The sequence below is a fragment of the Prionailurus bengalensis genome, chromosome X, assembly GCF_016509475.1.
Source record: "Prionailurus bengalensis isolate Pbe53 chromosome X, Fcat_Pben_1.1_paternal_pri, whole genome shotgun sequence".
NCBI classification, from domain to species: domain Eukaryota; kingdom Metazoa; phylum Chordata; class Mammalia; order Carnivora; family Felidae; genus Prionailurus; species Prionailurus bengalensis.
In genome coordinates, this window is record NC_057361.1 from 99,028,978 (window position 1) to 99,100,310 (window position 71,333).

General features: G+C 46.2%; 1 protein-coding gene, 2 long non-coding RNA genes and 1 other non-coding gene across 4 annotated transcripts; 1 reads left to right on the forward strand and 3 right to left on the reverse strand.

The window, feature by feature from the left end:
• Window positions 1-12,167: 12,167 nt before the first annotated feature.
• Window positions 12,168-36,622, reverse strand: LOC122477927. Its single transcript, XR_006295793.1, has 3 exons — window positions 36,205-36,622; window positions 35,570-35,733; window positions 12,168-13,014 (listed from the first exon to the last, which is right to left on the reverse strand). It is a non-coding gene; the product is annotated as an uncharacterized LOC122477927 (long non-coding RNA).
• A 270-nt stretch (window positions 36,623-36,892) lies between these two features.
• Window positions 36,893-44,091, forward strand: LOC122477928. The gene is made up of 3 exons (XR_006295794.1): window positions 36,893-37,105; window positions 41,830-41,901; window positions 43,831-44,091. It is a non-coding gene; the product is annotated as an uncharacterized LOC122477928 (long non-coding RNA).
• On the reverse strand, window positions 37,463-45,071 carry LOC122477926 (rhox homeobox family member 2-like). Its single transcript, XM_043571449.1, has 4 exons — window positions 44,795-45,071; window positions 44,248-44,644; window positions 41,813-41,858; window positions 37,463-38,076 (listed from the first exon to the last, which is right to left on the reverse strand). Exons 1-4 carry the CDS (start codon window positions 44,874-44,876, stop codon window positions 37,561-37,563), a joined length of 1,041 nt encoding a protein of 346 aa, XP_043427384.1. The 5' UTR covers window positions 44,877-45,071; the 3' UTR covers window positions 37,463-37,560.
• An 8,010-nt stretch (window positions 45,072-53,081) lies between these two features.
• LOC122478139 lies at window positions 53,082-53,224 on the reverse strand. Its single transcript, XR_006295889.1, has one exon.
• Between the last annotated feature and the right edge of the window lie 18,109 nt (window positions 53,225-71,333).

Here is a 71,333-nt window from a genome sequence, read left to right on the forward strand (position 1 = left end):
GCGTCCGACTTCAGCCAGGTGGCGATCTCGCGGTCCGTGAGTTCAAGCCCCGCGTCGGGCTCTGGGCTGATGGCTCAGAGCCTGGAGCCTGTTTCCGATTCTGTGTCTCCCTCTCTCTGCCCCTCCCCCGTTCATGCTCTGTCTCTCTCTGTCCCAAAAATAAATAAACGTTAAAAAAAAAAAAAAAGAAAAAGGCAATCTTGTCAATAGCCTAATGTCCAGAAACCTATAGACTCAGTTTCCTGGAGCCCCAACATCACCCCTCCATAATGATGTGGGGAACAAGGGCAGGAAGGCAATGGCAGGTAAAATTAAATTTCCTTATGACCTGCAGCCCATTGACAAATACTTGAGGCAAATACAGAGTATAACATTTCTCCAGGGAACCCTGCTGCCCTAATGCCAATGCCTTACTAGAGGGAAAAACAACCTTAGCTTGACAACAGCAAGGCCTCCGGTATCTTAGGAATCCTCTTTAGCACATCAAAGTCCCTCTGGAGGCCTCCCTTTTGTCTTGACCTCCCCAACTCCAGAGTATATAACCAGCCACTCTTGACAACCCCAGTGCAGCTCTTCCTGCCCAAGGGTCTTGGTCCCGTGCTTTAATACAATCACCTTTTTGCATCAAAGACGTCTTCAAGAATTGTTTCTTGTACGTCGCCTCCAGAACCCCCACCATCATCCCAAAACTTCATCATATGGTGCCCAGCTTGGGGCTACAAGTCCTTCCATCTGGACTCTGAGCTGGTGCAAACCCCAAAAGAGAAAGAGTACTTTCTCTTTTCTCCCTTTACTCTCATTCCAGGGGCTTTTCGAGGAGGATGGTCTTACCGGAACACTTTCATGTCAATTGCTCCGGCCGCAATCCTCTAGCCCGTGGCTACTCTATGGGGAGGAGAAAGCCTGCCTTTTGGCTGGTAGTACCCTCCCAGGAATGGTAATAAGACCCAGAAACTTGATGCCCTCTCTTTATTCCTGTCCTTATAAAAAGTTGTCTGTCTTGGGCACGGGACAGCCACCTAAGTCACTAGGAAGGCTGCCAATCTTAAGACTCCCATGTGCGGTTTCCTCCTCATTGGTCTAACGTGATCCCCTCCACATCTCTGGTCTAGCCGCTTCTGGCCGAGAGACCTCCACTGGGAGCCGGCCGAAACCAGTACCCCATTGAATGGAAACCATAGGGGGACTGTTTTCTAGGGAAGTTGGCTATAAAGACTAGGTGTTGGAATGTCGCTTAGATTATGATGGATTTCCATCTTTACTGTTTTCCGTCAGTGTCCTCTACTAACTACTTAAATTATAAAATTGTGTTATCCCTCCTTGTAAAACTTTTCTAGTGTTTTCCATGGTTAAAGACGGAGGTTTCTTCTCTGCCTTCTCAGCAAGGCTAACTCAGGTCCATACACCGGGCACCCATCTGTAGCCTAGGATGCAATGGGGAAGCGGCGGGATGCTAGTATCCCTCCTCAGGAGCCCTTAGTGGCTGGTCAGCAGTCATAACGATTTCATTCGAGGGATGCCTCAGGTTGCTTTGACACCTCAGGAACCTCTGACATATCCTGTATGTGGGACGCCACCAGGGAGTTGGGGGATTCTCCTGGTAATGGACCTTCACTACTTCTCTCTCTCTCTACTTTTCTCTCTAGGAGGAGCATGGGAGCATCTCTTTGGTCCCCAAGGGTTCTCCTTTGAGATGCCTTTTAACCACTGGAGACAATTTGGATTGCAAAATGTAGACAAGGACTGATCTCCTGTAACACTGCATGGCCTTAAACAGGGCAAAGGAACACAGGTACCCTAGGTCTAGCCTTCACGGCTCTAAATCAGGACCCAGACCAAAAGGCCTCTTGCAGAGAGGCTCTGGACCTCCCACCATCACCCCAAAACCCCATCAGTACTAGTGTTGTATATTTCTAAGGCTGGTTGCATAAAACAACTCTTACTGTATTTGCAAGATAGAGAGGGGGGCGTCCACTAACATTTTCTTCAGACAAACACGTTATTGTCTCAATTATATGTGGAATCTAAAACAAAAACAAAAACACCCCAAACTGCTACAAAAAGAGATCAGACTTGTGGTTAGCAGGGGAGGTAGGGAGGGGGAGCTGGACAAAGGTGTTCAAGAGGCACAAGCTCGCTCTGTAAGGAAAGGAAGTACCGGGTGCAATGCACAAGGGCCGTCTATAGGCAGCCCTGCAGGAGGGAGGATATGGAAGCTGGTAAGAGGCTCAGTCCTAGCAGCTGTCATCACAAACATCGTTTTCTTTGTTTGCATCTATAGGAGATGCTGGATGGTGACTAACTAACTTATCGTGGTAATCACCTCACGACACATGTAAGTCACATTATTATGCTGAACCCCTTAAACTTATACAGGGCTGCGTATCAATTGTATCTTCATAAAAAGGGGGAAATTTTTCTTCAAGAATTCATGCGTCGAGTTTGGAGACGGAGGAGAACATGATGTCTTTTTTCTGATTTGTTTCCTGTGGCTCCTTTTCCCTTCAGAACTCCATTGAGAGAGCACTAGGCAAGCCCGGGGGGGCGGAAATCAACTCAGCCAAATTCACCAAACTGAAGGGTTTCTTTTCCTGAGCTTTGCTTTGCCGGCCTGACAAAGCAGAGAGGCCCGGGCCTCCCAAGCCCTGGCCAGACCTGCCTGGGAGCCCCGTGCCCGGTCTCCGGGGCCCGCTTTGTCCGGCTGCCTGTCTGGCCTCCCCAGGTCCACCTGTGCTCGACCTTTCCATCTCAAACCTACTCACACTCTCTGCAGCAAGGCTAATAAACCCACTCTGAGTTTTCCTTTTCTGCTTTATTTTCTCCTTATTCTATTTTTTTTCTCCAAATTATCCTTTGATACAATTTAGGGTTTTCTATGGTCACAAACAATCCTCCCTTGATCCATTGACCCACAGATCAGCCATCACTGACTAAGCCAATGAAAAAGTATTTGGAATTAATACATGGAAGAATCCAGCCTGAGGTAATAGCCAGCCCCCATCAGTGACAAGTTCCAGACAAGGTCTTCAGCATAGGTCACAAAAAGGAAGATAAAAATTTGAGGTGTTAGAAATTTCTCAGAACCTTGACTCTTGCATTTGGTAGTTACAGAATTTTGAATGTGACCGATATCCCTAAGGCATAATTCTCCCCTAACATTTCTACCTTTGTTAGGTGGGTGGAACTTTGCTTGAAATTGTTGTTTTTTTTAATTTTTTTTAACGTTTATTTATTTTTGAGACAGAGAGAGACAGAGCATGAATGGGGGAGGGTCAGAGAGAGAGGGAGACACAGAATCTGAAACAGGCTCCAGGCTCTGAGCCATCAGCACAGAGCCTGACATGGGGCTTGAACTCACGAACCACGAGATCATGACCTGAGCCGAAGTCGGACGCTTAACCGACTGAGACACCCAGGCGCCCCTGCTTCAAATTGTTTTTTATAGTCTGTTTCCTCTAACCTTCAAGGTACTCCTCGCTGTTTTAAGAATTAAAATCGACAGGAAAAAAAGAATTAAAATTGACAGGAGACAGACTAACAGGAGAATCAAAATTACATATATGGGGAGAAGCCACCATAAACATGAGAGATTTCAGACAGATAAAATGAGGTATAAATGTCCTTCTGGACTAAGGAGGAGGAGTGAGGAGTCTGGGCTTCAGAGGGAAGGAGGACAATTCACAGGAAGAATGGAAAGATGTTTGGTAAACAAATCTTTATGGGTCATAGAGACAATGGGACTTAGAGAAGAATTTTAACAAACAGATTTTACTAACTTCCTGCCTACCACCCCTAGTTCATATTATAATGTAGTTGTCCTTGGTGACTGCTCCTTTCCTGGAGCGGGTGCTCTATCTAAATTCTTTTTCTTTTTTTTAAATGTTTATTCACTTTTGAGAGACAGAGAAAGACAGAGCAGGAGCAGGGCCAGGGCAGAGAGAGAGGGAAACACAGAATGTGAGGCAGGCTCCAGGCTCTGCGCTGTCAGCACAGAGCCCGATGCAGGGCTCAAACCCCACAAACTGTGAGATCATGACCTGAGCCGAAGTCGGACGCTTAACCGACTGAGCCACCCAGGCGCCCCTCTAAATTCTTTTAAGCAATTAGTGGGAAGGTCTTCCCCCCACCCCAGCCCTAAATCCCAAATATTCTCTTCTAGGTTTTTTTCTAAAGTTTTTAAGTTTTCCTTTTAAGCCCATGATGCATTTTGAGTTGACTGTTGCATAAGAAGTGAGCTCTGATTCAAGGTCAGCTTTTTACCTTCGGAGGTCCGACGGCTTCCGCATCACTTGTTTAAAAGTCTACCTTTTCTCCATGAAATTGCTTTTGCAGCTTTTGCAAAAATAATTTGAGCATATATGTGTGAGTCTGGTTCTACTGATTTATGTTTCTTTCCTTCTGCCAACACCACACTTTCTAAATTTCATTAAGTATATAATAAAACTTCACATCTGGTAGAATAATTCCTCCTCCTCTTTTTTTTTTTTTTTTTTTTTTAATTCTTTTAGCTCTGGGGATGCCTGGCTGTTTGAGGAGTCCTGACTTCAAGCCCCACGTTGGGCGAAGAGCCTACTGAAAAAAAAAATTCTTTTAGCTCTTCTGGGTCAATTGTCTTCCCATATAAATTTTAGAACGTCCTAGCCTATGTCTGCAACAAACATTGCTGGAATGTTTATAGGAATTGCATTAAATGTACAGATCAATGTAGGGGAATTTGAGGGTTACTGTTTCACTTTCATGAGTTATTCACTCACTCATCCCCTGACCTCTGGGGAAACGATGTGTTTGATAGTCTAGATTTTCTATTATTTTCCCCTAAACCACGTTATGGTTTCTTCTAGTTACATTACTGACAGATTGTGTCCTTTTGGAGCACACGTCTGTCAGTTTTCCCTTTCTTTCCAGGGAGAATCTCCTGGTCCAGGTGTATGCTCTTTCATCCTAAAATGTGGCTTATGTTTTCTGTGGGAATCCTGGTGTCTTGTCCAGTGCCCCTAACTTGGGTGGAATAAACTCCCGCATGTGTCTCCACGGCGGTGGGCACAGCGGGACTCTTAGCTCATGTCTTTTCACCGTCCAGCTGTTGCCTTGCACCTGCACTCTTTGGATTTTAACTCCACACATGTACAATTTAGGAGTCTCTCAAGAATTTGAGAGAAGTTTGGGGCACCTGGGCGGCTCAGTCGGTTAAGCATCTGACTCTTGATCTCAGCTGAGGTCTCCATCTCAGGGTCCCGAGTTGAAGCCCCATGTTGAGCGTGGAGCCTACTTAAAAAAAAAAAAAAAAAAAAGAACTTGAGAGAAGCTTCTATGCAGATTTGAGAGCTTCCCTTCCTTCGCTCCCCATAGAACCTCCCTTTCCTAGTTTATCCCCGACATTCGCAGCCATCCTAACACCCCCTGAACGCTGTTCTCTGCCTGCAAAGACCATGGAGACTCCAGCTTTGCTCAGTTTCTATGGCCACATGCCACACAGCATGGGGGTTATTTTGGGGCAACAAACCTTGCAGATGGGGATGTGAACTATTCCCTTCTTCCCATGGCCTGATCCCTTTCAATTTCTGCCTCCTTTAGGTCACTCCCTAATGCCTGCAAGCAGTTTTTCACTTTTGCCAGAATTTATACTTGTTATTGGCAAATGGGTTAGTTGGACATAAGCCAGTCCACCATCATCCTCTTTCTTCTTTTTTCTCCTTGTGAATTTTATGTTTTTAATCTTTTTGCTTAATGTTTTATTTTTATTATTTGAGAGAAGGTGAGTCGGGGATGGGCAAAGAGAGAGGGTGACAGGATCTGAAGGGGGCTCTATGCTGACAGCAGACAGCCCAATGTGGGGCTCGAATGTGATGGGGTTTTGGGGTGATGGTGGGGTGGTCTGGAGCCGATGGCCAGGTAAGAATTCTTGATGTTTTGGTGCAGAAAGCTGATTTCATTAAAGCATGGGGACAGGACCCGGGGCAGGGTAGAAAGGGCTGCACTGGGGTTGTGATGAGTAACGGATTAGATACCCTCAGGTTGGGGGGGGGGGTTAGGTTTCTAAGGAATTTTGGAAGCAAGGTTTCCAGGATCTTGGGGGGCCAGCTGCTGGTAGGAAAATGCAATGTATTACCATTTAGTAAAGCCTCAGTCATGAGACCCCTCAGATGTCTATCAGGGGCCAGAAGCCTGGAGTATGATTGCCAGCATATATCTCCGGGGAGTTGAGATAAAGGAAGTTTCCAAAGGAATTTTCATATGGTACAGTAGACTTACAGGATCCTGGGGCGTCAGGATAATGTTAACCCAAGATTCCCTTTTGCCCCTAGCAAAGTGTCGTCATCGAGGCAGCTGAGCTCCTAGAGGGAGGTCACTCTGCTGGCCTCAAGGACTTGTCAGTGGGCTGTAGGCAGTAAGGGAATTTAATTTCTCACTTGCCTTAGTTTCCCACATCATCATGGCTGGCACTTAAACCCCCTTCCATCTTGGTGAGGGTGATATTAGGGCCTCAGGAGACGGAATCTGTAGGTTTCTGGAGATGAGGCTATGGAGAAGATTGCCTTTTTCTTGCAGTTTTCTAAGTTATCCGTGAACTGAAGGAGACTCCTGTCCTGCATGACTGTCATCTCTATCGGCCAACTATCTGCTTTCTTTCCTTTCCCCTGTCCTTGGGCAGCCAGGAGTGTCCGAGGAATAGCACACATATCCCACCTGATGGGAGGGGGGGGGGCAGTGCTGTTACCCTGTACTTTGCTGTCAGCTTGCCCCACACTCCCTCATCGTATCCCCCCTGAACAATTTTGACCCTTAAACCTTTATGGTTGCTGAAGGTGGAAGGTCTCGTATTCTGTAGCTTCTTTCTGCTGAGTAAGGACGTAGAGATGTCCCTACCTTTATGGGTCAATACTGGTCAGGGAACATACAGGGGAGTTAAGGTGGAGGCAGCTGAATCCAAGGCAGACAACGTGGATGCACCTTCTTGAGTAGAAAGGATCATCTGTTGGCTTGAAGTTCCTGCAGTGATGGAGTCTTGGCACCAGGCAGAGAGACAGAGACATGGGAGAAAACAGCCGAAGATAATGAGAATAACCAGAAAGATTAGCCCAAATAAAAGTCCTTTGGTAGTTGACAAAAATCCTCTAGTCTAGGAGTTTAACCAATCACGAAAGGGAAGAGAGGGATTGTTTAAAGTGCCAATTCGAGTATTCATGGCAGTTAGAAATCCAAAAACATTTTTGTGGTCATCTGGAATGTATACGCCGCATTTCCTTTTTATGACAGCTCAAGTTCCACCTTGTACAGCAGCTAAAACATCTAATGCCATTCTATTTTGTAGAATGGCTGTATGCATATGAGGTATTTTAGCATTTAATAATATAATGTTACTTTGAGAGCCACTTAAGTCCTTCACTGTGTAGCAGGTGGTGTTTAGCCATCATATAGACTCTATTTAGTAAGCGATTAGGTAATTAATAAGAGGTCCCTTTACAGAAATAAGAAAAATATAGGTTAGTGGTTAGAGCAAATTAGAAACCCAGTGTCTACCAGTGAGATTTTTAGATGTGAGGCTTGAAGCATCCTCAGATGGGAGTGGGAACAGGCAGCTGGAATCAAATTGGTCGTTCTGGTTTGTAACTCAAATGTCTGGGGTGATCCTTTTGAACGACCCATCATGAGAAGGAATTGTGAATAGAAATTGGGAAAGGGGAATGAAAAAGAAAGGTACAACCATTATTTCCACTTGAAGAGAAGTTTGAGGTCTTCTACAGGTTTACGGGAATAGGAAGGCACATTAGTTTGCTCATTGATTTCATGTAAAGGGGGTACAAGTTTTATTTAGATACGGGAGCCCATGAAGACTGCTCCTCTAACTTGACTGCAGTGGGAGTACATAATATGACCCAATATAGACCCTTCCATTTTAGAATTAAATCCCCTGTTGTATTGGGCTTTCAATCCTTTAAATAAACCAGGTCTTTTGGGTTTATGTGGGGTGGGTTTCTAGTAACTGTCAGATCAGGTTTAGGGAGGGTATGGTTTGCATACTGAGAGATTTATGAATTAGCCTCAAGTGAATAATTTAATAAAGCACCATAGTCTTTATCTATTTATCTATTACAGTGAGAAAAGTCTTTTTATGTACAATTGTTGGAGGAACCCATCCCATTTCCAGTTGTTTAAATAGAATGCCCATGGGGTTATTATTCCCACAGAAAAACAAGCAAGACAATTGTCCGTACCTGTACTTACTGGGACAATTTTTCTGAAGTTGTCTAGTTTAGGCAAACAACAAACATTTAAAGACAACCAGAACTAGAATTTAACATCCCTATGGTACATTATTGAAACAGTTTTTCTCTCTTAAAAATCCTCATTTCCAGAGACAGCCAAATCAAGACTAATTCTTTTGTAAAACAAATCCAGTTTAACAAACTTGGCCTAATTATTTACATATGCTCAGCAAGAATAGCGATTGATCATAAGGGTCTTTTAAAGTTTGCTTTGCCAACCTGGGTGGCTCATTCAGTTGAACATTCGACTTCAGCTCAGGTCGTGATCTCATGGTCCATGAGTTCGAGCCCCGTGTCAGGCTCTGTGCTGACAGCTCAGAGACTGGAGCCTGTTTCAGATTCTGTCTCCCTCTCTCTCTGCCCCTCCCCCACTCACGCTCTCTCTCTCTCTCTCTCTCTCTCTCTCTCTCTCTCTCAAAAATAAATAAACATTAAAAAAAATTTTAAGTTTGCTTTGCCAGAACCTGCCTCTCCAGGCCAGAAGCCAACGCAAGTACTTGCCCTCAGACATGCCTGCAACACCTGTAGAATTGGGTGAATTCTTCTTCGCAAGGTCCCCAAGATATCCTGAGGTTCCTGCCCCTGCCAGGAAGTGACATTCTTTACTCACCTGGTAAGCCTGGTAGGAATTCTGTAAGCAAGGTATCAGCCCAACATTTCCAAGGGGCTTTATGGCTCCAGGTTTCATAAAGTCAACCTTAACTCCTTAGAGCTGTAGGGTCATATCTGAGTCTATGCATGTCTCACAAGTATGACATTCCAGTCAAAGCCTTGGTAAAGCAACCAGTATTTCCAATGGTGTCCTGTTACAAGGAGAAGATTCTTATTGAAATTATGCAAAAAGTATGATTGCTGGAAGAATACTCACTGAGACTTTTTGAATTTTAGAGGGTTCAGGTAGAGAGAAAATATAAATGCTTCAGTTTACAATTGAATACTTTATGAAATTTCTGTATATTATATATATCGAAAGAGAACATTTCCTCAATCTGGAAGAGCAAACATTAGACAACCAGCAATATTTCCAACAAGAGTCACAAAACTATAATCTTCCTCAGTTCATTTAGTCCCATGTTCCTAATTCTTGTTCAGTTTGAATGCAACTTTTTAGTTCTGGAAATTCTTACCCATTTTAGTTTTAGGATTTTAAAGATGTCAAATACCTGTATTTGTCTTAAAAGTCCTTTTTATGAATCTCCTTGAAGATGAAATTCATTTTGTGAGAGAATAAGAACAATTATAAATGACAAAATCTCAGAAATGGACATTGTGCCAGATCTGAGGAGAGTTCATTATGATGCAATTGACAAGGAAACTGTTCTTTCTGTGACATATAACACTTCAATAATCAGAATATCAAGCGAGGACCTTATACCAAAACATTAAAATTTTAGGAACGGCAATACATACTTGAGCAGTTATAGCACTTACTCATGAAATACAACCTACGGTTTACCATTATTTGAGAGTGCTTTTCCAAGTAACTTAACATACCAAATAAAAAGACTTCATTTACAATTTAAACCCTGGGAAGTTTGTTAAAATCTTAGCAAGTTCATAAAGCACATCCTACATGGGATTACAGATCATTACAAATCTTTATTTATTCACCCAAGATGCCAATAAGAGATTCAAAGGCAAATATGTAGGGTTCTGTACTTGTTAGCGAAGCTACGCTCCTTTAGCACTGAGAAGTTTTAACTAAGTAATCAAAGACCCGAACAAGTCAAAACATAAGCTTTGGTTTTCCCTGCAGACAAAAGAGAAAAACGCCTTTGTTTACGTTTTCTTATCAAGAGCAGATGAACAGTCCAAGAAAACATTGTCTTTTGAGCAGAAAGAGTGGCAGAATTTTAATCTCGTACCAGGATACTTTTAAAATCCATTCATCTCAACCTTAGTCCATCCTGACCACACATATAGTTCCTTTCCAAAGATATCCCTTCACGAACCTTCTACAACTTTCCTTTGCCTTCAGATTTTCTCCCAAGCCAGTTCTCTCCAAATAACAGTCTCATTTAGGACAAAATTACTTTCTTTTACCTTCAACAAAAAATGTATTTCCATTCCTTGTATCTTTCTTACATATCACCTACTTTTCTACATACAGAGTTTTTTCCTCATTTCCATCAGTCTTAAGTACACTTAGCAGAATTTTAACTCTTAGAAACCTTCATCTCCCATGAAAACGTAGTAACCAATTGTAAACTGTTACACCACAGTTCTTTAGGTGGCAAATTTGCAAATCAATTAAGCACAAAAGCCTGCTTACCAATAGACCCAAACAGCCTTAGTTTCTCTGCAGTAAGTCAAAAGCACAAACCTACATCCAGTAATCAATGCTTTAGCTTCTTATCTCATTAGATATCCAATGAATTTAATCCCATGTATCATGCAATCAAAACTTTAAAGTTTTAGGTTACCAAAGGCTTTGAAGGCTATCTTAACAATTACCCATAAAAACTTTGAGACAGACAAAATTAACCATTAAGTCGTCTCTTTGCTAACAAATTGCAACAGAGATAACATGAGTTTACTTGACCTTCAGTGAACCTTGGTAGAATAAGTTTCATATAAATTTTTTTAATGTTTATTTCTTTTTGAGAGAGAGAGAGAGAGAGACAGAGTGTGAGCAGGGGAGGGTCAGAGAGAGAGGGAGAGGCAGAATCCAAAGCAGAATCCAAAGCTGACAGCGCAGAGCCAGACGCAGGGCAAGAACTCACAAACCTTGAGATCATGACCTGAGCCAACGTTGGATGTTTAACCAACTGAGCCACCCAGGTGCCCCTAAAAGTTTTATATTTAATGCTGGTAACTCTAAAGACAGATCTATCTTAATTAAACCAGCAAACTTAAATTAGCTTAAGCACCGAATATGTTTCATCTGCATCCATTTAAAAGTCAATCAATTTTTCCCCATTGTCAGTTTTTACCTGGGACACCAGTGCGGGAACCTGAGGTGGGCGGTCCAAGTGGATGCTCTTCACTCCTTGACATCGAGGGTGGGAGGAGGAGCCAGTGGTGCTGGCTGAGGATGGTATAGGAACCAGTAATGTAGGCCACGCCCAAAGGTGGTGCAGAAACAGGAAGAGGGGGAGGGGAAGGCAGGAGAGATGAGATGCCAGCAGAAGGCAGACAGAATTCCCGGTTCTAAACCTTGTCCACTCGGACAGAGGAGCAGACGCCATGTTTTTTCCACCAACGTGGAAATACGGAGTCCGTGTTTGGCTGGAGTAGACAGGGAATTTCCCGGAAACAAATGGAGTTTTGGCAGCTGCTTGGGAATGGTCCTTAAAGTCCCCGTCCTGAGGTAGACTAACCAGAGTTGGCTCCAATTATCATAGCCATTAACCTGGGAAATGAATGAGGGAGAGGCCCCCACATCTATTTGGAGGAGGAACAGGCAGAAAGAGTCAGCGTCTCCTTTGTCAGGGATGGCCGGTGCTTCCTCCAGCGACTGAGTTCTATTAGGAGGACGCCTATTTAGATCATTATCATCCGGTATATCACAAGGGAGTTTACTGGCCTGGTTACTGACTAAACGTGTTCTGCAAGAGGCCCTTGGTCCAGGTCCTGATTTAGAGCGGTGAAGGCCTGGACCTAGGGTACCTCCATCCATTTGCCCTGTTTACTAAGGCCATGCAATGTTACAGGAGATCAGTCCTTTCCTACATTTTGCAATGTTTTCATTGATTTGTTTCCAGTGGTTAAAAAGGCATCCCAGGGGAGAGTCCCTGGGGACCGAAGAGAAGCTCCCATGCTTCTCCAGAGCAGAGACAGAGAAGTAGTGAAGGTCCATTACCACGAGAATCCCCCTGACACGTGGCATCCCACGTGCAGGATATGTCAGAGCTTCCTGAGGTGTTAAAGCGACCTGAAGCATCCCTCAAATGAAGTCGCTATGGCCCCCGAGGAAAGATGCTAGTGTCTCCCCACCTCCCCATTGCATCCTAGGCTACAGGTGGGTGCCAGCGTATGGACCTGAGTTTGTCTTGCTAAGAAGGCAGAGAAGAAACCGCTGTTTTTAACCCTTGGAGAATACTGGAAAAGTTTTACAAGGAGGAATCACCCAATTTTGTAATTTAAGTAGTAGTTAGCAGAGAACATTGACTAAAAACAGTAAAGACAAATCCATCATGAGCTAAGAACATTCCAATACATGTAGTCTTTACAGCCAACTTCCCTAGAAAACGGTCCCCAGTTGGGTTTTCATTCAATGGGGTACTGGTTTCGGCCGGCTCCCAGTGGAGGTCTCTCAGCCAGAAGCGGCTAGATCAGAGATGTGGAGGGATCATGTTAGACCAATGAGGAGGAAACCTCAAACAGGAGTCTTAAGACTGACAGCCATCCTGGTGACTTAGTGGCTGTCCCGTGCCCAAGACAGACAACTTTTTATAAGGACAGGAATAAAGAGAGGGCATCAAGTTTCCGGGTCTTACTACCATTCCGGCCAGGGTACTAACTTCCAGCCGAAAGGCCGGCTTTCTCCTCCCCGTCGAGTAGCCACGGGCTAGAGGATTGCGGCCTGAGCAATTGACATGCAAGTGTTCCAGTAAGACCATACGCCTCGAAAAGCCCCTGAAATGGGAGTAAAGGGAGAAAAGAGAAAGTACTCACCGGGTTTGCACCAGCTCAGAGCCCAGATGAAAAGACTCGAAGCCCATGTTAAAGTCACAAAATGATGGGGTTGTTGGGTGATGGTGGGGTGGTCCGGAGCCAACGGCCAGGAAAGAATTCTCGAAGACGTCTTTGGGGCAAAAAGGTGATTTTATTTTATCTTTATTTCAAAAAAATTTTTTAATGTTTATTTTTTTTGAGAGAGACAGAGTGTGAGCAAGGGAGGGGCAGAGAGAGAGAGGAGACACAGAATCCGAAGCAGGTTCCAGGCTCTGAGCTGCCAGCACAGAGCCGGATGTGGGGCTCCAAGTCATGAACTGCGAGATCATGACCTGAGCTGAAGTTGGACGCTTAACCGACTGAGCCACCCAGATGCCCCAAAAAAAGTGATTTATTTTATTAAAGTGCGGGGATAGGACCCGTGGGCAGAAAGAGCTGCACTGGGGTTGTGATGAGTAACTGATTAGATACCCTCAGGTTGGGAGGGGGTCAGGGACAGCATAAGTTTCTAAGGAACTTTTTAAGCAAACTTTCCAGGATCTTGAAGGGCCAGCTGCTGTTAGGAAAAGGCCATTTTTATCATTTAGTAAAGCCTCATTCACGAGACCCTTCAGATGTATATCAGGGGCCATAAGCTTGAAGTATGATTGTCAGCATATATCTTGGGGGAGTTGAGATAAAGGAAGTTTCCAAAGGAATTTTTACATGTTACAGTAGACTTACAGGATCATGGCGGGGGGGGGGGGGGGTCAGGATAATGTTAAGCCAAGATTCCCTTTTGCCAATAGCAAAGTGTCATCATCAAGGCAGCTGAGCTCCTAGAGGGAGGACACTCTCCTGGTCTCAAGTGAAACGCCCAGAGTCTAAGAGACCCCCAAAACGAACCACCAGAGTCCAGAGTCAAAGCTAAGCAGCAAGGGTCATTTATTGCAGGTTCGAACCTGGACCTCTGCGCCCCCGTTGCCGGTGACGCCAAGAGGCCCTGAGAGAGGTTTTTACACCCCTTTTATAGACAGGTACAAACAAGTCATGGGGAAATCAGGAATTTTCCACAGTTACAGAGCTGCGATTGGTTGGTGTTTAAAGTTGGACACTTAACAGTATTCGATTGGTTCCTGCCTTTAGGTCAGACCACAACCGGGGGTACGGGTATGACAATGATTGATCAGGAATACACGGATGTGCCAAGCAACAATGATTGATCAGGAGTACACGGATGTGCCAAGTAACAATGGTTGATCAAGAATATACGGATGTGCCAGGCAGTAATGATTGATCAGGAATACATGGGCATGCCAAGCAATTGTACAGAAGCGGAACAAGCTGGTTAAGCTTGGTTAGGTTTCAGTTTCCCATAACTTAAGCTTTTAAGTTTCAATTTTCTCAGGCCTCTCATCCCCCCCTTTCTCAAGTACCTGAGGACCCAATCTTGGGTCCTACAGTGTTACCTAATCAAGCTCGCTTTCCATGTCTAGGAGCTGATACTGTGGTCTAAGGACCATAACCTGAATGGTGTTTAGTCTGTCCCTGATAAAGTTTATTATTTTGTTCGGTGTGTGAGATCCTCTTGGAGCTATTTAATTTTGGTCCGAACTATTCCTGATTTATTGGCATAAAAGCAACATTTTTTTGTAGGGTTAAGCAGATGTCACCTTGTTCTGCGGTTAGCAGATCTAACCCTCTTCTATTTTGTAACACCACTTCTGCTAGGGAATTTAGCTGATCTTGCAGATCCTGGATCGTCCCTGACAAGGCCTCGACATTGTTAATTAGTTGCCGAGAGAGTGGCAGATAGGAGTGTATGGAGACTCCTAATCCTGCTGTCCCGATAGTTAATGCACCTGTAATTCCTAGGCTTGTCAGGAGGGGGATAACAACCACAGCTCGTTTGGATCTGCCAGTTGCAAAGTTTAAACTAGGGATGGGCATGGGGGTTCCAGCAGACGGCGGCTCCAACTGAGCCACGGCAGCCGGCTTGAAGTTGCATATTATTATCACTAGCTATTGCTGCCCTGTTACTCTGTAGGATAGCTGTAAAGTAGGTAGTGGAGTTGTCTGGCCCTATACATTGCTGATAGGAGTCATAACAAGAGCTATGCATCGACTCCTGGAAAGTAGAGCAAGGGCATTCTGCTGTGGGGGGCAGGGGCCTAGGTTTGTCAACACATAACCACTGCTGTTTTTGGGGTCCTGTGATGTCATAGGTCTGGGTTAAGTGAGCAATTGTGGTCCCACAGTCTTGGGTTTGCGTGTATCTTCGCTGATAGTGACCACCCCTTCCTACAGAGCCGGCTACTAGTCTGTTACCATGTGGCAGGGTAAGGGTTCTAACTACGCCACCTCTGCAATCACAGGGCCTTCCATACAGAGCTCCGTACAATTCCTGTTTGTCAACGGGGGCATTTAGTCCTCCCTCCAGGAGGTTGAGGTTGAGGGCTAGTAGGACAAGGGTTACTATCCTGAACATGTCTAGGGGAGGCACGGCGCAAGGTTAGTTTGAGGGGGTTTTTCTTACTCGGTCTACAGTTCAAGTAGTATTTTTATCAGTGCGTCCCACGAGGTCAGACAACGGGTCGACAGGCTTCACGTGGGTATGGTGGATCCAGGTGGGGAGGTTATCTACCTTGATGGCGGTGGGAGTCGTCAGGATGATTTGGTAAGGTCCTTTTCACCTGGGTCCAAGGTTCTCCTGCTGGTGTCGCTTGACGAGGACCCAGTCTCCTGGATGATACTGATGAGGAGTGGGTGGGAGTTCTGCCTCATACAGTTCTTTTAGTTTAGGCCACACGGCCTCATGAACCTGCTGTAGAGCCCTGAGAGAAGACAAGAGGCTGTTATCTTGGTCTAATTGAATGAGTTTTGACTTAAGATTAGGTGTGGGTCTGCCAAACATGATTTCATAGGGTGTAAGGCCCAACTTGTATAGGGAGTTACAAACCCTGTACAGAGCGTAGGGGAGTAACCCTACCCAATTAGCGCCAGTCTCCATAGTCAATTTAATAAGGGTCTCTTTTAATGTTTTATTTTTTTACTTGTCCTGAACTTTGGGGCCGGTAGGCACAATGTAATTTCTAATCTGCCCCAAGTACGGAAGCCAATCCCTGACTTACCTTAGAGACAAATGCAGGTCCATTGTCTGACCCTATCATGACTGGAAAACCATACCTGGGCAGGAATTTTTTTTTTTCTAGGATCTTTTTGGCTACTATCTGTGCCGTTTTCTTCTTGGTTGGAAAGGCTTCAGTCCATCCTGAAAAAGTGTCTACGAACACTAGTAAGTATTTATAGCCGTATTTGCCGGGCTTTACCTTGGTGAAGTCCACTTCCCAGTGGGCTCCTGGTATGGTTCCTCTTTTTCGGTGGCCTTGGGCTGTGGCGTGTGGGTGCGCGTTCTGGAGTATTTTTGTCAGGATTGCGTGGCCCAATTTTTCGGGAAGGATAAGGCGGTCTCTGGAGTCCCTCTACCATCCGTCTGTAACTTGGGTCATGGGGAGCTTGTGCATCCAGATAAGATCATCTTCTGAGTATTCAGGCTGTGGGGGTAAATCTCGGGGCCCTGGGTCTGGTAGCTGCGCAGGAAGTACTTGAATGGGGTTTTGTGCTACCTGGCGTGCAGTCTGGTCAGCGAGGTTATTTCCTCGAGAGATTGGATCAGTTATTTTTATTTATTTATTTATTTTTTTTTTTTGGTGACCCAGGCAATGTACTATAGCCAGTTTTTTAGGGGCCCAAAGAGCGGCCAATAGGGCCAGAATTTTATCTTTATTTTTGATGTCTTTGCCTTTAGCAGTGAGTAGTCCCCTCTCACGGTATATTGCCCCATGTATATGGGCCATGGCAAAGGCATACCGGCTGTCTGTATATACAGTCACTTTGCGGTCCCGCCCCATTCTTAATGCTTGGGTCAATGCAATTAGTTCTGCCCTTTGGGCAGAAGTGCCTGTGGGCAGAGCCTCTGCCCATATCACTTCAGTCTCAGATGTCACTGCTGCCCCCGCATACCGCATACCTCTGTCCTTGATGGACGAAGCTGCTTCCGTCAGTAAACCAGGTGACCTCAGCATCAGGTAATGGCCGGTCCTGTAGGTCTTTCCTTATTCCATGGATCTGCGCTAGGATGTCGGCACCGTCATGGAGCGGGGAGTCCAGGTCAGGGTCGGGTAGCAGCAAGGCCGGGTTTAGAGTTCGGGGAGGAGTGTATGTGGTCCGCAAGGGATTTAACAGGAGTCCCTGATAGTGGACCATCCGAGCATTGCTCATCCACCTATCGGGGGGCTGCTTGAGTACTCCTTTGATGGCGTGGGGTGTGGTGACATGTAACTCTTGACCCAGGGACAGCTTATCGGCGTCTTTAACCATTAGGGCTGTAGCCGCTATTATCTGGAGACAAGGGGGCCATCCTGCGGCTACAGGGTCCAGTTTTTTTTTTCTCTTTGAGAGATAGGCCACTGGTCTGGGCCACGGACCTAGATGCTGGGTTAGCACTGCCTTGGCTATGCCTTTATGTTTATCCACATATAAGTGGAAGGGTTTAGAGATATTGGGCAGTCCTAGAGCTGGGGCCGATAGGAGAGCTCTCTTTATCTGTTGGAATGCCTGCTCAGCTTCCGCAGACCATTTAAATGATGGTTGGTTTTTAGAGACTTCGTGTAAAGGGGTTTGGCCATGGCTCTGACCCCGAGCGCAGTTGCTTCTTTTTGGAACAGTCACGAATCCAATGTCCTTTTTCTTTACAGTAGGCGCATTGGTCTTTGTCTAGGGGGCGCCTAGGGGGGCGAGTTTTCTGCTTATCCTCTGGAGCATCCCGATTATTATATACCCGCTGAGCAATGCGGAGTAAATCCTGGATCTGTTTTCCTTCTAAATCCTCTAATTTTTGGAGTTTCTTTTTGATATCAGGGGCAGCCTGGTTTACAAACGACATTACAACAGCAGCCTGATTTTCAGGAGCCTCAGGGTCCATGGGAGTGTACTGCCTAAAGGCTTCCATTAATCTCTCTAAAAAGGTGACAGGGCTCTCTGTCTTACCTTGTACTACCGAGTACATCTTGGCCAAATTGGTGGGCTTGCGTGCTGCAGCCCAGAGACCCGCCATTAGAGTCTGGCGATAAATGAGCAGTCATCCCCTACCTTCTGCCACGTTGTAGTCCCAATCAGGCCGAGTCAGGGGAAACGCTGCATTAATGAGGTCAGGGTTAACAGTGGGTCGACCATCTTCCTCGGGGACCAGCTTCCGCGCTTCAAGTTGAATTCTCTCCCTTTCTTTTGTGGTGAACAGGATTCGCAAAAGCTGTTGGCAGTCATCCCAGGTAGGCTGGTGGGTGAACATTATGCTCTCTAGGAGGGCTATAAGATCTCTAGTGTTATCAGAAAACCGAGCATTTTGGGTTTTTCAATTATATAGGTCACTGGTGGAGAAGGACCAATACTGGAGTCGGGGATTGCCCGTTTCATCGGGGGGTCCTATTTCCCGCAGGGGTAGGGCTACAGTGGAGTGGGGGAGGCGAGAGCTTGGCTCACACTGGGTGCGCCCGCGAGTTTGGCCGGCTGGCCCTTCACGGTTGGTTTCATTTTTAATAGGGCTAGGCACGGCTGCTGCCTGTAGCCTCCCTGGTTCTGGCACAGCTGCCGCTTCCCGCCCCGCTCCCCACCCCCCCCCCCGGTTCCCCTTGAGGGGCAACCAGCGGGCAACAGGTGGGGCGGCCGCTTCAGGCAGGGCCTGGGGTGCAAGGGGAGGGGGAAGATAGGGTGGAGGGTTTTTAACAAGATCTTGCCAGACGGGGATGTAGGGAACCTGGTCTGGGTGGCCCTGACCTTGGCCGCTATAGGCAAACAAAAAGTGCCCTCAGTAGGCCAGCTCACTCCGAAAGTGGGCCACTCAGACTGGCAAAAAGTGATGAGTCTCGACCGGCGGATGTCCAGGCTTAGGTTATGGCCTCTCTCCCTTCTTCCAGCCTGGACATCCTTGAAATTAGCTAGAAGAAGGGAGAGAGGTGTACTCTGGTTCTGTCCCATAGCCTGTATAGGAAAAGATAAATGGGCCAAGTTAGTTTCTGTTCCGGAAGCGAGTTGGATATACCTGCAGGGGAGAAGAGACAAGTTAAATCGCAAGCGCGGCGGCAAACAGAAAGTGCCTTGGAGAAGAGACCAGATACAGAACGGGTGTCCGTAACCCGAACAGAGTCCTGATGGGCCAAAATAGTGCCCCAGACGGGAGCCAGAGGACGTCTCCTACTGGTCCCGACTGACTTCCCTATAGCGCGTCCGCCAGGGCTAGGTCAGTCACTGATACAGATCCCGCGCGGGAGAGCCAGAAACGAACAGACAACAGACAACAGACACAGACACAGACAGAGCCGGCTTACTTACCGATCGGTCTCAGAAATGACCCGTTGACTTGGGGTCTGGTGGGTTTGGGGGGGGCCTTCCCGGCCAATGCACCAAATGAAACGCCCAGAGTCTAAGAGACCCCCAAAACGAGCCACCAGAGTCCAGAGTCAAAGCTAAGCAGCAAGGGTCATTTATTGCAGGTTCGAACCTGGACCTCTGCGCCCCCGTTGCCGGTGACGCCAAGAGGCCCTGAGAGAGGTTTTTACACCCCTTTTATAGACAGGTACAAACAAGTCATGGGGAAATCAGGAATTTTCCACAGTTACAGAGCTGCGATTGGTTGGTGTTTAAAGTTGGACACTTAACAGTATTCGATTGGTTCCTGCCTTTAGGTCAGACCACAACCGGGGGTACGGGTATGACAATGATTGATCAGGAATACACGGATGTGCCAAGCAACAATGATTGATCAGGAGTACACGGATGTGCCAAGTAACAATGGTTGATCAAGAATATACGGATGTGCCAGGCAATAATGATTGATCAGGAATACATGGGCATGCCAAGCAATTGTACAGAAGCGGAACAAGCTGGTTAAGCTTGGTTAGGTTTCAGTTTCCCATAACTTAAGCTTTTAAGTTTCAATTTTCTCAGGCCTCTCACAAGGACTTGTCAATGGGCTGTAGGCAGTAAGGGAGTTTAATTTCTCACTTGCCTTAGTTTCCCACATCACCATGGCAAACACTTAAACCCCTTTCCTTTGTTCTTGGGTAGTCAAGAGTGTCCAAGGAATATCGCCCATATTCCACCTGCGGAGGAGGCGGGCTCCTGTCAGCCTACTTTGCCCTCAGCTTGCCCCACGCTCCGTCATCAGTTTGAAGCACCTGTTCCAGAGGACGGCAGCCTCCGTCCTGGGAGGGACAGGAGTAGCAACCTCTCTGCCTTTTAGTCACTTCCAGGAGCACTAGCCAGCTCAGCCCAAGGATGGGGGGCCTCCATACCCCTGTGGGGAGAGGCTAGAGTGATGTCGTCTTCAACAGCAGAGGCAAGTGTGACAGCAGCAGAGACAAGCTTGCCGTTTACTAAGGTGACTGCTCCCAGTGTCCTCAGCATTCAGCCTCAGCCTGCCGTCTCCGCCCCGTGGGCTCCTTTACCTGCCACGGTGGTCCCCAGGGAGAAGGACATCCTCTTGTCTCAGAGCGCTGAAGTGGAGGAAAAATAAGTTTCCCTTTACCCTTCTATGTCTGGCTGTGTAGGGCAGCACAATTCGGACCCCCTCACCATACACATACCTGTCTCATTGGAGTGTGGATTCTTTTAGGTAGTTATATATATATTTTAATTTAAGTCCAAATTAGTTAACATATAGTGTAATAATGATTTCAGGAATAGAATTTAGTGATTCATCACTTACATATAACACCCAGTCCTCATCCCAACAAGTGTTCTCCTTAAAGCCCCTTACCCATTGAGCCCACCCCCCCCCACCCAACACCCCTCCAGCAACCCTCAGTTTGTTCTCTGTATTTAAGAGTCTCTTACAGTTTGTCTTCCTCTCTGTTTTTATATTCTTTTTGCTTCCCTTCCCTTATGTTCATCTGTTTTGTGTCTTAAATTCCACATATGAATGAAATCATGATATTTGTCTTTCTGTGACTTTTTTCGCTTAGCATAATATACTCTAGTTCCATCCACGTTGTTGCAAATGGCAAGATTTCATTCTTTCTGATCGCCAAATAATATTCCACTATATATATATATATATATATACATATATACATATACATATATATATATATATATATATACACACACACACACACCATATCTTCTTTATCCATTCATCAGTTGATAGACATTTGGGCTCTTCCCATACTTTGCTATTGTCAATAGCACTGCTATAAACATTGGGGTACATGTGCCCCTTCGAATCAGCATACCTGTATCCTTTGGATAAACACCTAGTAGTGCAATTGCTGGGTCATAGGGTAGTTCTAGTTTTAATTTTTTGTAGAACTTCCATGCTGTTTTCCAGAGTGGCTGCATCAGTTTGCAGTGCAAAAGGTTCCTCTTTCTTCGCATCCTTGCCAACATCTGTTATTGCCGGAGTTGTTAATTTTATTTTATTTAAAAAAAATTTTTAATGTTTATTTTTGAAGGAGAGAGAGACAGAGTGTGAGTGGGGGAGGGGCAGAGAGAGAGGGAGACAGAATCTGAAGCAGGCTCCAGGCTCCGAGCTGTCAGCACAGAGCCCATGGTGGGGCTCAAACTCACGAACCGCGAGATCATGACCTGAGCCGAAGTCGAACGCTCAACGGACTGAGTCACCCAGGTGCCCCGTGAGTTGTTAATTTTACCCATTCTGACAGTTGTGAAGTGATATCTCATTGTGGTTTTGATTTGTATTTCCCTGATGATGAGTGACGTGGAGCATTTTTCATGCGTCGGTTGGCCATCTGGATGTCTTCTTTGGAGAAATGTCTATTTATGTCTTTTGCCCATTTCTTCACTGGATTATTTGTTTTTTGGGTGTTGAGTTTGATAAGTTCTTTATAGATTTTGGATACTAACCTTTTATCTGATATGTCATTTGCAAATATCTTCTCCCATTCTGTTGGTTGACAGTTTTCTGTAGTTTTGCTGATTGTTTCCTTTGCTGTGCAGAAGCTTTTTAATTGATGAAGTCCCAATAATTCATTTTTTGTTTTTGTTTCCTTTGCCTGCAGAGACATGTAGAGTAAGAAGTTGCTGTCGCCGAGGTCAAAGAGGTTGTTGTCTGTTTTCTCCTCTAGGATTTTGATGGCTTCTTGTCTTATGTTTAGGTCTTTCATTCATTTTGAATTTATTTTTGTGTATGGTGTAAGAAAGTGGTCCAGGTTCATTCTTCTGCATGTCACTGTCCAGTTTTCACGGCACCATTTGCTGAAGAGACTGTTTTTGTTCCATTGGGTATTCTTCCCTGCTTTGTCAAAGATTAGTTGGCCGTATGTTTGTGGGTTCATTTCTGGGTTTTCTATTCTGTTCCACTGATCTATGTGTCTGTTTTTCTGCCAGTACCATACTGTCTTCATGATTACAGCTTTGTAATACAGCTTGAAGTCTAGAAGTGTAATGCCTCCAGCTTTGGTTTTCTTTTTCAGGGTTGCTTTGGCTATTTGGGGTCTTTTCTGGTTCCATACAAACTTTACGATTGCTTGTTCTAGCTCTGTGAAGAATGCTGGTGTTATTTTCATAGGGATTGCATTGAATATGTAGGTTGCTTTGAGTAGTATTGACATTTTAACAATATTTCTTCTTCCAATCCATGAGCATGGGATGTTTTTCTGTGTTTTTGTGTCTTTTTCAATTTTTTTCATAAGCCTTCTATAGTTTTCAGTGTATAGATTTTTCACCTCTTTGGTTAGGTTTATTCCTAGGTATTTTGTGGATTTTGGTGTAAGTGTAAATGGGATCGATTCCTTGATTTCTCTTTCTGCTGCTTCATTACTGGTGTATAGAAATGCAACTGTTTTCTGTACATTGAGTTTATATCCTGCAACTTTGCTGAATTAATGGATCAGTTCTACCAGTTTTTTTGGTGGAGTCTTTTGGGTTTTCCATGAGTATCATGTCGTCTGTGAAGAGTAAAAGTTTGATTTCCTCTTTGCTGATTTGAATATTAGGTGGTTATTTTTATTTTATTTTTTTAATGTTTATTTTTGAGAGAGAGAGAGAGAGAGAGAGCAGGAGAAGGGTAGATAGAGAGGGAGACACAGAATCCAAAGCAGGCCCCAGGCTCTGAGCTGTCAGCATAGAGCCCAATGTGGGGTTCGAACCCACTGTGAGATCATGACCTGAGCCGAAGTCAGACGCTCAATTGACTGAGTCACCCACACACCCCTAGGGAGTTATTTTTAAGAAACAGAAGACTTTAAGAAGTTTTTCTTTTTTGCCTTCCTGCTAACTGCCTAAAAGAATTTAGATAGAGGACCTGTTCCAGGAAGGGAGCTATCACCATACATAACTATATATGATATGAACTAGGTATGGTAGACAAGGAGAAATCTAGCATGGTATGTTTCATTGTTTCTTGATTTCCCAGAAAACCTTTCATTTAACAAACATTTACTCTTCCCTTTCTTCCTGTGGCTTGCCTTCCTTCCCTTGAAAACTCCAGATCCCTACCCACTTTCTACTTAGTCCAGCATGACTTACATACCTCATTTTGCCTGTCTATGGAATTGTTCCTGTTTATATGGCTTCCCTGTATTTACGTAATTAAATTTGATATTCTCATGTTAATCTGTGTGATGTTAATTAAATATTTAGGCCAGTCAGAAGGACCTTCAAGGATAGAGAAAAAATTTTCCTTCCTAACACAGTATATATGTGCAGGTGTGTTATGTATTACTAAATTTTTTAAAAATTAAAATGAGGGGTGGGGCACCTGGGTGGCTCAGTCAGTTAAACGTCCGACTTCAGCTCGGGTCATGATCTCGCGGTTTGTGAGTTCGAGCCCCTCATCGGGCTCTGTGCTGACAGCTCAGAGCCTGGAGCCTGCTTCAGATTCTGTGGCTTCCTCTCTCTCTGTCCCTTCCCCACTCTCACTCTCTCTCTCTCTCTCTCTCTCTCTCTCTCAAAAATAAATAAACATTAAAAAATTAAATTAAAATGAGGGGTGCCTGGCTGCCTTAGTCAGTAGAGCATGGGGTTCTTGACCTCAGGGTTTTGAGTTCAAGCCTCACACTGGGCATGGTATCTATCTACTTTTAAAAAATTAAGATGAAAAAGAAAATTTTACTTATTTTAATAGTATTACACGACCAAAAAAATATAACTAATGCATCTTTATCACTTAAAAAAAACTAGGACACAACTGAAGTTTGTAAAATTATAGACATAATGTATCTCAAGCACCTATCACTGTGCCCAGTGCCTAATACTTCATAAAAGGTAGATCATTGAGCAATATAGGAAAAGCAAAAAGTATTGTTTCTTTCTAGTCCCTTTTCTGTGTGCAACCCAGAATGTTTAAATTTTCAGTTAGGGGGCGCCCGGGTGGCTCAGCCCGTTGAGCATCTGACTCTTGGTTTCTGCTCAGGTCATGATCTCAGGGTTCGTGGGTTCGAGCCCCGCATCGGGCTCTCTGCTGACAGTGTGGAGCCTGGTCAGGATTCTTTCCCTCTCTCTCTGCCCCTTCCCCATTTGAGCGCCTGCACTCTCTCTCTCTCTCTCAAAATAAATAAATAAACTTAAAAAATTTTCGGTTAGGATTCTCTTAAAACTGAGATTTAACCTCCAGCTTTCATGCATTCTGTATGGTAGCTAACGCATAATACTTGTGTAAACATTGATATTGATGTCGGTATAAAACAGGGACAACAACGACCACAAAATAACCACAGGCACAACCAGAAACAGTTTTCGAAATGTCTATTACAAGGAGATTGTAGTGGTCAACTCAAATAAAGTGTTGCGTGTCCACCCTTAAATGAAACCAAATAACATCTGTAAGAGCATGACTGCTCCTTATGTACACATCAGTGTCACAGCTGACATCAGTATCTGCAAGTGAGAAAACAAAATCGTGTATCGTGATCTTTTGTGCCATCTAACTTTAAGTTTATTGATTTATTTTGAGAGAGAGAGAGAGAGAGAGCATGCATGGGAGGGGCAGAGAGAGAGGGAGAGGGAGAGAATCCTAAGCAGCCTCCACACTGTCAGTGTAGAGCCCCACACGGGGCTCGAACCCACAAACCATGAGATCATGACCTGAACCAAAATCAAGAGTCAGACACTTAACCAACCGAGCCTCCCAGGTGTCCCTATGCAATCTAACTTTTGATCTCATGATGACCTTAAAAAACATCTGCCCTGTGTGACGGCATTCACTTCATCATATAGGGCAGAGTTTACAGAAGGAAGCAGGTAGCCTTCCAGCCTAGAGGAATACTTTATATTGCGCCATCCCGATGATAAGGCAATGACCTTTAACTGTTAAGGGAAAGGTGTATAAGCTTCATGTACTGCAATCTCTAGTGTTGATTAAGTGCTTCACAGGCCTAATTTAGTTGACTGTTAAGGGAACTGTCGCTGTAAAGGAAGACAAATCAGGTGCCATGGAGATGATATTACTAAGTCTACTTCTGAATCTATTGATGCCTATTTCTCTCAACTTTTCTTATAGCAGCTCTGACTGATGTGGTCTAGTCAATACGTGATATGCTCTTATAATTTATAAGTTTTCTAAGGTTCATCCAAATTGTAGCATATATCAGTAATTTATTTGTTTGCTTATTTGTTAGTTTAACTCAGCTCTACACCCGGTGTGGGGCTTAAACCCATGACTCGGAGATCAAGACTCACATGCTCTACCGAGTGAGCCAGCCAGACACCCCGATATGTCATCTGCTCTTAAAGCCTGTTGAAATGCTACTTGGAAACCATGCCATCCATTTGGTTTCATTTACTATCTTTAACATAATGGTATAGCTCAAAAATCCAAAATATAATATATTCAGTGAAAAGAATCACTGAAATCCCCTGCCCCACATGTACCCAATTACTACCCAGTGTATTATTTATGCAAGCATAAATATAAAAACACAAGGCGCCTGCATGGCTCAGTTGATTAAGCGTCCAACTTCGGCTCAGATCATGATCTCATGGTTCATGAGTTCAAGCCCCACATCAGGCTCTCTGCTGTCGGCGCAGAGCCCACTTTGGGTCCTCTGTTTCCCTCTCTGCCCCGACCCTGTGTGCATACGCTGCACGCTCTCTCAAAAATAAATAAAATAAACATTAAAAAAATACAAAAACACGTTCTTGTGTCTTCCCTTTCTTACACAAAGGTAGAATTTTACAATGTTCTTCACCTTTATGCCATTTGGTTAGAAAAATGGTTTGTATAACAACAAAGAGTTTCTTTTTAACGTTTATTTATTTTTGAGACCAAGAGAGACAGAGCACGAACGGGGGAGGGGCAGAGAGAGAGGGAGACACAGAATCCGAAGCGGGCTCCAGGCTCTGAGCTGTCGGCACAGAGCCTGACGTGGGGCTCGAACTCCCGGACCGCAAGATCAGGACCTGAGCCAAAGTCAGACGCTTAAACGACCGAGCCACTTGGGCGCCCCAAGAGTTTCTTTGTTTTTTTTTTTTTTAAGTTTACTTATTTTGAGAGGAAGAGAGAGTGCAAGAGGGGAAGAGGCAGAGAGAGGGAGAGAGAGAATTCCCCAGATGTGGGGCTCGAACCAACGAACTGTGAGGTCATGACCTGAGCCCAAATCAAGACGGTTAACCGACTGAGCCACCTAGGCACCCCACAAGGAGTTTCTTTGTATGGAGAGAAGAGTCCTATATCCTAATTTTGGTGATGGTTACATGCATTTACACATGTGATAAAATTTCATAGAGCTGTACAGCACAAATGAAAAACAAGAACCAACCAAACGAACCCCCCCCCAAACAATTAAAAAGTATATGTGAAAACAGGTTAGATCCAAATATGTTCAGAATTGGAGTTACTACAGTGGGTAGCAATCTGAAGTGACTTTCCACCTGGGTCGCATTAGTGAATGTCTGGAGATATTTTTGTTTATCACAACTGAGGGAGGGTATGAAAACTACTCCTTGAAGAAAGTTTTTCTGAGACATGAAGGAGAGATGTTGGGAAGTTGCCAGAAGGAGAATGCAAAGTCCAGAGGAATTTTTTTTTTTAGTATTAAAGAATTTTTTTAAGTTTATTTATTGGGGGGGGAGGGGCAGAGAGAGAGGGAGGGAATCCCAAGCAGGCCCCACACTCTCAGCGCGCAGAGCCCGACGTGGGGCTCAAACTCCAGAACTGTGAGATCAGGGCCTCAGCTGAAATCACCAGAGCCACCGGGCCCCCCTAGTGTTAAAGAAATTTGAACATGACTAATGTGGAGAAAGGAACTCCAGGGCTCCATCCCACCCCCCAGAGCAACTACTGAGCTGGCAAAAGCTGTCAGAATCCATTTCCGGTGAATGTTGGAATTCAGCTAAAAACTCACAACAACCTCATAAGGTTTGGTGTAAAAAGAATCCACTGCTTTGTGGTGTGGGGGCTCAAGGTGGGCCACCCCAAGATATGCCACAGTGAATAAACAGCCAGTGCAGGAACAATACTCTGATCCCCCTTTGTCTCCAGAAAGTGGGGAATAAATCTCCCATGCGAAAGGTACCCTCTCTGCACCAGGAGGTAGAGAAACATCTTTAACATCAGAGACAGGGAAGTCAGGGCCCAAGAAGTCTATGTAAACAAACCTTGTAACTTTGACTAATTTACTACCCCAGCCCAAATTTTGTTTGGAATTCCTTGCTAACTGAAGTTCCCAAACAGAAGTTTTCTTTGTCCTGTTGATCCCTCACAAATGTATCATTTCTTTGTGTGAACAGTATAAATGCTACCTGCCTTGATCATTTCTTTTAAGTTTGTTTATTTTTGAAAGAGAGAGAGAGTGCGAGGGAGGGGCAGAGAGAGGGGGAGACACAGAATCTGAAGCAGGCTCCAAGCTCCGAGCTGTCGGCACAGAGCCCAACGCGGGGCTTGAACCCACGAACCGTGAGATCATGACCTGAGCCGAAGTCCAATGCTCAACCGACTGAGCCGCCCAGGTGCCCCTGCCTTGACCATTTCTTAGGTCCTGCATCTTTGAGGCCTCCATACGTATGAATTAAACTTGATTTTTCTCTTGTTAATCTGTCTCATGTCAATTTAATTCTTAAGACTGCCCAGAAGAATTTGGAAGTCTAGAGGCAAATTTTTCCTCCCCGACAGTGGTAAGAGAACACTTTGGTGTTTCAAACTGTCTGCCTACCATCCCTCACACCCCAGACTTGCAGTGGCCTTGAGGATGGGAGGCCCGCACTCCTGGTACTAGAGGGAGCAGTATGGACCTTATTCTCAAAGGATTGTGGTTCCGGGTCTTCTCCACTCTGCCGGCTCCCTCAAGGACTGGCATGGTGTTTTGCCTTTGTTTTGTCTGACTAGGAGCGAACCCTGGGCCGAGGCTGCTTGCTCAAAGCGTTTAAAGGCACAAGCACTGGCCACAGCATCCTGGGGCAAGAGACAACAGTCAGGACAAGCAACAGACAACTGAAAAGAGTGGGAAACACAAGCTTGAGAAAAGGTAGATGGAAGAACAAAGGCTTTGAAAAGATCTCAGGTATACGGAGGAATCAAGAAGGTCGTGTGCTAGCCACATGCTCAGAAACAGCTGAGAGGACCACAAGCTTTCACTTCCGGATGGCTCTCGGGCTCTGTGCAAGCAGGAAGTAAGAGAGAAGGCAGACTTGTGAATAGTCTGGCTAAGCACTGAAGAAAAGCATAGCACAGACGCGATCCCCAAACACTGGGAGAGTATTACGTCTCCTTTTTCTTTTTTTGTCTTGCTTTTTTGAAGTAGAGTTGGCATATGATATTATATTAGCTTCAGGAGTACAACACAGTGATTCAACTTTATATACATTACGAAATGCTCATGACTGTGAGTGTAGTTAACAGCTGTCACCGTATAAAATTATCGCATGATTATTGCCTGTATCCCCTGTGATGTACTTCTCCTCACCCTGAATTACTTGTTTAATCACTGGAAACACGTACCTTTTATTTGTTTATTTATTTTTTATTTTTTTTTCAACATTTTTTATTTATTTTTGGGACACAGAGAGACAGCATGAACGGGGGAGGGGCAGAGAGAGAGAGGGAGACACAGAATCGGAAACAGGCTCCAGGCTCTAAGCCATCAGCCCAGAGCCCGACGCAGGGCTCGAACTCACGGACCGCGAGATCGTGACCTGGCTGAAGTCGGACGCTTAACCGACTGCGCCACCCAGGCGCCCCTATTTGTTTATTTTTTAAATACTTATTTTGGAGAGAGAGAGACAGGCAGAGAGAGAGGGAGACAGAGGATTAAAGCAGGCTTTACACTGTCAGCGCAGAGCCTGATGCAGAACTCAAACTCACAAACTGAGATCATGACCTGAGCTGAAGTTAGACACTTAACTGACTGAGCCACCCAGGCCCCCCAGAAACCTGTACCTTTTAATCCCCTTCTCCCATTTTGTCTATCTCTTCATCTTCCTCCCCTCTGGCAACCACCAGTTTGTTCTGTTTCTGGGTTTATTTGTGTGTGTTGTCTGTTTTGTTTAAGATTCCACATATAAGTGAAATCATACAGTTATTTGTCTTTGGGTGTCTGACTTACTTAATTTAGCACAATATCCTCTAGGTCCATCCATGTTGTCACAAATGGCAAGATTTTATTCTTTATCTTTTAGATTTTTTTTTTAACATTTATTTACTTTTGAGAGACAGAGAGAGACAGAGCATGAGCAGGGGAGGGGCAGAGAGAGAGGGAGACACAGAATCCGAAGCAGGCTCCGGGCTCTGAGCTGTCAGCACAGAATCCGTCGTGGGGCTTGAACTCATAAACTGCAAGATCATGACCTGAGCTGAAGTCAGACACTTAACCAACTGAGCCACCAGGCACCCCTATTTTTTTTTTTTTTTTAGAAGCGAGGCAAGATTTTATTCACGGCTGGCTGGGCCAAACCTGATCTCCTGATCTTAAGGAGAAAAGTGCAGAGAATGGCCCCCTATTTTTTTAAGTTCATTTTATTTATTTATTTTGAAAGAGAGAGAGAGCATGAGTGGGTAAGGGGCAGAGAGAGAGAGGGAGAGAGAGAGAGAGAGAGAGAGAGAGAGAGAGAGAGAGAATTCCAGGCAGGCTCCATACCTGTCAGTACAGAGCCTGACATGGGGCTCAAACCCACGAACCATGAGATCATGACCTGAGCATAAGATGGACGCTTTTAACCAACTGAGCCACTCAGGTGACCCAGCAAGATTTTATTCTTTATATGGCTGAGGAATATTCCAGTGTGTGTGTGTGTGTGTGTGTGTGTGTGTGTGCGCGTGCGCGTGTGTGCGTGTGTGTGTGTGTATCACATCTTCTTTATCTATTCATCTATTGATGGGCACTTAGGTTATTTCCGTATCTTGGCTATTAAAAATAATGTAGTCAAATGCTCTACCCCTGAGCTATACCCCCAAATGCTACAATAAATATAGGAGTGCATATATCTTTTCAAATTAGTGTTTTTGTTTTCTTCAGCTAAATATCCAGGAGTGGAATTACTGGCTTGTAGGGTATTCTATTTTTAATTTTTAAAATTTTATTCATTCATTCACTCCATTCATTCACTCATTCATTCATTCATTTATTTATTTTGAGAGAGAGAGAGACAGAATGCGAGCTGGGGAGGGGTAGAGAGAGAGGGAGACACAGAATCCGAAGCAGGCTCCAGGCTCTGAGCTGTCAGCACAGAGTCCGATGCGGGGCTTGAACTCATGAACCATAAGATCATGACCTGAGCTGAAGTTGGGCACTCAACCAACTGAGCCACCCAGGACCCCCTCTATTTTTAATTTTTAGAGGAAACTGCACACTGTTTCCCATAGTGACTGTCCCAATTTACATTCCCACCAACAATGCTCAAGGGTTCCCTTTTCTCCACATCCTCACTAACACTTCTTATCTCTTGTCTTTTTGATATTAGCCATTCTGACTGGTGTGAGGTGATTTAGATTTGCATTTCCCTGATGATTAGTGATGTTTCGTGTGTCTGTTGGCCATCTGTACGTCTGCTTTGGAAAAATGTCTAATTAGGTCCCCTGCTCATTTAATATTTTGATTGTGTCGTTTTTTGGTTGTTTTTTTTTTTTTTTTGGTATTGAGTAGTAGGGAGTTACTGATAAATTTTGGATATTAATCCCTTATCAAAGATATCATTTGCAAGTATTTTTCTCCTATTCTTTTTTTCAATATTTAATTTTGAGAGAGAGAGAGAGAGAAAGAAAGTGAGCGGGGGAGGGGCAGAGAGGGGGACAGAGGATACGAAGCAGGCTCTGCACAGACAGCAGAGAGTCTGATGTGGGGCTTGAACTCACAAACTGAGATCATGACCTGAGCCAAAGTTGGATGCTCTCCTATTCACTAGGTTGCCTTTTTGTTTTGTTGATCTTTATTCATTTTGAATCCAGGAATTGATGGTAAGTATTTCAAAACACTTGCTGGCCACTAAGCTAACGGAATGTAGATTTGAGTGGCTCTACGTGACAAAGAATGCAGGTGTTATGGAAAACAGTATGGAGGTTTCTCAAAAAATTAAAAATAGAAATACCATATGATCTAGTAAGTCCACTACTGGGTATTTACCCAATGAAAACGAAATACTAATTTGAAAAGATATATGTATTCTTATGTTTGCTGCAGCATTATTTACAATATCCAAGATACAGAAGCAATGTAAGTGTCCATCAATAGATGAATGGGTAAAGAAGATGCCATACACACACACACACACACACACACACACACACACAGCATGGAATATTATTCAAACCATAAAAAAGAATGAAATCCTGCCATTTGCAACAACATAGATGGACCCAGAACATATTATGTTAAGTGAAATACATCAGACAGAGGAAAGACAAATACCATGTGATTTTACTTATATATGGAATTCAAAAAACAACAAATCAGAAACAGAGTCATAAACACAGAGAATGAACTGGTGGTTGCCAGAAGGCTGGGGGTGGGGTGGGGGGGACATGTGCAAAATAGGTGAATGGGGATTAAGAAGTACAAATTTCCAGTTATAAAATAAATGAGTCGGGCACCTTGCTGGCTCAGTTGGTAAAGAATGTGACTTTTGAACTTGAGGTCATGGGTTTGAGCCCCACATCTGGGGTCGAGTTTACTTAAAAATAAATAAATAAAATAAATGAGTCATGGAGATGAAAAGTACTGCATAGGGAATATAGTCCATCATATTATAATAATTTTGTATGATGGCAGATGATATCTACACTTATTGTGGTGAGCATTTCATGTTGTATATAATTGTCAAATCACTAAGTTGTATAACTGAAACTAATATAATATTGCGTGTCAAATATAGTGAAATTTTACTTATTTTCTTTGTATTTATTTTTATTTTTTAATACTTAAATTAAAAAAAAACTAACACAGATATTGCAAAAAATAGCTTAGGAAGTCACTAAATAAGCCAACCAGAGCAGCCCAAACAATTAGGAACAACAAACCTAGAAGAGGGGAGAAAATGTGTCTTCCAAAGTTGTCACATTCTAATATTCAGAGTTTCTGGTTTTTAACAAGAAATACAAGGAACAAGAATTCTAAAATCATATGGAATTATAAGGGAATATAATAAGCCAAAATAATCTTTAAAAAGAAAATAAAAGTTGTAGGACCCTGACGTCTAAATTTCAAAACTTACTACAAAACTACACTAATCAAAACAGCATTGTACTGGCATAAGGACAGTCATACAGATCAATGGAATAGACTTGAGGAACCAGAAACCACAAATAAACCCATACACCAATGGTCAATCGATTCTGGATAAAGGTGCCAAGATAATTCAACTGGGAAATAATTGTTCAGGAAACGATGGACAACTAGATAGCTATATGCAAAAGAATTAAGTTGGAAATATACCTCATATCATATACCAAAACTAACTGAAAATGGACAAAATACCTAAATATGAGTTAAAATTTAAAAACTCTCATATGTATAGTTATATAAAACCCTCTCTCTCTCTCTCTCTCTCTCTATATATATATATCTATATATATCCCACTATATATATAGAGACAGAGAAACAGAGTATGTATATATATATATATATATATATATATATATATATATATATATATATATAGTGAGATATATATGGGGAGAGGGAGAGAGAGAGGGAGAGAGAGAGGAAGAAGGAGTCATAAAACTACAAAACTCCTTTTCTTCAGGAGAAAACAGGGAAAAACTCATGATCTTGGATTTGGCAATAGATTCTTTTTTTTTTTTTAATGTTTATTTATTTTTGAGAGAGAGAGAGCATGAGCATGGGAGGGCAGAAAAAGTGGGAGACACAGAACCCAAAGTAGGCTCCAGGTTCTGAGCTGTCAGCACAGAGCCCAAAGTGTGGCTCAAACCCACGAACCATAAGATCATGACCTGAGCTGAAGTCAGATGTTTAGCTGGCTGAGCCACTCAGGTGCCCCAGCAATGGATTCTTCAACATGACACCAAAGCATAATAGCAACAAAGGAAAAATTACATAAATCGGATTTCATCAAAATTAAGAACTTCGTGCATCCAATGACACTATTAAGATAGTGAAAAGACAACCAACACAATGAGATAAAATATTTATAAGTCATATATCTGATAAGAGTATAGTTTCCAGGGGCGCCTGGGTGGCTCAGTCCGTTAAGTGTCCAACTCTTGATTTCAGCTCAGGTCACGATCTCACGGTTTGTGAGATCCGGCCCCTCGTCTCTGCACTGACAGTTCGGAGCCTGCTTGGGATTCTCTCTCTCCCTCTCTGTCTCTGTCCCTCCCCTTCTCTCTCTCCAATCAATAAACTTAAGAAAAAAACCCTTAAAAATGAGTAGTTTCCAGGACACATAAAGAATCCTTACAACTCAGCAGTGAAAAAATAAACCACCAAATTAAATGATTAGATGTTTTTTTCCCGAGAATATGTACAAATGGCCAACAAGCATGACAAGATGCTCAATATCATTAGTCGTTAGGGAAATGTAAATCAAAGCCACAACGAGATATCATCTCACATCCACTAGGATGTCTATAATTTAAAAAATGGGATATAATAAGTGTTGGTGAGGATGTGAAGAAACAGGAACCCCCGCACATGGCAAGTGGGAATGTAAAATGGTACAGTTGTTATATGTGACAGTTCCTCGAAAATTCAAACATAAAATTGCCTTGTGACCCAGCAATTCCAATTCTACGTATATACGTTAAAGAATCGAAAATGGGTACTCAAACAAATAACTGTACATGAATGTAGATAGAAGCACTATTTACAACAGCCAAAAGGTGGAAATAACCCAAATTTCCATCCACTGAGGAATGGATAAACAAAATGTGGCATATTTACATAATGGACTATTATTCAACTCAAAACAGGAATGAAGTACTAATACTTGCTACAAACTGCATGAACCTCAAAAACATTACGCTAAGTGAAAGAAGTCAGACACAGAAGGTCACATATTTTATGATTCCATAAATATTAAATATCCAGAAGAGGCAAATTCATAGAGACAGGAAGCAGACTAGAAGTTGCCAGGGGCTGGAGGAGGGAGGAATTGGGGGAATGATGGCCAAATGAATAAGGGGTTTCATTTTGGGGTGATGAATAAGCTTGGAAACTAGATGGTGGTCATGGTGGCAGAATATTGTGAATTGGGGCGCCTGAGTGGCTCAGTCGGTTGAGTGTCCGACCAGGCTCAGGTCATGATTTCCCGGTTCGAGTTCGAACCCCACTGTCAATGCAGAGCCCGCTTTACATCTCTGTCCTCCTCTCTCTGTCTCTACCTCTCCCCTGCTCATGTGCTCTCTCTCTCTCTCAAAAATAAATAAACATTGAAAAAAAAGGGAACATTGTGGATGCACTAAATGCCACTGAATCGTACACTTTAAAGTGGGTACTTCTGTTATTTGAATTTTACCACGACTTTTAAAAAAGATACAAGGGAAAAATAATCATTATGGAAAGACTGTGATAAAGGGCACAAGTGGCCGAAGATGTGGGACAAGGCATCAGTTTGAAGCTCATAGGCCTCTTGTATGTACTATGCTCCCCCAATTCAATCCCACTCTCCTGAAAATCTAATTGTTGTCTGGGCACATACTGATGAAACGGGCAATAATAGAATGAACATTGAGAAAGAAAGCCTGAAGGTATAAAGGGTCAAAATCTAAAAGTAGGTCATTAATCCCTTTGTATTTTTTGTTCTTCCTGAAATTGGTTTCAAATTTTGAATTGTGGGAGGCTTGATGGTATTTTTTCCCCCTGTGGATAAATAAGGTCTAATATCCAGATTTCAAGATCAGGTAGAGCTTAAAACCATATGCTACTTTTGGCCTTAAGTTTTTTACACTGAAATGAATGCAGATACTGCCAAGTAAGACTTTGAATGAACACTGAAAACGTGACCTGTGTCAAGGCACCATTCCATCTAAGGTCTCATGGTAGTTAAATCCCTCAGGATAGTGATGAGGACCCATGAAGCCACATATTACAATTACAAACAGCCAGTTTGATTATCGAATCACTACACTGTGCACCAGAGATGAATACAAGATTGTACATCACCTAAACTTTAAGAGTAATACTTTTTTTAAAGAAATTAAATTAAATTAAAAATACCCAGTTTTCCTCTGGCATCTGACACTATTAAAATACGCAAAAAAGAATAACAAAAAGAATACATTGATCTCCATCAAGGAACATACCCGGAAGTAGATTCAAAAATTGCTATTGAGACTGCAGATCTAGACAGTAGCCCAGTGAGTCTGGAATCCTCCCACCTGAGAAAATGGCTAATCCTTCTTGACAGGAATGCAGGGATTATGCAGTAACCTTAGCAAGGCGGGCTGAAGAGGTGGTTATTCAAGCTCTAAAAAGTGAAATGAATGTTATGGTTAAAAGTTTCCCATTGACTTGCTATCTGAAACTAAACAAAAAACTGGGGGGGGGGGATGCTTATCTGTTTTCCCTCCAACCCGCTTTTTAATTTCAGAGCCACTGGATTCTATTCAGGTTCTAAATAGTCCTTGATGGTCCTTGGCTTATCCAATTCAAAAAGAAACCTGTCCTGGCATAAGATATTTTAACACTTTAATTTACTGTTTAGCCTTGTCCCTTGGCACGTGAACAGACTGTTAAGTGTTATACAGTCTCACGTGAGCCTTGCGTTTGATAACACGTAAAGTGAACCGACAAAATTTTCATGGAAGAGGTGATTTTATTGTTGTGTACATTTGATATATATGATACAAAGATCTGACTATTGTAATTACTGATTTGGACCACAGATCATGTGTAGTAAAAACGTTTCATACTGTTAAAGAAAAAAATTGCTATTTACACGCAAGGATCCTGGGGTCAGAAACGACGATGGTGCCCAGACTGTTCCTGCAAACACACCTGCCCGGGGAGATGTAGGATGGGCTTGCGGAGCCTGGGTGGAGGGCCCACGGCTACAGACCCAGGCCGTCCAGGTCCCGGCAAGGAAGAAGAAGGTGAGTCACGGCGGCGGCTACGCAGACAGCCTGCGGCTTCGCAGCGCTGGGGGAGGGGCAGGGGGCGGGGGACCGGCCTCGAAGGGAGCCTACGCTTCCGCCAACCCGAGGCCACGGCCTGGAACCATCGCCACCGCGGGGGGGAGGGGGGGGCCCGGGGGGGGGGTGGTGGCCCCCGATATCAGATCCGGGAGATCTGCGACGCCCCGGCTCACAGACCCCGCTGCGGCGCCAGAACCCAAACCTGGGGGACGGGGGGAGACATTTTGGGTGCACCGGCAAAACTCGTCCCCGGGGCCGGGGTCGTCCTGGCAACGAGAAGGGCTGTGTGTGCCAGTGTAAACAACCCGATCGGGCACCAGGTACACGGTCTGGGTTCCGCAGGAGCCCCTCCGCCACCCCAAGTCCGAGGGGACAAAGACCCAGGTCCTTTCTCAGCTGCGGACTTGAAATGACCGCACGCGAGGACGGCGGGCCATAGGAAGGATTGCGCGGAAAGGTGCCGGGCAGCTGCGAGCTGGGGGCCGAGCGATGCCGGGCCCTGCACCCCTGGGGAGTGGGGGACAGGGGAGAGAGAGCGAGCCCAGCGCCGGCCTGGAAGGGGGTCTCGCCTCGCGGTGCCTCCGCAGGCGTCGGACCCTCCCGCTGGAAGGCCGCGCGGCCCGGTCTGGTCCGCCCGCGGGGCAGGCGCCGGACGCAACTTGGAGAGCACCAGATGCACACCCGGCTGCCGCTTCTCCGGGAGCTGTGAGTAGCCCCTTCCGAGTTTCCCTGCCAGTGCTCGGTTGTGCCCCAGCTCCTCGGGGCGACTGGGGCCCAGCCCCGCCCGGAAGCCCGCCGGTCCCTCCTTAGGGGCTGACGCCGCCCGGTCCTGCACCTCTGCGGGGTCGGGCTTGCGCGCGGGGCGGGAGGACGGGGTGGCCGAGGAGAGGGTGGGTCTCTGTAACCCTGCCCCGGGCACGTGGGCACCTTCGGGGATGTGCCTGGCCTGCCGATGGTGGCTCAGGGACAGTGCTGCGTGAGAGCAGGTGTCCTCGCCTTTCCCTATGAATGGCATTGCCCATGCAACTGACTGACCCCACACCACACGCAAAAGCAATTGTAGAGAATTCACAACTTTATTGAAAATGTAAAAAGTGCCCTAAAATAGAGGGTCAGTGAATTTGACTTCTCTTTAATACATTCAGCACACATTGAATGAACTATTCGTTATGGCAACAGATATAGAAACTTGAATCTGGCTCAAAAACACCTCGGAAAAAAACTGTCACAGAGCCATTCTTTGGGAAAAGGATTAAAGGAAGAGCTATGGGTGGTACCGCACCAGGATGGGCCATAGGAGGACAGCCATAGCGAGGGAAAGGTGGAGGGCAGCCAAAGGGAAGGGAAAGTGGAGGGCGGCCATAGGGAGGGAAAGGTGGAAAGTAGCCATAGGGAAGGAAGGGTGGAGGGTGGCCATAGGGAGGGAAACCTAGACAGGACCAAGGTTGAGGAAGCAGGAACATAGGAGGAAAGGGTGGCATGGGCGGGCGAGGTGGCCTCGGCATCATTGACTCCTGAAAAACCCACACAAAATTCAGCTGCCGAATGGAGATGCCATGGTAGGCTTGACCCGTGTTAATGATGGGAGGGGGGACCGTGGCCATGGGGGGCATGTTTCTGTACCTCAGTGCCCTCTGCTGTCTTCTCAACTTGGCCCTCCTATTCTTAAACCAAACCTTCAATCAGAGAGAAAAAAAGGATCGTTTTAGTATGTTGAGCATTGAATGTCATACATGAAAAAAAAAAAAAAACCCAGCAGGCTACTCTCTACACCCTCAGAGTTTTAAACTGCACCAGGGAAGCTACGTCCTTGTTGCTAAATTATCCTAGGAAAGTTAGCACCGAGGGGTCTCCCTTCAGCTCACCCTCAGACGGCACCCACTATGTGCCAGGCTGTGGCTCGGCTTATTGCTTTCACTCTGTCCTCCCACCTTGCGTACTATTTTTCCCCACCCTGACAAACAGGTGTAGCTGAGGAATGGCACTCCGTCCCTGCTGTTACTCTTCCACGTGCTGGGCTGTGTCCTGACAGCTGGCCCTCAGCTGTCCAGCTGCCACTGACTCCTAATCACTAGGCTAGTGTCACCCTGCTTGTGGGGAAGCTCAGCATAAAGTCCTGCTGGGGCGACAACCCCCAGTTTGCAAAGCCCGTCTTCAATGTGCAGTAAAGAATCCACAGGCACGTGTGGGATTTTGAAACCAAAGGTTTCTTTGAAGGATGGCTAAAGGCTCATTCATTTTCTGAAACCTCTTCGTAGTTGAAGGATGGTACTGTGAGCGAGGCTTGGGCTTGGAGGGCCCAGCAGCCTGTGGCTTGTCTTGCTGGGACACAAGTGAAGCTGAAGCACCGGACAGCACCTGGGTGTTTTACACTTCGGGGGCAACGAAGGTTTAGCCTGACTAGGACCACACTTACTCAAGTTCTCAAAATCTCTGCCCAGCCAACAGTTCGGGGGCAAAGAGGCACACCACCGTTGTCCACTCTGCACCCTCCACCCTGCCCCACCCTCCAGACTTCCCTGGGCTCAGCACCCGGTCAGCGCCCTCTGCTCTGGCTACAGTTCCAGGACCCTGGACAGGAGCCACTGCTGCCCAGCAGGGCAGGGCCCCCTAAGCCCCTCTCCTCCACCAGGAGAGCCCCATCCCATCCCTTCTTCTCCTTTTTTTTGAGTCGAAGCATAGCTGACAATACAATATTATAGTAGTTTCAGGTGGACAGCACAGTGATCCGTCATTCCTCTACCTTACAAAATGCTCCCCACGATCAGTGTAATCACCATGATCACCATACAAAGTCACTGCTGTATTTTGACTATATTCCTTCTGCTGTACTTTTCATCACCGGGACTGATTTGCTACATGACTGGAACTTGGCGCCTCCTAATGCACTTCACTTGTTTTGCCCGTCCCTCTCCCCCTACCCCGCAATCTCCAGTCTCCTCTGTATTACAGTCTGCTTCTGTTTTGTCTGTTCGGTAAGATTCCACACATAAGTGAAATCATATGGTATTCTTAAGGCAACCAGGCGAAACTGACACTTTAGGAAGACAGCTAAGCATGTGGGAGAGGAGTCGCAAAATGGCTCCTCCCGCCTCTCTGCCAGCTATGAACAGTACAAAAAACAAAACAAAACAAAACACCTGTCCTTTGGACTCCACTGTCCTTTCCACATCGTATTAATGGAATTCCTTTGTATTTAATATTTGTAGACATTCCCAGTTGGCAAAGGTTACTGGAGACTAAGGGCCTCTACTCTCTCTGTGGCCTCATTTTCCCTCTCCCAGCTTAGTAGTTACTTGGTCTTTCTGCTGCTTGAATATGAAAAGTCTAAAGAAACCAGTGCTGGGAGCTCCTTTTGGGGGATCCAAGTTTACCAGAGGCCAAGTCTACACGAGTGCAAAGCAGCCTAACTGAGGTAGACGCCGATACTAGTTCCACATACCTAATACTGGGTTATCAAAACAGCTCTTAACTGTACTCGCAAAATGGTCGAGGGGACACCCATTAAAATGTTCTTCACACAAACGCTTTATGTTCTCAGTTATATGTGGAATCTAAAAAAAAGCTCGACAAACTCATGGAGCAACATCGGATCTGTGAGTGCTAGAAGCGTGGGTGGAGGAAGGGCCTAGAGTCGGTCACAAGGTAAAAACTGCCACTTTTGAGATAAATACGTACCAGGAAGATAATGTAACATAACGACTAGACTTAACACTGCCACGTGGTACGTATGGCAGTTCAGAGATGCAATTTTCTTAATGTTTGTTTATTTTTGAGAGAGAGCGCGAGCAGGCGAGGCCGGAGAGGCAGACAGAGAGGGAGACAGAGGATCCCAAGAGGGCTCCACGCTGACAGCGGCAAGCTGGGAGCCCCCTTCCTGCTCTTGTGCCCCCTGTCTCTCCCTCTCTCAAAATAAATAAGCACACTTAAAAACAGAAAAAGAAGACCAAAATCTCAGGTGTCAGACAGTCCTCGAAGGACCATTCGCTAATGCGTTTGGTACTCTCACAAACTGGAACGTGAGTGATATCCCCAAAGAATTCTCCCCTTACCCTCCACCTCGTTAGACTGGCTTCCCCCTTTGTTGAGTTGATGCAACCTTGTTTGAAATTGTTGTTTGAGTTTATTTTGTCTTGGACAGATTTCAGAGGTTGCGACTCCCCCCTCCCACGTCTACCATAATGCACAATCTACTCTTTAACTATGTTTTCAGGCTGACAGATCAAAGAATTCTGGGAAATTAAAGTGGAGGCCTGCCACTCTCCACACCCCTTTACCAAACACTTAAAAGCAATAGCTCCAAATAGGAATTAATTAAATTTTAAAATGTTGAAATAAAATAATTTTTTCATTAAAAAATAAAACTGCCTTACTCCAAATCCTAGAGTAACAAATCATAGATGTTAAAAAACAAGCAAAACACAAAACAAAACAAAAGGAAACCAACAACAGGAGACCCAGGTACTTTAACTAAAAGCAGTAAGCAGTGAAAATAAAAAACATTTTTGAAAGTTTTAAATAAAATTTAAAAAATAAATCAAACGAATTTTATAATTAAAAAATAAAATTGCTTTAGTCTGGATCCTAGAGCAAAAGATCATATTCAAAAGGAAAACCACCACATAGGGCGCCTGGGTGGCTCAGTTGGTTAAGCGTCCAGCTCTTGATTTCTGCTCAGGTCATTATCTCAGGGTTCGGGAAATTTAGTCCCCATGTCAGGCTCTGTGCTAACAGCTCAGCACCTGCTTGGGATTCTCTCTCTGCCCCTCTCCTGCTCGCACAGACTCTCTCTCTCTCTCTCTCTCTCTCTCTCTCAAAATAAATAAACTCAAAAAAGGAATATACGTGCAATATACTACATATTTTTTATATGTACATTTATATATTAAGTGTATTTCTACTTTAGATAAATATAAGCATTATTCTATGAGTTAAATGTATTGTATATCTTATATAATTTATATTTACTACATTACATACATATTTTTGTATTTATAATATATATAAAATACATATATAGTTATATTAGCACGTAAATATATATTGCTCATAAAAATCAGTATACTATACATGTGACATATAGTTATAAAAATATGTGTATTATAAGTCTACTTTAGTGACCTATGAAAGTACATACAGTAAGGTGTAGCTTAGACAAAGGTGTATATATATGTGTATGCAAGGGATACTATACTATACCAATTTTTTCATTCCTTTAGGAAATCATGTTCCCTCTGGTAATGGGCAATTTCCAAAACCTGGGCTTTGTGTATCCCACCTTCCCCTCCGCAAGACCCAAAAGTTCAACACTTATTTCCCAAATCTAAAAAAGGCAACGAAAAAAGGTGCCCCAAATCCTGAAACAGGTTTAAAATGGCTCCCAGCGAAATTGTTTTTTTCGGGGTTACTGACCTGCACTCTGGCTACAGGCACATTCATGAATCTCGAAAGTTCCTGGCTGAGGGGAGAAAAATCGCAAGGATCAGTATGTGGAGTTGGCGGTGAGTTAAAATACAGCATTTTTCATTCATCGTTTGAAAAATTGTTTTCGGGGAGATGTCAGTGACATTTTATGAACCAGTTTCTGCACTAGGAAAAGTCACGCCATTTCAGGATTTACAGTGAGGTTCCGTTGACAAAGAATTTAAGGGAAGCCAAGTCTTGGTGGGTAAAGGAGGCACAGTCCCCAAGAACACGTGACATTCTAATTCAGTTTCTTTTAGTGTTATCAACACCAAAATGAAAAAGAATCTGACTGAGGAACTATCTGTGTGGACTTTCAGTCATTGCTCTTACCCAATTTATGGGTTAAATTAGAGCCTTAAGGGGCGCCTGGGTGGCTCAGTTGGTTGGGTGTCCGACTTCGGCTCAGGTCATGATCTCGAGGTCTGTGAGTTCCAGCCCCGTGTCCGGCTCTGTGCTGACAGCTCAGAGCCCGGAGCCTGTTTCAGATTCTGTGTCTCCCTCTCTCTCTGACCCTCCCCCGTTCATGCTCTGTCTCTCTCTGTCTCAAAAATAAATAAAGGTTAAAAAAAAATTTTTTTAATAAAAAAATAATGATAAATTAGAGCCCTAAAACAACATGCGTTCTCTCTCTCTGTCTCTCCCCTCCCCTCCCATCCCTTCCCCTCCCCCATCTCTCTTTATCAGTAATGAACCCAGTTAAGAGTACATGCCCACTTGAGGCTAAAGGATGGCACAAACTGCTGTTTATTCCTTGGTCCTGCTTTGTTACATTTTTCTATCACTAACTTCCCCCCTGCCATCCACCATCCACCCCCCAACACACACACACACACACACACACACACACTCACTCTCCCCCCCCACCCCCGCCCCCACTATTCTGTAAGGGGTAGCTTGAGGCTTCCTTTGAGGGCAGTTTTTCCGTCGGCACGATTTAATTTTAATTTTTTTCAATTTTATTATTTTTTTCTTTTCTTTTTTTAAAATGTTTATTTATATTTGAGACAGCGCCACGCGCAAGCGTGGAAGGGGTGAACAGGGAGGGAGACAGAATCCAAAGCATTTCAGGCAAAGTCAGAGGTGGGGCTGGAATCCCAGAACGCTGAGAGATCTCTCGACCTGACGAAGTGGGACGCTCAACCACTGAGCCACCCAGGCGCCGGATTTACGGTTTTCTAAGTAGGCTACGGGTCCAAAATGGGGCTTGGACTCACGACTCGAGATCAAAATTCATATGCTCTACAGACTGAGCCAGCCGCGCCCGTTTTCTTCTTCTTTAAATTTTAATTTATTTAAAAAAATTTTTTTTCAACGTTTATTTATTTTTGCGACAGAGAGAGACAGAGCATGAACGGGGGAGGGGCAGAGAGAGAGGGAGACACAGAATCGGAAACAGGCTCCAGGCTCTGAGCCATCAGCCCAGAGCCTGACGCGGGGCTCGAACTCACGGACCGCGAGAAAGTGACCTGGCTGAAGTCGGACGCTTAACCGACTGCGCCACCCAGGCGCCCCAAATTTTAATTTATTTTTAAAGACCTCTAGCAAAGTTTAAGGGAATGCAGAACATTCACTACTCGAGACCGTTTTCCGGCGCACTATTTAAAAATATCCAAATCAGGGCAGGGCCGACTGGCGGGTTCGGTTGCAGGAGCCTGTGACTCTCGACGTCAAGGGTCATGAGTTCCAGCCCCACGTTGGGTGTATTTAAAATACATAAATTGGGATTACTTTAGTGAGTTGGGATTACCTCAAATACGTAAATAATTTAAAAATAACACTAAAATTTAAAAATAACACTAAAAACCGGTGCAGAAATAATCCACAACGAGCAGATTTATCACCATTTTAAGCAAAGGCGGGATCGTACTAGCCCGTTTGCTCCCGCGTCTCAGACTTCTCGCCCTCGCCCCTTCCCCCCCCCGCCCCCCCCGCCGTCCCCCCCCCCCCCCCCCCCCTGGTTCTAGTAGGACTTTCTAGGACTTTCTTCTATTAGCCGCAGCGGACAGTTTCCCGGCTCCAGATGTTCCACTCCACCTGAACGTCCCCCTTGGTCCCCACCCGCAGAGACCTCAGCTCCCGCCTAAACCAAGGGAGGCGCGGGACCGGCAGCCTCGAGGGCCCGGTAGGTTTTACTTCAGCCACGAGGGGAGAGACACGTGACAAGCCTCCGCGCCGCCACCCCCCCCCCCCCCCCCCCCCACTCGCCGTCCCGTTCCTGCCGTCGCTCCCCCGCCAGTCTCCGCCGCGGTCCCCCCAACGCCCTAGTCCGCGTCCCTTCCCCTCCCCGCCCCCCCCCCCCCCCCCCCCGCGCGCCGTCCCTGCCAACCCCAGTCACTCCCCCCGAACCCGGGCACCCGCGCCCCGCGCAGCGGCCCACTTACCGCGTGGTGGGGCTGGGATAGTGGGTGCTCTGGAACAAGCTCTCCAGCTGGCGCATCTGCTGGGGGCTGAACTTGAAGAGGCGACCCACCGTCCACCTCCCTCCCCGAGCGGGACCCGGAGCCGCGGCCGGGGGCAACTGCCCCTCCGGCCTTGGCTCCTCCGGCTTCGGCTCCTCCGGCTTCTCATCGCGGGTTTCGTGACCCGCGGGCCACGGATATCCAGCGCCCACATCGCCGGCCCCCTCCTCGCCGTCACCGTCACCATGGTTGTCGTCCCCATGGCTGTCTCCTTCCTTCTTGATTTGTATGCCTGCCGCCCGCTGCTGAGGTGCTAACTCTGACCCTGCTTCCTCAGCCGCTTGGTCTCTGGTAAGCGACATCCCCACTTGCTTGGTTTCTGCAAAGGAAGAAATCCAGAGACAAATATCAGCATCAGAGCCCGGGCTGTGGGGAGGAGGCGAGGGGAGGCATTTGAGGGGTGGCCAGACCGCTCCCCTCGCCCAGGGACCCTTCATTTCTGGGACGTGGCGAAGACGCTGGCACAGACCACGCAGCTCTTCCCGGTCCTCGTCGACTCCCAGGCTGGGGAAGCCCGTGACTTCGCGCTTGAATTGGTTGAAAGGATCCATAGTATCCCTCTGCCGTCCTGTGTGGATCTGCGTCTGGATCTGCTGGATCGCTGGGTCACACGTGAAGCGGTTGCTACGCTGCCGTGCCGTCGAGTTCAGCTACCCAGCGTCCCGCTAGGCGCTTTATATATACCACCCTTCAGTGGGGGTTGGGCTCGCCGAGGTGCGCATGCGGCTGGGCTTGGGCACCAAGTGGGCGGGTGCTCCTGCCAAGAGGGCTGGGGTGGGGAGCACTTGCTCTAAGGCATCGGAGGGGACTATGGGTAACCAGAGCTGGCGGCTTCGGTTGTAGCTTAGCTCGTGTCCCCCAAACTGGCGGCATGTCTCCCCCACTCCCGAGCAAGGGGCTGTGCTGCATTGTGTTTGCCTATTTCCATAGGGTGAGAGACAGACCTCACCCTAGGTGGAGACCTGGCAGAAAAGTTGGGACAATCTCTCTTGGGCCAGCCCCACCCCCCAACCTCTGGACCTAGCAGCCGGTACAAAGCAGGGAATAGTCATCAAACGAATGTGATCAGCTCTGAGGTGGCACACTCTGAGTTTTTTCAGCGAGATGCTGAAGTTAGAGCCCGCCAAACTCCCGGGTACCCGGGAACAGGAGCTGGGGCTTGGGGTTGGTGATCGTGCCTGGTGCTCAGATGCACTATGCAAATAAAACCACACGTGCCCCTTGGGAAAGTCCGGTGCCTCCAGAATTTTAGTGATGAAGCTACATCTCGGTGCAGGGCTACAAACCTGCACAGTGCATTCAAGGCTGCTTAAAGTGCACAAAGCTCCTGCTTTTTTTTTTCTTGCAATTTTTCTTTTTCAAATATTTGTTTCTTAGTCTCATTGTAACTGCGTATCCTGAAACATTCCTACACAGCAGCTATGCCTCTGGGTATAGATTTCTCTATACAAGCATGCATGTCCCTCAAGGGTTGGGACCTTTGGGACGCGGGTAATTTCCCGCCGCCATTTCTCCCTTCCTTCAGCCTCTCGGTTTTTCTAGAAAGATCTTCCTGAGCCCTTGCTGAGGGAATAAATGAAGTTTACTTCTTTTGTTTTTAAGTTTATTTATTTTGGGAGAGAGCACAAGCGGGGCGGGAGGGACAGAGGATCTCAAGGGGGCTCTGTGCTGAAGGCAGAGAGCCCGATGGGGGGCTGGACCTCAGGAACCCAAAGATCATGAAGTGAGCCAAAGCCAGATGCTTAACCGACTGAGTCACGCAGGCACCCCTAAATAAATTTCGTTTCTTGTTGGTTGTTTCCTTTTTCTTTTTCTTTTTCTTTTTCTTCTTCTTATTTATTTATTTATTTTTCTTACGGCAGGGATACATTTTTATTGGTCGGAGAGTTGAATTTATGTAGGGTTTTGGTTTCTCCAGGTGAGTACAGAAAAGAGACAAGGGACAAGAGATTTGGGGTATAGCAAGGAATCCGTGATAAAGAGTGACTCTACATAGTTTTATATAGTTTGTCAAAACTCAACAAATGTAAGTTTGAGATTTGTGCACTCTTTTGTATGTCACTTTTCCATCAACAGAGGAAACCTGTAAGCAAATACTGAACTCCACTTAATGGTATGCATGCTTATTTCTTGTCAAATAAAAGGGAGCAGACCAGATTGAGGGCTCTGTGGTTTTCCCCGCCAGAACTGTTTTATTGATGCTCCAAGACTCGTCAATATCCTAAATATTGAAAACAGCTTCCCACAGTGGGCCTTACGCTCGACAACGTGCTCGATTTATATCCCTCGTTTACCCCACGGCCATTCTCCTCACCCCCATTTGAATTCAGACACTCCATCATTTCTGTGGGTTCCTAAATGCATCGCGGGCCCTAGTCACCTCACCCGCTGAGTCTCAGGGATAAGTGCCCCTGCCTCATGCCCCTGGAGGATGGGTAAGAAACTAACTAAAAGAGGTTTGCGGACCAATTCGTTTTCAAAGAGGTGGTAAGGGATGCAAGGTGACTGCGTCCTCCTGACGACTTTAACCAGATGTTTCCTCCTCAGGGAGGCCCTTGTTGAATGCCGCAGGCACCTCCCCCGCCTCGGCCGGACACCCTATGCCCAGTTGCGACTTGACATTAGTTATTGCGTGAGCGGCCTACGAGGGCCTTCATTCTGTTTGTGCTGGACTGGCTGCGATTATCCGTGACCGCTGAGGGGGCGCGTTCTTTCGCGTCTCCCGTTCCCACGGAGCCTTCCCGTTGGCTCCGTCTCAGTCCCTCCCGTGTCCCGAGACAACTATTGCCCTACCTTGGCATCAGTTGTGGTAGTATTTTCTTCAGTGACTTCACACTTTGCAAACCTTAACAACCGAATGGAGCCTCGTCCTAAGCAAAAATAGCCACGACTGGGGTTCGATGTGCCGGGTTTATGGCCGTGGGCGCTCTGGAGCCAGCCTGCCGGGGTCCGCGTCGCGGCTTGCTCGCCCTGGCTAGCTGGCTAACCTGTTGAGTTGCTGAGTCTCAGTTTCCTCAGGTGTCCTCATCCGTATAACGAGGACAGCAACAGCCACCACCTCACCAGGGTGCTGCGGGAGTAATTGAGGTGACAAAAAGAAAATATTTCCGGTGGCCACACCACACCGTCTCACATTTCTGATTTCAGCCAATTTTGTGTCTCTTTATTCGCAAGGGTCCGCGAGAGAAGACAGGTGCTGGTTGTTCTCTGGCAGTTGACAACGAGGACGGCAAGTTTTCTTGTGACCGTCAGGTCTCCAGGGCTACACGTCATTTGGGGTCTTTGTTTTTTTAACTCTTTTTTTCAGTAATCTCTCCACCCAACGTGGGGCTCGAGCCCATGGCCCCGAGAGCGAGAGTCACACTCCCCCAACCGAGCCAGCCAGGCGCCCCGCTACATGTCTGTTTGTACCTACCTGGGCTCCAGTCACCAAACCTCGTGGCCTGCTGTGCTTCCAGGGCCCCGTGGCAGGTAGTGTGGGCAGTGCCTCCAGCGCAGACTCAGCCTTTGTGCCCTGGCTTCTCCCAGTCTGAGCAGAGAGATCAGCCCACATGAGAGAAAGACGCTGAAAATGACGGAGCCCCACCCCCACTAAGTGACCTGGGCTCTGTGGCCCAGGTAGATCAGCTGACATCCCTGTGCCTCCCGTGCCGCATCTGTACAAGGGGGGTCACGATGGTACCCCCTCTCCTGAGCTGCGAAGTGTACCAGGTAATGGAAGGAAGGCCCACAGGCCGGGCTCAGACGACCGGAGCTGATGCTGGAGGTAAGGGGTCAGGGCTGAGGGGGCTCAGGCTGTGCTTGGGCCCTCGCTGTGATCGAAGGTGCCGGACGTGGAGCATAAGCCCTGCCCCTGGCTGGATGGGCGAGCCTGTGGAGCGAACGCGGCCGTGCTTGCTCGTGCTGGTGACCTCACGTGAGTGCCGGTGGCGGCGCACCGGGGCCTGGCTGACGAAGCTCGCAGCTGTCCGCGGGGAGGGGAGGAGAGTGGTGCGAGGCGTCGCTGTTTCTTACTGAGGCAAGGCGACGGAGGCTTGGAGGGGTTGGGTGACCTTCCCGAGGTTATGCAGCTTGGTGGAAGTGGGCAAGGATCCGAACCTCTGAAGAGTGTTCCTGGCAGCCCCTGGTAGAAGCGGAGTTGGCTTTCGGGGAGTAGTGGGGCTTCCCTCACGTCTCAGAGTGAGCCAAAGTTTGGTAAATGCTAAGCAGGCTGTGCGCAGAACTGCAGTTAAAGCGGGGAGGAGAGGGGCGCCTGGGTGGCTCAGTCGCTTAAGCGACGGACTCTCGGTACTGGCTCAGGTCATGATGTCGTGGTTGTGAGATCAAGCCCCATATGGGGCTGCGGCCCAGCGTGGCTCCTGCTTGGGCTTCTCTGTCTCCGGCTCTCTGCCCCTACCCGACTCGTGCGTGCCTGCTCTCTAGATCAACAAACGTCCGTACCGACGAAGACAATAGGAGAGGGTATTACGAGCAACCCCAGGAAGGAAGAAGTAGAAAGCTGATCTCAGGAAACCCAGACACAGCCAGGGTGGCTGTCTCGAGGGTAGACCTCGAGAGGGAGCTAGAGAAGAGTCTGCAGAGAACTCCATATCCAGCAGGGAAATCAAGTTTCAATAGTACGTTGGGGTCGAATTCAAGGGAGGTGTTGGGATATGTGCATCTGGGAGGATGGAACCCTGTAAGTTTGGGGCAAGCGAGACTCATGAAAACAGTGTTTTAGGATGGGGTTCTTGGAGGGGAGTCCCAGATGGCTCTGGGTTCGGCTCACCGCAGTTACTGGGCTAGGGGATCAAGGTGGAGAGCCAGAGTCCCTGCTTGGAGGCCACATCGGCCCACAAGGTGCATGAGGCGTCCCCTGGAATTGGAATGTAAACGTCTGTGCGTGTAGTGGCATTACGGGGATGTGTGCACCTTTCATCAGCTAGAGGGGCGACCGCGCCCCTAACCCCCCCCTTCCGCCTTCATAAATATTATAGCAGAGAACAGGGGGCTGAGGAAAGCGAGCGGGCTCTGGAGTTGGGTGGAGCACACGTGTCTGGTTTCCGGGCACAGCCGTGTTCTTCTGCTTTCATGGTATAGTCTCACCTCATGACACTGGCCAGCCTTCCTGTCTCTGTGCCTCCGTTTCCCCAACTGGAAATAGGGCAACTCTTCCTATTACTACCACTGTTTACTAAACTAATGATGGTCAACTCACAGAATTCTTAGGAAGTCGGAATGAAGTATGGAAAAACAGTTTCCTTCCCTCGCCTTCCCTCCCTCCCTCTCTCTCTTCCTTCCTCCCTTCACCTGTTCTTCCCTCCCTAGATTCCTCCTTCCCTTTCTACCTCTCTGCCTTCTTCCCTGCCATCCTCTTCCCTCCTACCTCCTTCTCACCCTCCTCCCACTCTGTTCCGTATCCATCCCTCACCTCCCTCCATCTTCCCTACTTTCTCCTCCCTCTTCCCACTCCCTCCTTCCCTCCCTGTCTTTTCTCCCTCTCCTTCCTTCCTTCTCTCCCTCCTCTTCCCTCCCTATTTCCCTCCCTATTGTGTGTGTGTGCGCACATGTTCGTGCATGTACCTCATTGCATTTAATTGTCTAAATGTGTCTATGTACTAAAAACAAGCACCAAAGATATAAGCAAGTCATGGAGAGAAAGAAAATACATGAGTTAAAATCACATATAATCTAGAACAAGGCAAATGTCACACGTAAGTAATAAAGCAATATATGGAAGTGCAAAGAAGGCAGAATTTACATCAGTACAAATAAGAAAACAGTCGGAGGAGGTAGATTTTAAGATGACTCTTGAAGCGTGGGTAGAAGGTCTTCCTGGGCTTCCCCAAATAAATGGTTCTTCCTCAGTAACAAAAGTGACACGTATTGGGCACTCGGCTGGTTCAGTTGGTCGGTCTTGGACTCTTGATCTCAGGGGTGTTAAGTTTGGGCCCCACGTCGGGCGTAGAGTTTACTCAAAATCACTAGGTATGGAAAGAGCCAAATGTCCATCGATGTATGAATGGATAAAGAAGATGTGGCATATATATTTACAATGGAGTATTACTTAGCAATCAGAAAAGAATGAAATCTTGCCATTTGCCACTACATGGATGGAACTAGAGGGCATTATGCTAAGCGAAATTAGTCAGCCCAAGACAAATATAATGACTTCACTCATGAGGAATTTAAGATACAAAATAGATGAACATAAGGGAAGGGGGGCAAAAATAATATAAAAACAGGGAGGGAGACGAAACATAACAGACTTTTAAGTACAGAGAACAAACTGAGGATTGCTGGAGGGGTTGTGGGAGGGGGGGATGAGCTCAATGGGTAAGGGGCACAAAGGAATCTACTCCTGAAATCATTGTTGTACTATATGCTGACTAACTTGGATGTAAATTAAAAAAATAGATACATAAATAATAAATCTTTAGGGGTGCCTGGGTGGCTCAGTTGGTTGAACGCCTGACTCTTGATTTTGGCTCAGGTCTTGATCTCATGGTTGGTGAGATTGAGTACTATGTGAGGCTTGTGCTGAGAGTGGAGCTTGCTTAAGATTCTCTGTCTCCCTGTCCCTCTGCCCCTTCTCCGCTCATGCTCTCTCTCTCAAAATAAATAAACAGACATTTAAAAAATAGTGAAATAAAAATAAAATCTTTAAAAAAAGGTAACCCATTATTGTGATTTATATGGAAAGTATGAAGACACCGAAAATAAAACTTATTAAACTCGGCGCGCCTGGTGGCTCGGTCGGTTGAGCATCAGACTTTTGATTTTGGCTCAGGTCATGATCTCGGGGTTTGTGGGATTGAGCCCCATGTCAGGCTCCGTGCTGACAGTATATGGAAGCTGGTTGGGATTCTCTCTGTCTCTTCCCATCTCTCTGCCCTTTCCCTGCTCAGTCTCTCTCTCAAAATAAAGAATGAAAAATAGAAAAGCATATTAACCTCAACTATAACCCTGCCAAATATCCAAGGGTAATAATGAAAATGTTATTTTTCAGGTTGTTTTCCTATAATTTCTTTTCCAAGTACTACTGTATTCCACATTGTATCTGATATTCTGACATTTCATCACAAGCATTTCCTACATTTTTAAAAAGTTTGTATTTATTTACTTTGAGAGAGAGAGAGCACACAAGCAGGGGAGGGGCAGAGGGAGAGGAAGAGAGGGAATCCCAAGCAGGCTCCGTGCTGTCAGCGCCTGACAAGGGGCTCAGACTCACGAACCGCGAGATCATGACCTGAGTGGGAACCAAGAGGTGGACGCTTAACCGAATGAGCCACCCAGGAGCCCCAGGCATTTCCCACATCTTAAAAAATATTGGAAATCTTAGTGGCCATTCACAACCTCACTCACAGGGACCGTGATTAGCTGCTAAGGGGTGTTCTTCCTACCCATGATTATACTGTAATTAACAGACAAGCCAGATAGCCTCCTGGTAAGGCTGCCATTCCCTACAGAGTAAAGAGATAACCAGAATTTCTTCCAGACCCTGCTAAGAATGACCAGGAAGTGGTTCAGACTGAGGCCAATGTTCAGGGGCTGATAGCAGCAATAGAAGAGGCTTTCCCTCCTAAGGTGAGCTGGCCTAAGGCTGGATATTTTGACACTGGAGTTTGGGAATAATCCACACATAGAACACAACAGACGAGCAACAGATGTATGTTTAGTGAAGCTGAGTCTGATAGGTAGGGTCCAGCATAAAGTCCAAGTACCTGGGCCTCCTGCGGTCGCTTTTCCCCCCCTTTTTCCCCACAGAGAGTAGTTTATTGCTTTTAGAACAAAATAAGATGCTCTCAGAACTTGTCTTACTGAAGAAAATACTTTTAGAACTTTTTAAAACTTTCTAACACACTATTTTCTCAACTGATGAAGTAGGTACTTCGATGTAGAAAACGTGCCAGAGGTTTGTGCCCAGGCAGCATGGCACGGCCCACAATCGTGTGGGCCCAGAGCTGTCCCACTGGATGCAGCTAACTGCTTACAAGCACACTTTGTGGGGGCGCCTGGGGGGCTCAGTTGGTTGAGCATCCGACTTCGGCTCAGGTCACGATCTCGCCATTTGTGAGTTCCAGCCCCGCGTCGGGCTGTGTGCTGACAGCTCAGAGCCTGGAGCCTGCTTTGGAATCTGTGTCTCTCTCTTCTCCCTGCCCCTCTCTCCCTCATGCTCTCTCTCTCTCAAAAATAAATAAACATTAAAACATTTTTTTAAAAAGCAGGCGTTGTGCTTGCTGCCAGTGCACTGTCAGACCTGTAGTGTTCCTTCTCCCCCAGAACCCACTCCCGGGTCTTGCTCACTGCCCTGGGCCCTGCATTCCTGCACCAAACCCTGCCCAGGAGGCACAGGTGCGGGCAGATAGCTGGAGCTGCCAGACTGGCCCCCAAGTTAATCCAGGCAAGGAAAAACAGTGTGTTTCCTCCTCGGTTAGGTGGCCTCAGATGCCCCTTCCACAATGGGCGTCACCATTTCTGGACACCCCTCTTCCAGGTAACATCTACTCGGCGGCCCAAAACAGTAGGATGCCTGGGATGGAGAGGTCCCCCTCATTCCCTGGCCTCTCTGTGGTAGGTGACTACATGTTGTGTGGGCGTGCGTCCTCGCCTGTGCAGCAGGCGGGGTGGGGGGGGGCCCAGCCACTTTTGGGGCAACGTAGCCCCGGATCAGCGCACAAGAGCCTGGTGGTGTCTAAGGAAAGCCCCAAACCCTGAGCCCCGTGCTGCCACTGAAGGCCCTGGCCTAGTAACACCCAAATAGGGCCTCACAACTAAAAAGTCTCACGGAGGAAAACAAGGCTACCCGACACGTTGCAGCCATGACGGTCACCCTCAAGAGCTGATCTTGGCCTCGAGTCCTGGCCGAGGAGAAAAGGGACACCCCTGCGCCCCAACAGAGCCCCATGAGACAGAAGCCCTCTCCCGCTGCAGTTGTGGTTTTCTTTCGAAGTAGAGTTGACAATGTGGCCTTGTTTTCAAGTGTACAACTTTGTGGTTCCGCAATTCTATACCTTTCGACATGCTCGCTGCGATAAGTGTGGTTACCGCCTGTCGCTGTGCAACATTATCAAAACACTAATGACCGTGTGTCCCATGCTGTACTTTTAGCCCTATGAAATCCTGAAGTATTTTATAACTGGAAGTTTGTACCTCTTAATCCCCTTCATCTATGGAACCCACGCCCCACCTACCTCCCCTCTGGCAACCACCATGTTGTTCCTAAGGGACCCAGGGCAAGCCACCCGAAAATATACCAAAATGGCATATTGATTATTTTGGATTAAAGCTGCTTTCTTTTTAAAAAATGTTTATTTATTTCTTTTGAGAGACAGCAAGAGCACAAGCAGGGTAGGGGCAGAGAGAGAGAGGGAGAGAGAGAATCTCAAGCTGGCTCCACGCTGTCAGTGCACAGCCCGACGTGGGGCTCGATCCCACAAACTGAGATAATGATCTGACCGAAAATCAAGAGTTGGGCACTTAACCAACTGAGCCACCGAGGCGCCCCTATTTTTTCTTTTCAAGACATCTCTACGCCCAAGACAGGGCTCAAACTTGTGACCCCAATCACATGCTCTACCCACTGAGCCAGCCAGGTGCCCCTAAAGCTGCTTTATTTTTATTATTTTTAAAATTTTATATAGTCAGTGTTTTTTATTTAAAAAATTTTTTAATGTTTTATTTTATTTTTGAGAGACAGAGAGAGACAGAGCATGAGCGGGGGGAGGAGCAGAGAGAGAGGGAGACACAGAATCTGAAGCAGGCTCCAGGCTCTGAGCTGTCAGCACAGAGCCTGATGCAGGGCTTGAACCCATGAACACGAGATCATGACCTGAGCTGAAGTCGGATGCTCAACCGACTGAGCCACCCAGGCACCCCTAGTCAATGTTTATTTAGACTTAAATATTCATGTTTTCCATTGTTCTTCATTTCTTTTTTTTCATGTTTTAGCCCATCCCCCCTCCCACAACCCCTCCCAGTAACCCTCTGTTTGTTCTCCATATTTAAGAGTCTCTTATGTTTTGCCCCCGCCCTGTTTGTATATTATTTTTGCCTCCCTTCCTTTATGTTTATCTGTTTTGTATCTTAAAGCCCTCGTATGAATGAAGTCATATATTTGTCTTTTTCTCACTAATTTCACTTAACATAATACCCTTCAGTTCCATCTCTGTAGTTGCAAGTGGCAAGATTTCATTCTTTTTGATTGCTGAGTAATACTCTATTGTATATATATATATATATATATATATATATATATATATATATATATATATTGTAATATATATATATATATATATACCACATCTTCTTTATCCATTCATCCATCGATGGGCATTTGGGCTCTTTCTATACTTTGGCTATTGTTGATAGTGCTGCTATAAACATGGGGGTGCATGTGTGCCTTCAAAACAGCACACCTGTATCCTTTGGATAAATACCTAGTAGTGCAATTGCATAGGGTAGTTCTAGTTTTAATTTTTTGAGGACCCCTCATACTGTTTTCCAAAGTGGCTGCACCAGTTTTCATTCCCACCAGCAATGCAACAGCATCCCTCTTTCTCCGCATCCTTGCCAACATCTGTTGTTGCCTGAGTTGTGAATGTCAGCCATTCTGACAGGTGTGAGGTGGTATCTTATTGTGGTTTTGATTTGTATTTCCCTGATGATGAGTGATGTGGAGCATTTTTTCATGTGTCAGTTGGCGATCTGGATGTCTTCTTTGGAAAAGTGTCTATTCATGTCTTTTGCCCATTTCTTCACTGGGTTATTTTTTGGGGGGGTGTTGAGTTTGATAAGTTCTTTATAGATTTTGGATACTAACCCTTTATCTGATATGTCATTTGCAAATATCTTCTCCCATTCCATCGGTTGCCTTTTAGTTTTGCTGATTGTTTCCCTTGTTGTGCGGAAGCTTTTTATTTGATGAGGTCCCATTAGTTCATTTTTGCTTTTGTTTCCCTTGCCTCTGGAGACGTGTTGAGTAAGAATTTGCTGCAGCCAAGGTCAAAGAGGTTTTTACCTGCTTTCTCTTCAAGGATTCTGATGGCTTCTTGTCTTACATTTAGGTCTCTCATCCATTTTGAGTTTATTTTTGTGTATGGTATAAGAAAGTGGTCCAGGTTAATTTTTCTGCATATTGCTGTCTAGTTTTTCCTAGCACCACTTGCTGAAGAGACTCTCTTTATTCCACTGGATATTCTTCCCTGCTTTGTCAAAGATTAGTTGGCCATACATTTGCGGGTCCATTTCTGCATTCTCTATCTTGTCGATCCATTGATCTGAGTGTCTGTTCTTGTGCCACTACCATACTGTCTTGATGATTACAGCTTTGTAATTCAACTTGAAGTCTGGGATTGTGATGCCTCCTGCTTTGGTTTTCTTTTTCAAGATTGCTTTGGCTACTTGGGGTCTTTTCTGGTTCCATACCGATTTTAGGATTGTTTGTGCTAGCTCTGTGAAGAATGCTGGTGTTATTTTGATAGGGATTGCATTGAATACGTAGATCGCTTTGGGTAGTATCGACATTGCAACAATATTTGTTCTTCCTATCCATGAGCATGGAATCTTTTTCCATTTTTTTTTTGTGTGTCTTCTTCAATTTCTTTCATAAGCTTTCTGTAGTTTTCAGTGTATAAATTTTTCACCTCTTTGGTTAGGTTTATTCCTAGGTATTTTACAGTTTTCGGTGCAATTGTAAATGGGATCGATTCCTTGATATCTCTTTCTGTTGCTACATTATTCGTGTATAGAAATGCAACCGATTTCTGTACATTGATTTTATATCCTGTGACTTTGCTGAATTCATGGATCAGTTCTAGCAGTTTTTTGGTGGAATCTTTTGAGTTTTCCATATAGAATATCATGTCATCTGCAAAGAATGAAAGTTTGACCTCCTCCTGGCCGATCTGGATGCCTTTTATTCCTTTGTGTTGTCTGATTGCTGAGGCTAAGACTTCCAATACCGTGTTGAGTAACAGTGGCGAGAGTGGACATCCCTGTCTTGTTCCTGACCTTAGGGGGAAAGCTCTCAGTTTTTCCCCATTGAGGATATTGGCGTTGGGTCGTTCATATATGGCTTTTATGATCTCGAGGTAGGATCCTTCTATTCCTACTTTCTTGAGGGTTTTTTTTATCAAGAAAGGATGCTGTATCTTGTCAAATGCTTTCTTTGCATCTATTGAGAGGATCATGTGGTTCTTGTCCTTTCTTTTTGATGTGATGAATCTCATTGATTTTTTTGCAGATATTGAACCAGCCCTGCATCCCAGGTATAAATCCCACTTGGTCGTGGTGAATAATTTTTTTTAATGTATTGTTGCATCCAGTTGGCTAATATCTTGTTGAGGATTTTTGCATCCATGTTCATCAGGGAAATGGGTCTATAGTTCTCATTTTTAGTGGGGTCTGTGTCTGGTTTTGGAATCAAGGTAATGCTGGCTTCATAGAAAGCGTTTGGAAGTTTTCCTTCCATTTCAATTTTTGGGACAGCTTCAGGAGAATAGGTGCTAACTCTTCCTTAAATGTTTGGTAGAATTCCCCTGGAAAGCCATCTGGCCCTGGACTCTTTTTTTTGGGGGGGGGGAGAGATTTTTTATTACTGATTCAATTTCTTTACTGGTTATGGGTCTGTTCGAATTTTCTATTTCTTCCTGTTTCACTTTTGGTAGTTTATATGTTTCCAGGAATTTTTCTATTTCTTTCAGATTGCCCATTTTATTGGCGTATAAGTGCTCATAATATTCTCTTTTTTTGTTTTTATTTCCACTGTGTTGGTTGTGATCTCTCCTCTTTTATTCTTGATTTTATTTATTTGGGTCCTTTCCTTTTCATTTTGACCAGTCTGGCTAGGGGTTTATCAATTTTGTTAATTCTTTCAAAGAACCAGCTCCTGGCTTCATTGATCTGTTCTACTGTTTTTTGTTGGTTTCGATAGCATTGATATCTGCTCTGATCTTTATTATTTCCTGTCTTCTGCTGGTTTTGGGTTTTATTTGCTGTTCTTTTCCAAGTTCTTTAAGGTATAAGGTTAGGTTATGTATCTGAGAGCTTTCTTCCTTCTTTAGGAAGGCCTGGATTGCTATATACTTTCCTCTTATGACCACCTTTGCTGTATCCCAGAGGTTTTGGGCTGTGGTGTTAATATTTTCATTGGCTTCCATATACTTTTTAATTTCCTCTTTAACTTCTTGGTTAGCCCATTCATTCTTTAGTAGGATGTTCTTTAGTCTCCAAGTATTTTTTACCTTTCCAAATGTTTTCCTTGTGGTTGCTTTCGAATTTCATAGCGTGGTGGTCTGAAAATATGCACGGTATGATCTCGATCTTTTTGTACTTGTTGAGGGCTGATTTGTGTTCCTGCACCTGGTCTGTTCTGGAGAATGTTCCACGTGCACTGGAGAAGAATGTATATTCCACTGCTTTAGGATGAAAGTTCTGAATATATCTGTGAAATCCATCTGGTCCTGTGTGTCATTCAAAGCCATTGTGTCCTTGGTGATCTTCTGATTAGATGATCTGTCCATTGTTGTAAGTGGGGTGTTGAATTCCCCTACTATTAGGGTATTCTTATCAATGAATTTCTTTCTGTTTGCGATTAATTGATTTATATATTTGGGTGCTTTCACATTTGGAGCATAAATGTTTACAATTGTTAGGTCTTCTTGGTGGATAGACCCCTTGATTATGATGTAATGCCCTTCTGCATCTCTTGATACAGTCTTTATTTTAAAGTCTAGATTGTCTGATATAAGTATGGCTACTCCGGCTTTCTTTTGTTGACAATTAGCATGATAAATGGTTCTCCATCCCCTTGTAAAGCTACTTTAAATAGAGCCATTCAGGAAGGACATGCAGATCTTCCTCTGTCCCCTTGGAAGCAGGAAATAAGTCTCCCGTGTGAAAGGTACTTTCCCTACACCAGGAGGTAACAAGACATCCTTAGAACCATAGATGGGGAATTTACAGCTTAGTAAACTGCATAAACAACACTTGTTACTTTTTTGCTAATTTTCTGCCCCAGCCCAAATCCTGTTTAGAATTCCTTACAAATTGAATCTTCCAAACACAGTTTCTTGGTCCTGTCTACTACTCAGATTTTTTTTCTCTTTATCTAAAGTGTATAGAAACTACCTGCTTTGGTCATTTCTTTGGGTCTCAATTTCACTATTGGGCTCTGTGCACATGTCATAAAACTTTTAGTTTTTTTCTCCTGTGAATCTCTCTCCAGTAAATTTAAATCTTAGTCCAGCTGGAAGACCTTGAAGGATGGAAAACAGTTTTCTCTCCCTTTAGCAGTAACCTTGGGCTTAGCACTCTGTGCTGACAGCTCAGAGCCTGGAACCTGCTTCAGATTCTGTCTGTCTCTCTCTCTCTCTCTGCCCCTCCCCTGCTGGTGCAGTCTCTCTCTCTCTCTGTGTCTCAAAAAGAAATAAAAACATTAAATTTTTTTAAAAAAACATTGGCCTTAGCAATATTTTTCAGGATCAGTGTCCTTAGGCAAAGTAAAACAAAAACAAAAATGGACTATGAGATTACATTAACATAAGCTTTTGCACAATTATGGAAACCATCCTACTGTTGTTTCTTTTTTTTTATTTTTTAATGTTTATTATTTTTGAGAGAGAAAGAGAGACAGAGAGCAAGCAGGGGAGGGGCAGAGAGAGGGAGACCTAGAATCAGAAGCAGGCTCCAGGCTCTGAGCTGTCAGCATAGAGCCTGGCCGGGCTCGAAATCACAGACTGCGAGATTATGACCTGAGCTGAAGTTGGCCGCTCAACTGACTGAGCCACCCTGGCGCCCCAATCCTGCTGTTGTTTCTAAGTATCTGGTAAAGAGGTATAGACAGAGGCAGGCCTCAATTTTAGTTTTCTGGAATTCTTTCATAAGTCAGCTGGAAAACATTGTTAACATAGCAAGGTGTGCATTATAGTGGAGATGGGGGGGTTGCAACCTCTGAAATATGTCAATAATATGAAACAAAGTAAAATAATTCCTTTTATTAATATTTTATTTCATTTTTTAAAGTAATCTCTACACCCAACCTCGGGCTCCAGCTTTTGACGCCAATATCAACAGTCATATGCTCTACCAACTGAGCCAGGCAGGTGCCCCTAAAAAAACAATTTCAAACAAAGTTTCGCCCACATAACAAACGTGGAAGTGTTAGGTGAGAATTATGCCTTGCAGAGACCATATTCAAATTTTAGCATCTACCAAATGCACTAGTGAATATCCTATTGAGGAATTTCTAAACCCTGAGATTTTTGTCTTCATTTTGATGTTCCTGTTCTGAAGACGTTGTATGGAATTTGTCTTTGGTAGGGGATGACTCTGGCTCAGGCTGGATTCTTACATGTGGTCATTCCAAAAACATTTTCATTGGCTCAGTCAGTGATGACTGATTTGTGGGTCAATGGATCAAGGGAGGATTGTTTGTGACCATAGAAAACCCTAAATTGTATCAAAGGATAATTTGGAAAAAAAATAGAATAAGGAGAAAATAAAGCAGAAAAGGAAAACTCAGAGTGGGTTTATTAGCCTTGCTGCAGAGAGTGTGAGTAGGTTTGAGATGGAAAGGTCGAGCACAGGTGGACCTGGGGAGGCCAGACAGGCAGCCGGACAAAGCGGGCCCCGGAGACCGGGCACGGGGCTCCCAGGCAGGTCTGGCCAGGGCTTGGGAGGCCCGGGCCTCTCTGCTTTGTCAGGCCGGCAAAGCAAAGCTCGGGAAAAGAAACCCTTCAGTTTGGTGAATTTGGCTGAGTTGATTTCCACCCCCCGGGCTTGCCTAGTGCTCTCTCAATGGAGTTCTGAAGGGAAAAGGAGCCACAGGAAACAAATCAGAAAAAAGACATCATGTTCTCCTCCGTCTCCAAACTCGACGCATGAATTCTTGAAGAAAAATTTCCCCCTTTTTATGAAGATACAATTGATACGCAGCCCTGTATAAGTTTAAGGGGTTCAGCATAATAATGTGACTTACATGTGTCGTGAGGTGATTACCACGATAAGTTAGTCACCATCCAGCATCTCCTATAGATGCAAAGAAAAAGGAACAAGGTTCTTTTCTTTGTAATGACAACTCTTAGGACTGACCCTCTTAACAGTTTCCATATATTCCCTACAGCACGGTTGCCTATAGGCATGTCGTATATTAATTATATCCTCAGTGTGGTAGACTCCCCTCCCTAAGGAGAGAGAAAAAAAGCAAGAAAAAACTTCAAGGTAACCTGGCTATGCGCCTACGTGACAACATCCCTCATGACCTTGTAAACTGAGATTACTTAATCAGACTGCGTGTTTGTGTGTGTTACCATATATGGGAGACAAAGAAATAGAAAATGTATAAAAAACTATGCCATGTGACATTTGGTTCTCAGTTCTTCTGGTACGAACCCAACTGAGCGGTACCAGCACGAATAAAGTTGCTTCCTGGAAATTAAAAACCTCTGCGTCATGACTCTCTGGGCGAGAACGCCACTACATTAGTTGGCAGCTTGTGTCCGGGATTTGGAGATGGTGCATTTCCACTTCCTTTGCCACCGAGGTAGAGCCTGAGAGCTGGGAGAAGCAACCTCGACTGGCGCCAATGGACCACTTGATCTGTAGGAGATTAGCCTATCCCGGTGTGCAGGGGTGAGGGCCCCGTGTGCACCAACGGAACCCGTGAGGCCCAGGAACCAGCTTAAGGAGCGCCACCCATCAGACTGGTAAGAACCCAGGTTCGTTTTGGCAGACCTGCCCCTAAGAGGCAGAAGGGGAGCCTAATCACCTCCAAGTTGCCCTAGTAGTTCTACAAGGGATGAGGAACGACGCTGCAACTCTAAGGTGCTGAATGTAGGGCGGTGGGTTGGAGTCATTATGTGAATGTGTGTGAATGAGATGGACAGCTTCCAACCTGACCAAGGGCTGAAGCCAGTGTTGAGTCCTGATCCACAGTTCCGTGGAGACCTCATACAGCTTAAGGCAGCATCAGGCTTCCTCGGGAGTCTGATCCGGGTCAGGGGTTGGTACTGAACCCACCAATGCCAAGACGCTCCTGAAATATCTCCAAGAGGAGACTGGAGACAGACAAAGCAATGTATGTCCTCTCCAAATTAGCCCCCCTTCCCCCTTTATCTTCTCTTGTGCATGAAAATTGTCCATCAGGGGGAGGAAATGGGTGGAAAGGAGAGTAAACTGGCTCCCCTAGAGTGTCTGTTGAGAAAATTCGAAAAGGGATATTCAGGAGATTATGGTGTGAAATTAACTCCTGAAAAGCTCTGGACGTTCTGTGAAATTGATTGGCCATCATTTGGGGTGGGCTGGCCCTCCGAGGGCTCACTTGAGAAGGAACTAGTTTGCTGAGTGTTCAGGGTCATTGTGGGAGACCCCGGCCACCCTGACCAATTTCCTTACATTGACTGTTGGCAAGACCTGGTCCTATCCCCGCTGCCTTGGCTGAAAGTCTGTATCACAGAGAGCTGTCAAGTTATGATGGCTCGCATCGCAGCTTCCTCCAAATACAGGCCAGCAACTAAAAGGCCCAAATCTGTTAGGAAAAGGTTAAATATTTGGCTTCCACCTGTCTCAGGGGCAGCACCAACTCAGCCCAGAGAGGAAGCAGGCCATCTGCTCAATCCCGGCCCTGACAACCCGACGCCAGGTTCGAGATTTTCTCGGGGTCGCAGGTGTCTGTAGAATCTATATATTCAACTTTTCAGTCCTGATGAAACCCCTCTATGAGGCTACAAAGTGGGGAGAGAGGGAACCCCTGATGTGGGAGTCAGTACAGCAAAAGGCCTTCGAGGAAATATAGTGAGCCCTCACTAATACGCCTGGTTTGGGGCTCCCAGACACGACTAAGCCTTTCTTTCTGTACGTCCATGAGTGCACTGGTATTGCAGTGGGAGTCCTAACTCAGATGGCATGGCATGGCCCGGTGGCATATCTCTCCGAGCAGCTTGACTCCGTGGCCCAAGGCTGGCCACCCTGCCTATGGGCACTTGCGGCCACGGCCCTCTTAGTGTCTGAGGCTGACGGGTTAACTATGGGACGAGAATGGACGGTCCGAATGACACATCCAGTACTGACATTAATGGAGTACAAGGGACAATACTGGCCACCCAACGCCGGGATGGTCAGATATCAGGAATGCTACGTGAGAACCCGCACATTCCCCTGGAAGCAGGGCCGACCCTGAACCCTGCAACCCTGCTGCCCGTCGGGCCCGGCCAGCCAGACCCTGACTGCATTGAAGTCACGGATGAGGTGTCCTCCAGCCGACCAGACTCGAGGGGCCAGCCTCTCGAGGACCCCGGCGCCCAGTGTTTCACCCACAGTAGCAGTTTTGTGAAAGAGGGAGAACGCCGTGCAGGGAACCCCGTGGTGACGCCGAATTCCGTCACTGAGGCCAAGCCCCTCCCCCAAGGGACTTGAACACGGAAGGCAGAGCTCATCACGCTAAGCCGCGCCCTCCAACTGGCGGCAGGGACGCGTGTTAATATACACGCAGACTCTATGCCTTCACCCCCCTCCACGTGCATGCGGCTTTATATAAAAAGAAGGGTCTAATAAACTCAGGCGGAAAAGACGTAAACTATGGTAAGGAAATCCTGGGACTCTTGGACGCTCTGTGGGCCCCTAAAAGGGTGGCAGTCATGCATTGCCGGGGACATCGAAGGGGAAACATCACGGCTGCACGGGGGCACCGTAAGGCAGACCGAGAGGCAAAGCTCGCGGCCTCCAAAGGAACGGCGGAATCGGCGCCTTTACCCGCCGCGCTGTTCCCCAACCCGCTGGCACAATGGGACCCGAATTACACCACGAAAGTACCTGGTTTAGGACTGAAAATGGAAGCTGCCTCCCGGGGGGATGGTGGAAATGCGAAGACGGCCGGGTAGCAATTCCTGAGGCCCGGGCCCCAACCCTCGTCCCGCAGTTCCATCAGGACACCCGTGTGGGCCGGCCGGCCCCCGACACTAGTGAGCCGGCATCCCCCCCTCTCTCCGGCCCAGCCCCGGGGGGGATGGGAGCAATGTGAAACGTGTGCCCGGAATGGCCCACGTCAGGGACCCAAGGCCGCCCCCGGGGTGCAGAGCGGCGGGGAGCCCCACTTGAAAGCGCGATGGTGGACTTCACTGAGCTTCCCCGGGGCCGAGGCCCCAGTACCCGTCGGCGCGTGTGTGCGCTTTCTCGGGCTGGGTGGCAGCCTTCCCGGCTCGCACACAAAAGGCACAAGAAGCGGCCGGACTACTTCCAAAGGAAATTATCCCACGATTTGGGATCCCTGTCGCCGTGGGATCCCGTGACAGGCCAGCATTCGTGGCTGAGGGGGTGCGGCTGGTGGCAAAGGGGTTAAAGATCACCTGGAGGTGACATGCTGCGTGCGAACCCCAGCGCTCCGGGAAGGGCGAATGAGTGAGCTGAACCCTGAAGCTGCAGTTAAGTAAACCGTGTCAGGAAACCCACCTGCACTGGGGCCAGGTGTGGCCAATGTCCTTGTTAAGAATCGGGCGCAGCCCCGCTAAGACTGGGTTCTCCCTTTATGAATTCCTTTATGGGCGCCCTCCCCCCATTATCGAGGGCATAGGGGGGATTTAAATGAGATAGGCAGTCTAACCCTGAGGCGGCAGATGTGGGCCCTCGGCTCTACTCTAACCACCCTGCATCGATGGGTTAAAGAGCATTCGCCTGTGAGTCTAACCACAGGTGCTCACTCCTTTGAGCCAGGAGATGCCGTATGGGTAAAGCAGTGGAATGTTCAACCACTCAAACACCCCTGGAGGGGCCCGTTCACTGTCATTTTGTCCACCCCTACTGCAGTAAAGGTGGCTGAGGTGGGTCCCCAGATTCACCACAGCAGAGTCAAAGCCGGCATCTCGAAACTGGGCGTGCGTTCCTGATCCATGGGTGCCGTGCAAGCTGACCGTACGGAAGAAGCAATCTGCAGCTCCAGAGGCTTGGGGACACTGCAGCCCTGCTTCAGTCACTCCGGAAGCTGACTAATCTACACACGGCAGAAGCTTGGGGAATCGCCGGTCTGGTGAAATAAACGGACTGTCCTTGTTGTCCGTACCTGCCTTCTTACTGTGATGCGCTGCCACCCCTTGTCTCTCACTGTTATTGCAATTTTTGCCCTACCTCTTGCTATCGGGTTGGCAGAGATTGCCCCAGCCAGCTGGAAATGTGGTGAGAGGTTTCTGTTAGCGTTCTCTCTCCTCTGGTGGGCAGGATGTTTTGTTGGTATTCGTTGCTTTTCATCTGGACCCCGTTTGTATCGTCATGTGACCCATGTATTCGCATAACCAGGTCAGGCCAGGGAGTCACCTGGACCTTACTATACTGTACCCACTTCTCATGCCAGGGAAAGACCTTGGGGACCTGCAGACACAATAAGACCACCTATGCTATCTGCCAGTGGGGGAGTCAATATACTTGCTTTGACCCGCAGGACTCCCCAGATGAAGATTGATTAAAAGTCCGATCCTACCGGGATGGAGGGGGGGCTTGATCAGCCAGACACAAATCACTGACCCCAAACGTCTGGTGTCAATACTGTTTGATGTATGTGCAGTTATAGGTATTGGCCCAGAGGCATTTGTTATGTGAGAAAAGCAGGCACTTATCACGGAGGGCCCGAGGACTCTTTTTTTTTTTTAATTTTTTTTAACCTTTATTTATTTTTGAGACAGAGAGAGACAGAGCATGAACGGGGGAGGGACAGAGAGAAAGGGAGACACAGAATCTGAAACAGGCTCCAGGCTCTGAGCCATCAGCACAGAGCCTGACGCGGGGCTTGAACTCACGAACCGCGAGATCATGACCTGAGCCGAAGTCGGATGCTTAACTGACTGAGCCACCCAGGCGCCCCCCGAGGACTCTTGTTATACCGTTTGGAGGCTTAGATTGGGAGCGAAAATACCGACTCAATGACAAGTATGTAATGTGAGGAAAAGGGCTTATGTGCCTATACATCTAAGTTTTTATGCATCAGTTGGAACTGTGTTTCATGGGCTGCTTGGGGGAAAAAAAAGGCACAACAGCACTCCTTCAGAAGGGGACACTACATCAGGTTGTCAATCAAAAGCCTGGAACCCTGGCCACCTGGGTGGCTCAGTTGGTTAAGTGTCTGACTTCGGCTCAGGTCCCGATCTCTCAGTTCGTGAGTTCGAGCCCTGCATCAGGCTCTGTGCTGACAGCCCGGAGCCCGGAGCCTGCTTTGGATTCTGTTTCTCCTCGTCTCTCTCTGCCCTTCCCCCGCTCGTGTTCTGTCTCTGTCTCTGTCTCTCTCTCTCAAAAATAAACATTAAAAAAAAAAAAGCCTGTAACCCTGTTAATTTCACCATCATTAACCCAGAAGGCTACAAGTGGCAATGGGGCACCCGAATTGGCATCCGAATCTATGGGCGAGACAGAGACCCAGGGACTGTGCTGTATTTCAAGAGGGTCACTACCACCCATCTGACCACATCCCATCAAGTCTTCCACTCCTTCTATGAAGAAATAAGTAGTCCCCCTCCCATTTCAGTCCCAGCAGGGAACTGGTTTCTAGCCCTGCAGAGACTATAGCCCAGACCCTAAAGATCTCTTCATGCTATGTATGTGGGGGAACCAGCGTGGGGGATCCATGGTCAGGGGACGCCAGGGAATTAGATCCCCTGAGCCTTATAATGGAACAAAATACCCCAGTTCTACTACCAGGGTTTGGCTTCTCAAAACCTCAATCGTTGGGAAGAACCGTCTTGCCCGATGGGGGAAAAAGTTCACCATCCCTGTTGGAAACTTATGCTGAAGCCAAAAGGTTTTATAATTCAATCACCTGGGAAACCCAATGGTGGGGGTCTCCGGGTCACCTCGAGCCAGACCCTCATCCCTTGTTTATCTTCTCCCATCTCCGAGAGGCCTGGGACAACATCGAATGGCAGGCCCCAGGTGGCCTGTACTGCATATGTGGGAAAACAGCCTATACGGTACTCCCTTCAGGCTGGTCAGGGTCATGTGTGCTGGGGACTATCCGTCCATCTTTCTTCCTGCTCCCACTTGCAAGGGGAGAACATCTGGGAGTTCAAATGTATGGAGATAGGCTCAAAGAAAATGGCATGTCCTACAAATTGGCAAATGGAAAGATGAATGGCCTCCTGAGCGTATAATCCAATATTATGGCCCTGTCAGCTGGGCAGAGGTTGGGTCCTGGGGCTACCGCACTCCCATTTACATGCTAAACTGCATCATCAGACCGCAAGCGGTTGTAGAATTTATAACGGATGAAACTGCCAGAGCTCTTAACTTGCTAGCCAAGGAGCAAACCAAAAAAGCGCAATGCTATCTATCGAAATCGCCTTGCCTTAGATTACCTGCTTGCTTTTGAGGGAGGTGTTTGTGGAAAATTTAACCTGAGCAACTGCTGCCTACAGATCGATGATGAAGGAAAAGTCATAGAGGAGATGACAGATCGGATGAGAAAGGTTGCTCGTGTCCTGTCCACACCTGGGACGATTGGAACCCTGGGGAGTTATTTGGAGGATGGCTTTCAACTCTCGGGGGATTCAAGACCCTCATGTGTATTATCCTCTTGATTTTGGGAGCTTGCTTAATCCTACCTTGCCTCGCTCCCCTGGTCATATGGTCTGTCTCCAGTCTCATTGAGGCCACGGTTGAAAGAAAGATGGCCACGCGTGTAATGATGTTCTGGAAATATAAACCTCTAAACCAAGATGATGCTCTTTGATCCAAAATAGGGGAGTCTGAGCATCAAAGGGGGGGGGATGTGGTGGAGCCCCTCCCAAAGAAATGTGATGAAAACCTCAAGACAAGGGAGGGTAACCTGGCTATGTGCACCTATGTGACATTCCTCACGACTCTGTCACCTAGACCGCCCCATCAGACTGTATCTCTGTATATTACCATGTATGGGAGACAAAGAAGTAGAAATCGTATAAAAGGCTATACCCAGCTGTGCGCGGGGCTCAGTTTTTTGGGTACGAATCCACTGAGCCCAGGAATAAAATTGCTTCCTGGAAAGAAAAGCCTCGGTGTCATGACTCTCTTTATGAACCTCAGTCCTGTTACAGACCCAGTCCTGACACCTTCTCTGCTCTGGCCACTGGAAGAACCACATTCAGCTTTCCCACCTTGAGAGTGAAAGCCAGAAACTACTCAGCACAAACCCCTCGGTTAACCCTCACATCCGGTGAGACACACACGAACAAAGAGCAGTCTCTTTTGAAGCTCAGGCTGCCTGGAAGAAACAAACAACAACAACAAAAATGAATAGCTTTCCCATAAGTGCATGGCATTTTTGTCACATCCACGATGTTTTTAAACTTGTCTTTCCTTCTTTCAGACGCCAGATGTATTAAGGCAGAGCGGTGGCTTGAGGCACAAGAAATAAGCAGAACATCGCTGTAGATAATAATTTACACTTCACCTAGGTTTGCAAAGAGAGAAGTCTTCATTAGTCCCCCCAATGAATTAACACCCTCCCCAAATTTTCTCTTAATGTACATTTCAAATATCCCAAAGGCATAGATCAGGAATGAATCATTCTGATATACGGAAATAACTCTGATTCATTAAAAAAAAAAATCTTTAGAAACTGGCCACCAACAACTTCATCGACCTGAGATAGGTTGTTTTTGTAGATTTTAGGGTTTTTTAAGTTTTTTTTTTTAAGTAATCTCTACACCCTACATGGGACTTGAACTTACAACCCCGAGATCAAGATTTGCATGCTGTACCAACTGAGCCAGCCAGGCGCCCCCTGTGGATGTTAGTTTTGACTGAGAAGTTGTAAGGAGTGCAGCAGATTCAGTAATTTTTACGGTAAATCTAATAGTTCTGGATGTAGTCCTGCTTTCTACTGTTCTCCACAGTAAACAACACATGCCAGCGAACTTTCAAGATTGGAAGGTGGATGGGTCAAATTAAGCAGGAAGAACTCATGAACTATTTGGGGGAAGTAACCTTTTTTGATTAACATTAGATTTATGTAACCTGGATCTTGCTCAAACAAATATCATCAGTTAAATCAGAGGATTGTGTTGCAGAACAAGAAGCCAGAGGCCCCGTGAGAATGTCCTGAAGGAAAGGGACGGAGCAGCAAGGAACTGAAAGCAGATTGGGAAGCTGCCGGGACTGCTCGTTCTCTCCAGAAGGACATCATATGGGCACCAGGCCTGGGGTAAGAATGTTTTGTCTGGCGCCAGATGTACTCGTGACCCGGTATGGAATACACTGCAGGTGCACGACCTGTCAAGATGCCAAATACTATTTGTATGTGCTTGCTGTTATCAGACAGTTTGCAAAAATAAAAGCGGCTTGAGCCAGGGGACCGGTGCTTCGGCTCCTGGAGAGTCCTAGCCCCCTGCTTTCCAATTCTCTTGTCACCGCACCTTTAGGACCTGTCTCACTACAGATTGAACTTGGAAGTAGCTGGCAATCAAAATTCTAAACAACTATTTTAACCACAAGTACTTAGAAACAAAGGGCCAGGAGGAAAGGGAGGGACCAGAAACAATTCTTTATCTCAATACAAGAGTGTGGCTGGCTCAGTCAATAGAGCATGTAACTCTTGATCTCCGGGTGGTGAGTTCGAGCTCCATGTTGGGTGTAGAGAGTACTTAAAAAAAAAAAATCAGTACAGGACTGCCTGGGTGGCCCAGTTGGTTGAGCGTCCGACTCTTGATTTCGGCTCAAGTCATGATCCCGGGGTCGTGGGATCAAGCCCCACATCAAGCTCGGCATTGAGTGTGCACCCTGCTTATGATTCTCTCTCTCTCCCTTTGCCCCTCTTCTCTGCTCATGCTCTCTTTCTCTCTCTAAAATAGAGGAAAAAAATCGATGTAAGAGAGTGGTCCCTCGGGGGCACCTGGCTGGCTCAATTGGTAGAGCATATGACTCGATCTCAGGGTTGTGAGTTCAAGCTGCACCTTGCTTGTGGACCCTACATTAAAAAAAAAAAGTTTGGTCCCTCAAACAGATATGAAACGTGACTTTTTTAAAAACACTTTTTAAAATGTTTTTTATTTATTTTTGAGAGAGAGAGCACGAGCAGGGGAGAGGCACACAGAGAGGGGGTCAGAGGATCTGAAGTGGGCTGCTTGTTGACTGCAGTAAGCCCTATGCGGGGCTTGAACTCACAAACCGTGAGATCATGACCTGAGCCGAAGTCGGACCCTCAACCGACTGAGCCACCCAGGCACCCTTGAAAAGTGACCTTTTAAATAAAGATAATGATTACTATAAATGTGTACAAAAGAGAGGAATGGAGTTTGTTCTCAGTGGTCTTCAGAAGAACAGAAGTACGTTTGCCAGAATTGAGGTGATGGCGTGTCGTGCTTATCATTGGGCGTCCTCGGAGCACACGCGTGGATGTGCTGACCTGCCATGCAGTCGTTTGGTGCTGATACGATACCTCTGGGAAACGCTGGCGTCCCGGAGGTGAAATAAGAGAGCTAAAATAGAATCCTCCACTGCATTTCCTGCTAGGGAAGCTAAACTTGGCCTCATTTGACCTGCTGTAGCCCACATGTGGCCTGGGCTTCTCAACGCCTGGAGCGGACACCTCGGGAGTCAGTTGCTATGGTATCATAGCCCTCATCCTAGGAATGCTGCATGCCATTACCTTCATCGGGGCTCAGTGAGACTTCTGCTCACCCCCATTAAGCCCAGGCGGTAAGGTGTCCCAGCGAGAGCCCGTCCTTGCCTCGGCCACTTCCTCTCAGCAGACTGGCACTTATTCTCCTTTGTGGAATATTCTCTCACCCAAGCTCGCTTTCATTTGGCAAGTGAGACAAATGTTCACAGGCCTTGTAGTGAAAGGTCAACACCGAGAACCAGTCTCATCATTTCATGCTGCTCTTCCAAAAAAAAAAAAAAAAAAAAAAAAAGGACCTCCTTGTCTTCTGGGGAACACCCAGGTCAAGGAAGTCACAGTGGTCTCTCTGTTCTGTAAGGGACTTTTGCGGGCATCCAGTCCATTCCCTTCATATTACGGATGAGGGAACACAAGCCCAGAGCCGGGGGGTGGTCTACAAGACAGAGGCCGCAGAGTTCATCCCGCAGAAGTCCAGCCTCTAGGGAGCCATGCCCTCCCCTGGACCCAGAGCCTTCCAGGCATGGGCATTGCTCACCCAGCTTGAGCGCTTCAGGACTTCGCACTACCTTCCTACACAGAACTCTTCATCAAAGGGCTGCTAATTCTAGGTTTCTCCCTCAGTCTCAGCACTGAGCCACCCCTCACTTAAGGCAGGGAGTCCTGCTGTTCACTCTTGCTCACCCTTTGCGTATAGATATGGTTTGATAGTTGTTTGCTTGTATTTGGAATCCGTGACTCCACGAGCCATTGGCTGTGCTCTGGGATCTGGATTGCTGGCCTAGGTTTAGAGCTTCCTCATCTTTCCGTCCCTCCCAGATATTGAGGACGAGTGTCCGCACACTCAGCATTAGTCCCTAGCATAGTTGGCCACCATCCTAAGGGCCTGGTGGGCAGCAGAGCACAGACAGACAAAAAACAAACGGAAACACACACTGGTAGTTGCCAGAGGGGCAACCACACCTACTTTATATTACACTGTAGTTATCTAGGCTGATAGCTCTCTTTCTGGAGCAGGTCTTCTGTATAAATTCTATCTATCTATCTATCTATTATTTAGAGAGTGAGTGAGAGAGCAGGGGAGAGTCAGAGAGAGAGAGGGAGAGAGAGAATCCCAAGCAGGCTCTGCACTGTCAGTGAAGAGCCCAATATGGGGCTTGAACCCACACACCGTGAGATCATGACCTGAGCCAAAACCAAGAGCTGGTTGCTTAACCAGCTGAACCACCCAGGTTCAGCTAAATTCTTTTAGTCAGTTAGGGGCACCTGGCTTGTTCAGTGGTGGACCACATGACTCTTGATCTCGGGATTGTAACTCTGAGCCCACGTTGAGCGTAGAGATTATTTAAAAATAAAATCTTTTAAAAAATAAATCCATTCAGACAATTAGGAGGCAAAAAAAAAACAAAAACCGTGTGAGTTTTCTATTTCTTAAAAATACCAAAACTAGGGGCACCCG

Excerpts from the sequence above, each read along its gene's own strand:
- LOC122477926 (XM_043571449.1), bottom strand. The coding sequence starts at position 44,876 with ATGGATCCTTTCAACCAATTCAAGCGCGAAGTCACGGGCTTCCCCAGC. Across the intron at positions 44,645-44,794 it reads GGACCGGGAAGAGCTGCGTG|AAACCAAGCAAGTGGGGATG; the intron begins GTCTGTGCCAGC and ends CTTCCTTTGCAG. Across the intron at positions 41,859-44,247 it reads TATCCCAGCCCCACCACGCG|CCAGGAACTTTCGAGATTCA; the intron begins GTAAGTGGGCCG and ends TTCTCCCCTCAG.